The following is a 72,089-nucleotide window of genomic DNA, read 5'->3' as shown; positions in this document are numbered from 1 at the left end:
GGCGGCACATCAGGAGACATTACTGCAACGCGCTTGAATCCCCTGCATATTCTGGATGACTCTACATCCCTAGAAGCAGTTGATACCTGGGCAGAAGTGAGCAAACCTTGCTTCGGATCAAGTGGAGAGAGATCGCAAGACGGCATGAGAAGGTCAGCTCTTTTTTATAATGCACCGGATCTGGAAGAATTGACTGTGCACGCGGAGGTCCCAGGAGGAGTAAAATCACACGGTCTCAATCGTGTAGCTGATCTGAGCACTGCATCCTACCTGCTAGAAGGTGACCACGGCTTCCCAAGTTTGCATCATAAAGGAGGTTTGTGCGGTTGGCTATATGGGTTCTTTGTTCAGGTGGGCGAGACCAGCTCGAGAGGAAGGTATTGTTTACCGAACTTAATGTTATTTGTTGCTACGGGTGTGGGCTAAGATGACATGCTGCTCAGCTGCTAAGGGGTCATCCTGGGGCTCATTTTCATTGAGACTTCTCACGGCTGGACTTTATCCCCTGTCATCCTGGCCACATGGATGTTTGTGTGATACTCCGTTATGCTGAAACTTTGGTTAGCTTTTTTTGATTTCGCTTCTCTGGTCACTTTTATCTGGATTTATAATGCCCTCAAAGAAAATTAATACTTTGCACATAATTCACCTCAATTCTGGATATTAGAGGGACTACTTTCCTTTGGTGACTCCTGCTACAAGCCCCTCTTAATGTGGGACACTCTGTGTATCAACAGTTATTTAATTTTAGAGCACTCCAGTATACTAGCTATGAGAGTTGTAATACCCGAGATTTGCCTTGCTCTACACTAGTTTAATTTATGTCTCTCACCGTTTGTCTTCTCTTACTTGTGAAAGTACAAGATGTGTTTTATTATGATAATTTCTTTACTATATTTGCTAGATGTTCTCATAAGAGTGTATACCTTTGCATATCCTGCCATTTTTACATTTTAAAAGTTTATGTCTCTATACTCCTCTGTTGAAAGATTGCTACAAAAGTTTAAGGTTCATTTTTTTTTATTTTTTTTTAAGAGCTCTGAGAAAGATTATTGTACATCCACAAGACTAGCTTTCTTTGAACATAATTCACCTTAATTGGGGATATTAGAGGAACTACTTTACTTTAGTGACTCCTGTTACAAGCTCCTATTACTGTGGGAAAATTTCCATAGCTATAAGCAGAAGCGTATTTATATGTCAGTCTAGAGTTTCATTCTATCATAGGGTTACCTTCCCATATTCCATACTACGCTATGTTTGTTATACCCTTATTAGACTATTTTTATCAAAGGCTATACTATGTACATCAGTTTCTATTCTACCACATATAATTATATCTTGAACCACACCTCCCTTCCTTATTCCCAATACACCTAGAGAATTATAAGCCATCACCTGCATACCCCTAAAGTTTCACATAGTTATATGCGGCCCAACCTCTTTAGGCTAGAGGTGGATACTTTGCTAATTCATGTTAACTCTATCTCAGACCGGAGACATAAACTGGACATGGGAGGAGTGTGTTAGCAAGAGATTTCCAGGTTATACAGTAGAGGATAGTTTGGTCCATTCCAGGACTGTTGCCTTTAGAGCTTTTTATAACCTCAGCTCACTATTTTAGTAAACGGTTTTTATATAGAACTCCCTATACTAGTCAGAATGAGGACCCTTTGTCTCTAAGTTAAAGGTTAACCTCTCTCGCTGCTGTCCCCATTAATCCCTTCCTCCTAGCTTCCCATTATATACAAAACCAGACATGGTTCTCTTCACACCTGTATATTTTATTGTGGACCCATAGTGGGTAATACTACTCTGAATGGGGTCACTTGAGTGTTATTGAGATATTCATATGGGAGTTGTAACAGCCAGTATAGTACTCTCCTGACAATTAAAACTCCACGACATATTATTATGGGTATACGCAGGTAGTATACCTGCTAACAGATGCCTTTATTCTAAATGTTAATCCTAAATATTGGTTATGCACGTTATTGTATGCAGTCTACTGGTATTGTTTATATATAGCTTTGTTAACACAGACTACTATTGCAATCGTACCATCCTGTTGTAGTTATCTCTGATACCTTTCATATAACTGTAAGCAGCCCAAGTCCTATTACTCTCCGTGTCACTATTGGGATCTTTTCCCCCCCCAGGACTAGTTCACAGCTATTAAAATGACATCTCTTCATGGTAGCTAGCCCAAGGGTACATCTCCCAGTTCTACATAGGTTCTGACTACACCACTCTGGACATTCATCCTCCATCCTGGAGCTCTCTACACCATACAACTAAATAGTACTACAGTATGCACCTTCAGAACATTTTAACTGGCTCCGCCCTCCCATCTCCCATCTCCCCCCCCCCATTATGAGCGGTTCTGGCCCGATGCTTTCCTCCCCCCCATATACCCAGGCCTACGGGAGGCCTGATAACAGCCAACCCCCTACCTCTCATTACTTCTACCTTATAGAATATTACTTATATTGGGGCAGGGACTACTAACTACTAGCTATTAGTATTAAAAACTGAGGTTTCATCCCTATATGTACCAGTCACACGTTTATACATACAGTTCTATACTTTACGCTCCAGATCACAAAAGCAGTACTATAATTTATGTAACATACATAGTAACATAGTAGATAAGGTTGAAAAAAGACTGAAGTCCATCGAGTTCAACCTATACAAATCTAAAATACTTACAAAAAGCTCCAGTTAAGCTTAAATAACCCCATTAAAATGTGACCCATTTAATACTAGCAATCATATCCATGAATTTTGTTTATATACAGAAATTTATCCAGACTATTTTTAAATGAATCTATGGTATTGGCATTCACTACCTCCTTTGGTAATGAGTTCCACAATTTTATTGCTCTTACAGTGAAAAAACGTTTCCGTTGCAGGAGATTAAATCTCCTTTCCTCCAACCTTAAATTATGACCTCTTGTCAGAAACAATTTTCTTGGAATAAAAAGAGCTTCTGCCATCTCTGTATATGGGCCTTGAATATATTTATATAAAGTAATCATGTCACCTCTCAAGCGCTTTTTTTCTAAAGAGAACAGACCCAGTTTGGCAAGCCTCTCCTCATAGGTTAATTTCTCCAATCCCCTTATTAGCTTTGTGGCCCTTCTCTGAACTTTTTCTAGTTCTGCAATATCTTTTTTAGCAATCGGTCCCCAGAACTGCACTCCAAACTCAAGGTGAGGTCTTACCAGGGCTTTATATAATGACAGAATTATGCTTTCCTCCCTTGAATCAATGCCTCTTTTAATACATGCTAGTATCTTATTAGCCTTTGAAGTCGCTGCCCTGCATTGTGCACTCATCTTTAGCTTGTTATCTATTACTACTCCCAAATCCCTTTCCTCCTGTGTTTGGCTAAGTCTTGTCCCATTTAAAAAATACGTAGCCTGCTTATTTTTACTTCCAAAATGTAGAACCTTACATTTTTCCGTATTAAATCTCATTTTCCATTCACTTGCCCATAGTTCTAATTTTAGCAAATCCCTTTGTAAAGAGAGTTCGTCCTGCTCTGACCTAATGACCTTACTTAACTTAGTATCATCTGCAAAAATAGAGATATCGCTATTTAATCCTTGCTCCAAGTCATTTATAAAAATATTAAAAAGAACAGGGCCCAGTACTGATCCCTGGGGGACGCCACTGATTACCTTTGTCCAATCTGAGTATGATCCATTTACTACTACTCGTTGCTCCCTATCTTTTATCCAGTTATTTATCCATGAGCTAACATTTTCAGCTATTCCCAGTCCCTTAATTTTGTGCATTAATCTCTCATGTGGCACTGTATCAAATGCCTTTGCAAAATCTAAGTATATCACATCAACTGATTCCCCTTTATCTATATTTTTACTTACTTCCTCGTAGAATCTAATTAGATTAGTTTGACATGATCTATTTCTCCTAAAGCCATGCTGATTAGAACTCATAATCTTGTTTACACAAATATGCTCATCAATATAATCCCTTATAATCCCTTCAAATATCTTCCCCACTATTGATGTCAGACTAACTGGTCTATAGCTTCCTGGATCATCCCTGCTTCCCTTTTTGAAGAGTGGCACCACATCAGCTTTACGCCAATCCTGGGGTACCATGCCTGAGGATAAATAAAGGTTTGTCTACTGTTATTCATCTGTTTTTGATATAGATATATCTTATGACAATGACTCTTACTTCTATATAAGCTTGGCAATACTTTAGATTAGAAATTGTAATAACAAATACTACATTGGTACACAGCTGCTTTTTTTTTTTTTTCTTTTTCTTATTGCCTTTGTTGTATGACTGGACATATTCTTTGTTATGTTGTTTATACTTAATACCTCAATAAAAAATTATTTAAAAAACAAACAAAAAAAAACAGGTTACATATACGCAGCTTCCAAGCAAACCAGGGTCAATAGAAGAAATGCAGGAGCTCAAGATATCTGCAGAGGTTACATAAAATCAGCAGAGTGCAAAAAGCTTACTTCCTAGTGCAGTTAACCCTTGAGCGAGAGCATTAAATAGCACTCCACTTGTAATCTGGCCCTAATAGATTTTTCCTTAGGCTTGATAAATTCATATTCAAGTAATCATATTTCTGCTGAAGTAATTAACAAACCTTTCAAAAGTCTCTACCCTTAAAGATTACAAGCTAATGAATAAAGTATTTTACATTTCCCAAGTGAACATTTGGCTCACAAAAACTGGGATTTTGAGATCCTCTTCTTGTATTGCAAATGTATTTTATAGGTTGTATCCATAAAGCAAGTGTATACAGGAGGATCGTAATGTTTCCCATCTCAAGTGGAAAAGTTAGGGGATTATAATTTAGTGGTTATACCTGTGGTGATTTAAATATTCAGTTCTGTGACTTTTCTTATATATTTCTTCTCTCATCCTGTGCTCTTGTTGCCTAATTTAGTTTTGGCTAATTTTTCTAATTACAGGTGAAAATGACATACTGGATGGACTTCCATACCCTGTTCAAGAAACCCAACCAGCAGAATGTACCAGACCTCCAGCAGAAGAACTGGCCTTCACTATGCCTTCTATGGTGATGGGAGTTCAAAACCAATATCAATTACAGCTAGCTCAATGTAAGATTATAAATATATATTTAGAAGGTTATAATACATTGTAATTGCATCATTTTAATAAACAAATACAGTTAACATTATACTCAGTTTGGTCTTACATTGCTTTGTCTTAAATTGCAATCTGTCAAAAATAGAGCGATCTACTGAAGGTCTCCAGTATTGTAATTTTGGTCCCTATAAGTAAACTTGCCATGGCTATATCTTGTGGTAACCTGGCAAAAGACTTTTAGAACTTAAAGGGACAGCAAACACATTGAGCTTATAATTTAAAATACCTAAGTATGCATGGTCACAAATCTTTGCAATGTATTAATTTAGTATTATTCATTATTTGTACTGCCTTGTTTTCCTGTAATTTAAGTCTGCAAATTGTAGCTTTCCAATCCTGAAAACTAAAAAAGCACACAGCAGGCTTAACAAGCCACATATATGTTCCTAATTTGAAGTTTGTTATCTTATCCTTTCTACAGAAACCAAACAATATATTTTTTTAACACAAGGACAGTGGTAGGCATTGTCAACTCCAGACTCAAGTCTAGATGGCCTCCTCTAAATAAGGAAGGTGGTGGGGGGAATTTGACTTTTGAAAAACAATTGCAGCAAAGTTTTAATCTGTTCTAAGATAGTTCAGACTCTGCTGCTATGTTTATATATTGGAAGACTATAGACAAATGTTGTATTTACAAGACATTTACTGTCCCTTTAAAGCAGGGGTCAGCAACCTATGTTTTGGAACTACATTTCCCATGATACTCAGACTCTTTTGGCTGGCTGAGTATCATGGGAAATGTAGTTCCAAAACATCTGGGGTTCCAAGGGTACTGACTCTTTCTTTAAAGGAACATTAAACACTAAGGCCTAGATTTAGAGTTGGGCGGTAGCCATCAAAACCAGCGTTAGAGGCTCCTAACGCTGGTTTTTACCGCCCTCTGGTATTTGGAGTCAGTCAGGAAAGGGTCTAACGCTCACTTTCCAGCTGCGACTTTTCCATACCGCAGATCCCCCTACGCCATTTGCGTATCCTATCTTTTCAATGGGATCTTTCTAACGCCGGTATTTAGAGTCGTGGCTGAAGTGAGCGTTAGAAATCTAACGACAAAACTCAAGCCGCAGAAAAAAGTCAGTAGTTAAGAGCTTTCTGGGCTAACGCCGGTTTATAAAGCTCTTAACTACTGTGCTCTAAAGTACACTAACACCCATAAACTACCTATGTACCCCTAAACCGAGGCCCCCCCACATCGCCGCCACTCTATTAAAAAATGTTAACCCCTAATCTGCCGCTCCGTACACCGCCGCCACTTACGTTATCCCTATGTACCCCTAATCTGCTGCCCCTAATACTGCCGACCCCTACATAATATTTATTAACCCCTAATCTGCCGCCCCCGCTATCGCTGACACCTGCATATTTTTTTTAACCCCTAATCTGCCGCTCCGTACACCGCCGCAACCTACATTATACCTATGTACCCCTAATCTGCTGCCCCTAACACAGCCGACCCCTATATTATATTTATTAACCCCTAATCTGCCCCCCACAACGTCGTCGCCAGCTACCTACAATAATTAACCCCTAATCTGCCAACCGGATCTCGTTGCTACTCTAATAAATGGATTAACCCCTAAAGCTAAGTCTAACCCTAACACTAACACCCCCCTAAGTTAAATATAATTTAAATCTAACAAAATAAATTAACTCTTATTATATAAATTATTCCTATTTAAAGCTAAATACTTACCTGTAAAATAAACCCTAATATAGCTACAATATAAATTATAATTATATTGTAGCTATTTTAGGATTTATATTTATTTTACAGCCAACTTTGTATTTATTTTAACCAGGTACAATAGCTATTAAATAGTTAATAACTATGTAATAGTTACCTAGTTAAAATAATTACAAAATTACCTGTAAAATAAATCCTAACCTAAGTTACAATTAAACCTAACACTACACTATCAATAAATAAATTAAACTACCTACAATTACCTACAATTAAACCTAACACTACACTATCAATAATTTAATTAAATACAATATCTACAAATAACTACAATTAAATAAACTAACTAAATTACAAAAAATAAAAAAGAACTAAGTTACAGAAAATAAAAAAATATTTACAAACATTAGAAAAATATTACAACAATTTTAAACTAATTACACCAACTCTAAGCCCCCTAATTAAAATAACAAAGACCCCCAAAATAAAAAAATTCCCTACCCTATTCTAAATTAAAAAAGTTCAAAGCTCTTTTACCTTACCAGCCCTGAAAAGGGCCATTTGCGGGGCATGCCCCAAATAATTCAGCTCTTTTGCCTGTAAAAAAAAAAACATACAATACCCCCCCTAACATTACAACCCACCACCCACATACCCCTAATCTAACCCAAACCCCCCTTAAATAAACCTAACACTAAGCCCCTGAAGATCTTCCTACCTTATCTTCACCATGCCAGGTTCACCGATCTGTCCTCCGAAGTCTTGATCCAAGCCCAAGCGGGAGCTGGCGATCCATAATCCGGCTGAAGTTTTCTATCAAGCCGCGGCTGAAGAGGTCCAGAAGAGGCTCCAAAGTCTTCATCCTATCCGGGAAGAAGAGGAGATCCGGACCAGCAACCATCTTGATCCAAGCGGCATCTTCTATCTTCATCCGATGACGAACGGCTCCATCTTGAAGACCTTCAGCGCGGATCCATCTTCTTCTTCCGACGTCCAACTGAAGAATGAAGGTTCCTTTAAGGGACGTTATCCAAGATGGTGTCCCTCGAATTCCGATTGGCTGATAGGATTCTATCAGCCAATCGGAATTAAGGTAGGAAAATTCTGATTGGCTGATGGAATCAGCCAATCAGATTCAAGTTCAATCCGATTGGCTGATTGGATCCGCCAATCAGATTGAGCTCGCATTCTATTGGCTGATTGGAACAGCCAATCGAGTTCCATTTGCCGTGACTGAGTGAATCTGCGTAATGTTTGGAATACGCAGTTGTCCAGGATCTGCCTGGACAGGGCTAAAGATCCCCTTAGAACACTAAATAAATGTTATGCCATGCTGAAATCTATCTTTAACTACATTCCAGTGCTAATGTGTTTGATAAGCTGAGTTCACCCTTGAATTTGAGCATCTGGACTGGCCAGAGTATCAAAAACTCCTAGTAAACTCGGTACAAGTTAATGACACAATAACTACCATATTTATAAACAATGATCTACCAAGTACCCAAGGTGCACTGTTATTCCTGAAAAAGGACCCACACCTCCAAGACATGGCTTCAGAAAAAGGAAAATCTAAAATTTTGGAATGGCCCAGTCAGAGCCCAGACCTCAATCCCATTGAAAACCTGTGGAATGACCTAAAGAAAACTGTACACAGAAGATCCCCTCACAATTAGAAAAAACTTTAACTTTTTGCAACTTTCTAATTTTCCCCTGTTATCAATTTTTCCTCCTTCTCTTGGTATATTTATTTGAAAAGCAGGAATGTAAGCTTAGGAGTCAGCCCTTTTTGGTTCAGACCCTGGGTAGCACTTGCTGATTGGAGGCTAAATGTATATTTAGTAATTTGTAAATATATACCCTCCCATTCTGCTACTGGATAAAATTGGTCACATTATGGAAGGCTGATCCTCCATGTTTTTTGAGGGCTTACAGGTTGAAGACATGTCTAATAAAGAGGGCTTTCATATGTATACATCTCCCCATTCTGCTATTGGGTGAAATTGATCCTCCATATGTGTTAAGGTCTTACAGGTAGAAGACCTGTCTAATAATGAGGATTTTCTTCCTGTTTAGAATGTGTAGTCTAGGTGATGGAAATTATTTGACAGTAATAATGTGGTTGTACAATGGTCCTTAAATAGAAGTCAAAATGAGGATGTGGGTAAAAACATGTTAAATACAGAGTTATACAGGATGTTATATAGTTCATTTCGAAGACTATATAGTGGATTATGAGAAGAGTGATTAAACTAGAAATTCAACAATGTCTATTTCATTATTTAGACCTATAGGTGTTTGGGTTCTCACAGTATTGGTGTACAGTGCACTAAAATCTAGGGTGGCCCATTTGTAATGTTGTTCCCATAAAATTCCCAAGAGTTTTGTAATGCATCAGAAGTATCTCTAATATAGGATTTTAATATTCGGACTATAGTTTGGAGGAAGTTGTCAGCAAATTCAGACTGTTTGGAGGTCAGGGAAATGATCCCTGATATAATTGGTCTGCCTGTTTTTTTTTTGTTTTTTTTTTTTTGTTGAGTCTTTAAGCATTTAAGTGATAAAACAATGATAGCTGTGTTTGAAGAGTTGATAAGTAAGAAATCTAATTATTTTTCATTTAACGTTTGATGATATTTTGTTGAATCTAATAAGCCTATGAGCCAAAAACAAGAGACAAATGTGTGAACCCACCAATCACCACTTAGCTTGTACCAAGAGTACAAAGTACATTTGAAAACAGATATGAATTTAAAAGTGTCTTAAAATTACATGTTCTATCTGAATCATGCACGTTTAATGTTGACGTTCATATCCCTTAAACTTTTCTAATTTGTTTTTAGTTGCTGGGCAAACAAGCTAAGTACCTGAAACTATCGTTCACATTACATTTTAAAAATAAGGAACCATCAACCTACTAGTTTCTCTTTATCTTAAACCTTAGAATAGAATGCAGTTCTACTTATAGGAAACACTTAAGCATGATTTACAAGAAGTAAAAAGCTATGTCTATATATGTGTATTTATGTGTTTATATGTATAATATGTATATGCTATGTGAAGAACATGGGAAAGGGAATTATTCCAATTTCATGTTGCATTAGCGCACCTGGTTATACACAATTGGGTTTGCGCTACTTGCTGGGTGTTGGGTATTTTTTCAGCTTTTTGTGCTCCATTGATGTCTATGGGGGAATACATTAACGTGGTTGTGATATTCTTATCTTGACTTATTGGGGCATATTTATCAAGGTCTGGCGGACCTGATCCGACACTGTGGATCAGGTCCACCAGACCTCGCTGAATACAGCGAGCAATACCCTCGCCGTATTCAGCATTGCACCAGTAGCTCATAAATAAAAATCAAAACTGCTTAGAGACCCCCAAAATATATTTTCTAAAACTTAACTAATATATCTTTAAAAAAATATATTTGTTTTGGTGTAAATGCAGTGATCACTTAGCTATACAATGTCACATTCCCTTTTCCAATATGGCTCCTGATATTATATTTGTAATCCCATGATCACATATATCATGTGGTTAAAAATTACCAATGGGAGAGGGATGCTTTTTACGAAAAATTAATAATATTTTTTATTATCAGTCTTTTGACCTGTGTGTTAGGTGAGTAAGCATCCTCTTTGCTCAGCTCTCCCTATAGTCTAAACTTCTTTCATTTTTGTTGCAAAAAGCTTATTTTTTTGCAGTAAAATGTATATCTTTTATTTCTAGCAGCATCGTTTCTTTGAAAATATCTTTATTTTTGTAAAGAGAATTATGGCTAAGCATCTGATGAGTGCTGAGGAAGCAGCTGAGATTCTTTTGAACTTAGACTCTGATTCCTTCTCTGATGACACATCTGCTGCAGAAAATTCTGACAGCGACTTTTTCCCTGGGCTGTCATCATATAGTGACAGTCCAAGTAAGACAGATAAACCAACTGAGCCACGGCATGGCCACAGACAGTTCAGAGCTGTCAGTTCTCATGGCAGAGGGATGGCAACAACATCTGCAGTGGCCACACAGCATACTGTGGGAGTCAGGGGCATGGGGGATGTTGCAACAACATCTGCAGTGGCCGCACATCATACTGTGTGAGTCATGGGCAGGCCTAATCTAAGCTACAACTGGACCTCCCCTAATATGGTTTAGCCAGTGTTGCCTCCATTTTCTGGCAATTCTGGCCTCTTGGTGGGCACTGCAAATTTTGAACCCATCAACTACTTTTAGTTGTTTGTGGATGATGAGTTCTTAGAATTTATTGTTCAGCAGACAAATCTGTATGCTGAGCAATTTTTTTCAAAACACTGGTGCAGAATTGAGCCGCCATGCCAGAGCACATTGATGGACAGCAACCAATTTGCAAGAGATGAGGAAATTCTGGGGCCTCACTCTGCTAATGGTGATTGTGCAAAAGCCAAGCATAGCCTCATATTGGTCAAAGAAGTCTACTCAGATGACCCATATCTTCCCTGCTACAATGAGCAGGGACAGATATATGTTACTGCTCAATTTTTTGCATTATAATAATAATGCAAATGCTCTACCACGGGACAACCCAGAACATGACGATTGTTTAAAATAAGGCCTGTTCTTGACCATTTATTGGCAAGATTTCAAAAGTGCTACACTCCAGGCCAGAACATATCGGTCAATGAATCCTTAATCTTATGTAAGGGATGTATTGTTTTTAAACAATACGTTCCTTCTAAGAGAGCTCTCTATGGGATCAAGCTGTATAAGCTGTGCGAGAGCTCTAGTGGATACACCTATCGTTTTAGGGTATACACTGGCAAGGATTCTGTTCTAGCACCCCCTGGCTGTCCCTCCTCCCTTGCTGCCAGTGAAAAAATAATGTAGGACTTACTCCACCCAATATTTAATAAAGGTTACCATGTATATGTGTATAACTTTTACACAGGTGTGCCATTATTAAAATTGCTATATAGCAAGGGCACTGTTGCGTGCGGCACAATCCGTGCCAATCGCAAAGGCTTTCCGACTCACATGTTCAGAAAGCAAAAGAGAGGAGAGACCTCAGCTTTGTGCTCTGATGAGCTGCTAACTGTTAAATTTACAGACAAGAAGGATGTGCATCTTCTCACAACTATACATGAAGAGAGGACATCACCTGTTTATGTCAGGGAGCAGAACACACCAACTATAAAACCCATATGTATCCTGGATTACAATCAGCATATGGGAGGGGTAGATAAGACTGACCTGATGCTTAAACCATACTCTGCTTCTTGCAAAGCATGCACATGGTAAAAGAAACTCGCAGTCCACTTGATACAATTGTCAATGCTTAATGCATTTGTCCTGTATCAGGCTACCCAAGGAAGAGGGCTACATTTCCTGAAATTTCAGGAATATATTATTAAAGTAACTGGGCCAAGTGAGAAGAATGCAAGGTTGCATGACCGTCACTTTGCTGCGTATATACCAGCTTCTGAGAAAAAACTTTCCCTAGTAGAAGGTGTAGAGTGTGCAGTCAGCATGGACGTCGTAAAGACACCCACTACTACTGTCCAGACTGCCCCTCTAAACCAGGGCTATGCATGCCAGAATGCTTACGTATTTATCATACTATGGAAACATACTAGCTGCATGCCCTCACAACCCCAGGAGGCTCTGAAATGCAGATACATGTCCCTGGTTGAGGCTTACGCCTGACCAGCCCAGTGCCCTGGTTGAGGCTTATGCCTGACCAGCCCAGTACCATGGTTGAGGCTTATGCCTGACCAGCCCAGTGCCCTAGTTGAGGCTTACGCCCGACCAGCACAGTACCCTGGTTGAGGCTTATGCCTGAACAGCACAGTGTACTGGTTGAGGCTTATGCCTGAACAGCACAGTGTACTGGTTGAGGCTTATGCCTGAACAGCACAGTGCCCTGGTTGAGGCTTACACCTGACTAGCCCAGTGATTGAGATGCTTCTAGCAAAGGGTACGTATGAAGGGAGATATGAAAGGTTTGTGACTGGCCAGTGATAGGGGTTGTGTTTCTGTGAGTGAATAAAAATACAACAGGTGTGTGTATGGTCAGTAGTAGGGATAAAAGTCTTGATGTATGTAGGGGTGGGTGCTTCTATGAGTGAATCAGACATGAAAGGTGTGTGAATGGTCAGTAGCAACGGTTGAAGCCTTGATGTGGCGTTACTGCTCACATGGGTATCCATGTGCTAATTCAACCAGTGTGAGTGCATGTAATGCTTGTGTGGATAATGCAAAAGAGTGTTATATTTTTAAACATAAAATAAAATAATTTGGAACTAGGTTAGTCAATTAATGAGGTAGATAAAACTGTTTAATTGCATGTATATCCCCTATACGTTTAAAATGTTTCAAGGTAGCCATGTCTGCAGTTTAACAGCTGTAGCCACCTTGGAATTAGCGATACAGTATACAAGGTGCACCGTTTTGGAAAGTGCACCCCTTGACGCATAAAATGAGGGGCTGCATGTATTGCTAGCACAAAATTGGGGTGTGGAAGACATAAATGAACATGTCACTTTGCTTAGAAAAAAATATTTTCTAAGCAAAGCACCATATTCCATGAATATTTGTGCACTCCACTTTTGTGCTAGAAGTACATATAACCCCTCATTTGATGAGTCAGGGGGTGTACTTTCTACAAATGTGTACTTTATGTACCCTAATTTAACTTCCCAGGTGGCTAGAGCTGTTTAAGTGCAGATATGGCAACCTTGAAAATCTTAGTTAAAATTGTCTTTAAACATTTAGGGGTGATGTCTGCAGTTTAACAGCTCTAGCCACCTGGGAATTTAAGATACAGTATACAAGATACACAGTTTTGGAAAGTACATCCCCTGGCACATCAAATGAGGGGCTGCATGTATTGCTAGCACAAATTTGGAGTGTGTAAGAAATAAATAAACATGTTGCTTTGTTTATTTTTTCTTTAGTTTTTTTTTTATCACAAGTGTGATATTCGCTCATTTGTTGCACACTTCAGATATGTGATACAAATACAAATTAAACCTTGATACAGCTGGGGGTGTACTTTCTAAAAATATATAGTTTTGTTGTCATATCTTAACTTCCCAGGCAGCTAGAGCTGTGTAATTGCTGGCAACAAAACATTCAATTTAAAGATTCTTTTTGTTAAGGTCTATCAAATTGACACGTAACAAAAGAAAGAATTGCCAGAATATAGAGACTAGTAATAGATTTTTTTTCCAGAAGGTAATTTTGTAAAAGGAATCCAGGGATTGAATAGTCCCAGGTGGAATCAACAGGGGGTGAAACCCAAAATTAGAAGGCAGAATAGAGATTATGAGCAAAATACAAAATTTTGGTCCTCTAATGTACACAGACAGGGAAACCACAAGTCAGGGCATTTTTTAGGAACTCCCCCGTGGAGACAACAGGGGAACAGGCCGGAATGGAGAGGGGTACCAATAAATGCCCTAGGTACTCCAAGAAAACAAAAATGCATGTTAGACGATACAGAGGCACTAGAGGAGGCATCAAACAATGAAAAAAGGAACAGAAAAAAATGGAATTAGAAATGAGATGTAAATTGATTTTTAACCTTTCAGATAAAACTTTTAGTGATGATGAGATGAATTTACTGTCTAGAGGATTACATTTTGCCCCTATCTCCCAACCTAACCAGTTTGAACTGTTTATAGATGTCCAGAGATACATCAGAAAATTAACCTTAAAAAGGTATTATGATAAAGCCGAAGTGTCAACTAATACTCTTCTGAATGAAGAGGATGCATACACACTGGCAAACCTAGAACATCTAGCGAAAATGGAACTCAATTTGTGTCCAATGGTGTTACAGATGAGGAACTGTTAAACATGTCAATACATGAGGAAGAACTAGAAAATGTGTTACATTGTCCATTAAAAAGAAAATCTATTTTCTACCCTCAGAACATGCAAAGTGAATATATTAAGACATTTAATATATTGGTTTGCGAGGACATTAACAAATTGTTTGTTAATAATAAACCAGAACACAATAATCTCACGAAAGGAAAAAGAGCTTCCCTTAAAGCCCTAACAAACGATATGGATATGGTGTACCGTTGTGCAGATAAGGGAGGGGGCATAGTTGTGCAAAATAGACACGATTACTTGAAAGAAGCTTACAACCTACTAAATGATAAAGATACCTATTTGCCTTTAACTTTTAATCCTACCTTAAGCTACAAGAAGGAACTATTTAACCATCTTTTTGTAGTGAAACAGGAGGGTATTCTTAATCAAAATGAGCTTAACTATCTGTATGAAGTGTATCCAAAAGTGACATGCTTCTACCACCTCCCCAAATCCATAAAAATGCTAAGGCACCACCGGCGAGACCCGTTGTATCAGGAATTGGGTCCCTGTGTGACAACGTCCAAATATATAGATTATTATTTACAACCCATGGTTAAGACAACTCCTGCATATCTCATGGATACAGTAGATGTAATTAATAAATTTGAAGGGCAGAACTGGGAACCAAATTTTTTCTGGGTCACTTGCGATGTCTCTCTCCTTTATACAAGTATCCCCCATGATAAAGGGGTGTCAGTAATTGGGGCGGAATGTTTGAAAAGAAATATATCATCGGGACACACTAAATTTTTGAATGAGTCTATAAGGTTTATTTTGTCACACAATTATTTTTTGTTTGAGAATAGGTTTTACAAACAAATACAGGGAACAGCGATGAGGACTATGTTTGCCCCATCGTATGCGAACCTGTATATGTCTAATTATGAAGATAAATACATATGGAATAATAACCCCTATTCTTCTAATATCTATATGTATTTTAGATATATAGATGATATCATTATGATCTGGCAAGGGGAACCTCATAACATAAAGGAATTGGTTGACCATATGAATACAAATGATTTTAACCTTAAATTTACTTTCTCCTGTTAGCAAACACATATTAATTTTCTGGACCTCACTTTATTTATTAATTCACGTAAAGTGGTAGTAATTTATTTTAGAAAGGACACTGACAGGAATGGATTACTAGATGCACGAAGTGGCCACCTTAAACACTGGAAGAACAACATTCCTTTTGGCCAGTATCAACGCATCAAGCACAATTGTACGAATATCCAAGATTATAATCAAGAGTCAGAAATCCTCACCAGGAAATTTGAGGATAAAGGATATAATAAACATCACCTAGTTAAAATGAAGGAGAAAGTAGATTTGATAGATAGGAAATCGCTGTTAGCAAATTCAAAGTATCGATTCAGGGAACACCTTTATAACTTTGAAAATGGTTTGGAAACCCACAGTGTCTCCCAACACTTTAAATTAGTTCACAATAAAGATCCCAAGGATTTAGAAATAAAAAATCATAGAGTGGATCCCTCCTAATGTTTGGGATACTAATAGATTACTATAGCTCCGACAGCGGGAGACATATTGGATCAAAAAATTGGATTGTCTCCACCCTAAAGGGATGAATGTTGATCTAGATATCCAGGCATTTTTGACATGACTCACCACGGTTGGAACTTTGCATTTTTTACAACTACAGGCATGGTTATATATAGGGGCATATAATTAGTACTTTTAGGGTTTTGATATCCATTTAGAAATCCAAGTATGTCTTAAATGTTTATATATATTTATCTTTCTTATTTAATTATCATATATATATATATATATATATATATATTCTTTTATAATTTTTGCTGAATTGTACTATATATGATTACTAGTACACATTTTCTTTTATAATTTTATGTAATGGAATTCTTAATATATGCAATTATGAGGGCATTTTTATAAAGAATATGTTTTAATTTAGGTATCTCCACATTGTATATCTTAAAATGTATATGTGTTTAATTTGTAAGATTTTTTGTCTTTTTATAACAGCCCGGTTTTATTTTAGATATCTGTTGGAACAGAGAACAGAAAGAGGCGCCTTATGGGACAGTATCGTGGTGTCGCTAAACAGCAGGTAGGGGCAGACAGCACACACAAGGAAAAATACTCACAAGTGAGACGGCATAAACGTATGCCAAACTAGACAGGACGGAACCTTAGTCGCCCACCAGACGGTCCAATAGGAGGAAGGCTCTAGCGTTCCAGTGGTCCAATCCGCTACGGCGGACGAATACAGACGTCAGAAGCCCAAAGCGTCTGTGGGAGGATCAATGGCTCAGAGTCCTTAGTGTAAGTGGCAAGATACCGCTCCACACATAGGATCAGATAGTAGATAGTGAGAGCGGGGGTATCGTAAAAGAAATTTTTATTGATAAAATTGAATTTAAAACTGTTTAAAATACAAAGAAACAGCAACGCGTTTCTCGACCTTCCGGTCGTTTCATCAGGCTGATATTCACTTTGAAAACCCCGCTCTACTTAACATAATGATCATCCAATCACAGCCCGATCTATTGTCCACACCCATCATCGAACCAATCATAAATTGTGATTGGTATCTATGGTGACAATCGCACCTGTTCTGTAATCAGAGATGAAGAGTGTAAAGACGATAATGCTGACTGTGATCAGTATACATACATAACCAAAAAATGACTGCAATGTCGAAATGTAATAAATTCGTATATAATTCCAATAAAAATATCGAGAGATACTGGAAATTAGCAGTTGTTACTATTGTAAAAAAAGAGGTGTTTGGCTGAAAAAATGTGACAGAATTGTGTCTGTATTTCTCCTGTGTAATAGTTGCGATGTGTGATAGTTGCAATGACGAAAGGAAGTTTAAAATATCATATAAACCACCATAACATACAGATGCAGTATTATTGTACCATCTGTAAGCTAATGCAATAAAAACTTAATTGTAGGGCATGAGTAAATTAATATTCATAAACCTGTTGGTGATAAAACTACATATTTAAAGGGACCAAGTTTTCTGATGAATAGTAATGTAATAGCATATTTAAAGGGACCATGTGTTCTAATCGATGGATATAATAATTTATTATTCATATGTGTTGAAGGTGTAATGTATATTGACAAATAAATTTGATAGATAGGTATCTATAGGTATATTATTATGATAGCCTCCACATATTTGAATGGCCTATATGTTCTAACAGATAAATATCAATGTATGGTCATAAATGATTTTGTCTCTAAATCTGAATATAATTAACTTGTAAAGTGTTCTTAATAATCAAACCAGTTATATCTAGTTGGTCCGAGACCATAGACGTCTACTCCAATGAGGATAATTGGTTGGTAATAAATAACCTACAACAAAATCAGGCAGAGGGACTATAGAAATGGACCTTTATGAGAAGGCTGCCAAATCGACACATAAATTGAGACCATCAGGGTGCATGCTTTTCAGCAGATGGATCCAATAAGTCTCCCTCTGTCTGAGCCTAAAAAAACGGTTATAAAGATGAGATTTAGGAATGAATTCTATGGGATTGACAGAATAACAATTAAGATCTCCCCTATGTACATCATTACAGTGTCTTGATACACTATGAAGTCTGTAGTTATTCTTCATATTTCGATGGTGTTCAGACCATCTGGTGCTAAGGTATCTACAGGTACGCCCTACGTATTGTACCCCACAGACACATGTAAGTAGATAAACTACATAAGAGGAAGCACAAGAAGCACGGCCAATGATGGTATAGGATTTGTGGGTGATACTAGACCTAAAGGTTTTTTGCCGATCACCAATGAAAATACACATCTTACAACGGGCTCGTCTGCACTTATAAGACCCATGTTGTAAATTGTTCCTATTATTTCCCGGGGAAGGTTGTCTATGTTTGACAATCTTGCTCGGAGCCAACATTGTTTTGAGGGTTGGTGCCCTTCTATAGACTATTCTGGGTTTGTCGTCCAAAGTTCTTTTCAAAATAGGGTCTTTAAGTAATATTTGCCAATGACGTGTGACAATCTCTCTAATTAGATTATGATTAGAGTTGAATTGGGTAATGAACAACGGATCTTTATGAAAGGTACTGTTATTTATTGGTTCTAATCGTGCATTGGACTCAGTAAAATACAATTCTCTATTGTCATTTTTGGCTCTCAAGAAGCCATTTTCGATGATAGAATTAGGGTAATGTTTCTCCCTAAAGCGTTCCTTCAAGGTAAGGCTTTGTGTTTCATAGTCTGCCATAGAACTACAGTTACGGCGCACTCTTTTGAACTGACCATAGGGGACGTTCAATTTCCACGGGTGATAGTGACAGCTCTTGAAGTCGAGGTAGCTATTACAATCTACTGCCTTGAAGTGGGTAGTGCTAGTCACTTGGCCCTCAGTAAAACTAAGATTAAGATCTAAGTACACTATTGATTGCCTCTCAATAGTACTGGTAAACGCTAGGCCTCTATTGTTGGTGTTTAGATGTTCAACAAAAGATTCAGCACTGGACGGTTCGCCCCTCCAAATAAAGATAAGGTCATCTATATATCTTCCATAGTATACCAGGTTCGCCCCATATGCTGAATCGTAGATGTAACATTGTTCAAAGGAACCCATAAACAGGTTCGCATAACTACCCTTAGTTTGGATATAGAATTCGTCTTGAAAGACAAAGTAGTTATGTCTCAAGATAAAAGCAATAAGATCTAGAAGAAACTCTCGTTGGGTCTGAGGTAAATATAAATCTTTTTCCAAATATTCGGAAACTGCCTGTAGGCCCATATCATGGGGAATGTTGGAATACAGGGCCTGAACATCACAGGTGACCCAAATCATATCGGATGTAATGCGGTATGATTCCAGTTTTTTAAGCAGATCGGCTGAATCACGAATGTAGGATTCTAGACCAAAAACATACTTCTGTAGGAAGTAGTCAACATATGATGAGACATTGTCAGTAAGATTGCCGATCCCTGCTATTATAGGTCTTCCAGGGGGGCATGAACGGTTCTTGTGGACCTTAGGAAGGTGGTAATAAAAGGCCAGATTAGGTTCAGTCGGAATCAAATAATTCTTCTCCTTTTTCAGAAGTATGCCTTTGTCAAAAGCTGATGTTATAATTTGTTTTAATATGGCTTTAAACTCCACAGTGGGGTCTGAGTGTAATTTCTTATAATAAGCAGTATCATGTAGGATTTTCCTGGCTTCCAAAAGGTAGTCAGTACGATCCTGAAGGACCACTCCACCGCCCTTATCGGCCTGTCGTATTACCAGAGATTTATTATTTTTAAGGTTGTTAAATGCACGTTTTTCATTGGGGTATAAATTATCTTTCTTGGGGATCTTTGTTGATATTTTCTCAAAATCATCGTTCACTAATTGTCTGAAAATCTCAATGTGTGAATTATTATTGAGCTGAGGCGTAAAATTAGATTTATTTTTGAAAGGTGTATGTATGTAACCATCACATAAATGATCCATTAAGGTCTCTGGGTCAAAAATGGAGATTGTTTCATGTCTAAGCCTATCATCCATGGAATTGGTAAGAATTGGTCTCATTGTGTCATTTTTCAAAGTTTTTTCCGCAAAGTATTTCTGCATGGATAACTTTTGCGTGAAATTGTTTAAGTCAACAAAGAGTGAAAATGTATTATGTTTATTGGTAGGACAATATGACAGACCTTTACCTAGGACCCGTATCTCGTCGTTTGTCAGGTTATGTGAGGATAGATTGTAAATACCCTTTTTTAGGGTCTGTAATCGTGCCTCTTTGCTGGCTGTGCCTCTTCCTCTGTGCCCTCGTTTCCGTGAGGTCTTTTGCCTTTTTGTGGGGCCGTAAGGGAGGTCATCGGTTCTAGGTAACCGGATATGGTTTTCTGTTTCCATGCTGGTGGTCTGGGGCCTGATTCTAAAAAATGTGGAGAATTATTAGATGATGGTCCTGCCTGATCGTAAACTGGACCTGGATTAGAAATAGGAAGGCAAGTTGATTCAGCCCTATAGTGATCATTATTGGTATTCATTTGTGGTCTATTGTTAGGAAACCGACGACTATTCTCATTGTTGGCCCTTGGGCCATCATAAGTATGATGGTCATTCAGGCTGGATGTTTTCCTGTGGGACCCTGAATCTCGGTTTCCCAAGAAGTGGCCTCTAGATTTGTCATAGTTGTTAGGAGGGTGGTATTCCCCATTGTAGTCATGGTGATGATTCCTCGAATCATTTGACCTGATGTTATTAGATGCATCATTCTGAGTGTGAGGTCTAGAATGATGATAGTCATAGGAGTAGTTTCTAGTACCTGAGTAATCATTATGATACTGTCTGTTGGAGGGATAAGTCCGATTTGGAAATTCCCTTTTATCATGTTGGTACATGTGTCTGAAGGAATCTTGATGATAATTATTTCTTCTCTCAAAACCCTCATGAGGTCTAGGAGAATTGTAGTGATAGGTATTTCTTCTATCAAAACCTTCATGGTACCTAGGAGAGTAGTACCTAGGGTCATTATAGGAGTTTCCACCATTATCATTATGATGGTGGAGATTAGAAGCCGAAGGCTTAAAATTATTCCTATTTTGGTGTTGGGCAGTGTTCTTATATCTGTCTTTATTTTTGGAATAATTGACTACTGTCCAATCATAATTCGAATTCTTATGGTCCCCTGTTGTAGGTGTTTTAGGATAGTCTGCATTTTGTTGAGTGTCTGAATCCAAACTCAACTGTGGGTAAGTTGGATCAGGCTTCTTATCTTTATTTTTATTATAAGTATATACTTGGCCTTTCTGGTAGTCATCGTCATCTCTCAGTAATTTTCTATTTTTAATGGCCATCAGTTCTTTTTGAAAACATTCTGTTTTTTCCAAAACCATAGAATTCAATTCGTCATATAATGTAGAATTTTTAAATTTTTCCAAACTCATTTGGATAGAGTTAATTTCTTTGGATGCATGTTCAACCAAAGTTGTTCTATGTGAAATCAGAATGTTAATGAAAGTGGTGGAGCAGACGTGCATAGCTTCTTCCCATTTTGTGTTAAGGGCCATATTGTCCTTAAAAGAACAGTTTTTATGTAATCTAAGGCCACGTGGTATTTGCTTTTTATCTAGATATTTCTGCAGCATCTCTGCATCTAACCAATGCCTGCATTCAATATTAATTGCATCCTCTAGTTTGGCAAATAATGCATGTATAGATAGATTTTCTGTATTGTTTTCAGCATTTTCTGTTAAGGGGCAGGTTGACTCTATGTGTGATACTAACATAAGTCTTTTGTTCGTCCTTTCGCTAACAGATAACATTGTATTATTAAGTCTTGCTAATACTAGTTAGTGAAATCTAAATCTATTAGATGTGAGTCGACAGTAAATAGCAGTCGTGTAAAAATGAATTTGGAAAAGTAAAAAGTAACAGAGGTGCTGTAGATGTTCAGTGTAAAACCTGTACTATTAGTGAAGGACCTGATATATTGTAGTTAATTCATCCGTGTGTATCACGTGTGATGTAGAGTGTAAGTAAGAAAATATGAACGCCTATTTGATAGTAGGTGTGACCTATATATAAGTAGGATAGTGAGACCTATAGGGTAGTGAACAAATCCCTGTAATGAAACACTCGTGTGTGAATTGATGAGGAACCGAAATAGTGAATGCAATACACAACAGCAGAGTGAGTATAATAAAAAAGACATCAAATGCAGTTGGAAACAAACAAAATAATAAAATCTTAAAAAATAACCAGTGGTAATGTGAATAAGTACTGGACCTTAATAATACATATGTGCTAGCATATCAGAATGTGCATATAAAGATCAGATTCATAAACCTATTAGCATAAAACCTAATCAGATAACAAACTCAGATGACGGCATGGAACACATATAAGGATTGATAAAACTTAATGATAAAATATATATCGCTGATATAACAGAATATAAAAACAATTATTAGGCATATGAAAAAAAATACAAATTAAAAAAACAAATATTATGCAAAAGGAATACAAATTATAAAAACAAGTATTATGCAAAGGAAAAGTCTATGTGCCAGAGTATAAAGTTATATGCAGCAAACCTCCCAAGCTTGGCGATGCCAGGATGATCATTATGTTAAGTAGAGCGGGGTTTTCAAAGTGAATATCAGCCTGATGAAACGACCGGAAGGTCGAGCAACGCGTTGCTGTTTCTTTGTATTTTAAACAGTTTTAAATTCAATTTTATCAATAAAAATTTCTTTTACGATACCCCCGCTCTCACCATCTACTATCTGATCCTATGTGTGGAGCGGTATCTTGCCACTTACACTAAGGACTCTGAGCCACCATTGATCCTCCCACAGACGCTGTGGGCTTCTGACGTCTGTATTCGTCCGCCGTAGCGGATTGGACCACTGGAACGCTAGAGCCTTCCTCCTATTGGACCGTCTGGTGGGCGACTAAGGTTCCGTCCTGTCTAGTTTGGCATACGTTTATGCCGTCTCACTTGTGAGTATTTTTCCTTGTGTGTGCTGTCTGCCCCTACCTGCTGTTTAGCGACACCACAATACTGTCCCATAAGGCGCCTCTTTCTGTTCTCTGTTCCAACAGATATCTGCCATTATCCTACCTTTGGGAGTGCTGCCGTCTGATCGGGTGGCCTGTGGTGTGGTATTACCTTGCCTCCCCCGAGACTGGTTCTGTTTTATGTGCTTTGCTTCTCATACATGCGCACCTCCACAAGGACTCAATCCTCGTTTTATCGGTTTTATTTTAAGGGTTAATGGTATTGAGCACCTCCCTCCCTGCCTTTAAAAGACAGGAAGGAAGTGCTTTCAAATCACTCTTGAAAAAGTTCCTATTTGGGAACGAAACGTACATTGAGTGAAACATTTCAGTTTGGGTCCGGTGAGGCTATGGTAGTGCTAGTAATTGACAAGCACAACATGTGCTGAGGACTGATTTTTAAATAAAAACCTGCCTCAGGGGTTTGTACCCAGTTGCAATACGGACATTGTATCACAGCGCAATTTTCACTTATAAAGTATAATGTAAAGTGTGTCACGTTAAACACTAGCATTGGTTGTTGGTACATGCCTCCAATTGTCTAGCCATTGAAAGAACGGCAAAGTGTTTGAAGACATCCTGATTGGTTGCATCTGGACACACACCCTGTTCAACAAGTGCTGGATACGCTGATCTGAATCCTTGTCCATCTTGGAGAAGACGCTGAAGCGGGTTTGCTGCAATTTTAAACTGTTGTATGATCGCGTTTTTATATCTGACAAAGTGTTAGTGTGATTCTGTATCAAGATCAATATTAAAGGTGTTACACTGATCTGCACTTAGATGCGTTTGTGCGCTCCTGTTCTTTCTTTTGTTACAGTTTTCTATGCAGAGTTCGTGATGGGACTCTATTAAAGGAGCAGCAGTATTGATGTTCCATTATTGGACTTCCTTCATCTTTGTATTAACTGAAAAGACTGAAAGAGCTCTATGTGGTATTTCTGTATCTTCCATTATAGAGGAATATCCAAGTAAGCTATATTAGTACTTTGTTAATCCATTATTTACAGTGGTTTTTAGGAAGTGACACATTGTACAGAGAGTTTTTATGTATGCTGTATTATTTGACTATAGAATTAGTTTTCATACAAGTACGTTTTGTATGATTTAGATCAGCGCCTAGTACTCCCTCTGTTTTTTCTTTGTGTGTTTTTTTTTAATCAAATTGACATGTTGGCAATAAAACAGTAGAAAAACACAGTGAAGTTTTCTCAATTTTTGCTTATTTTAGACAGGTTACCTACTGCAAATATTTAGCAACACAGGTTTAGATGATAGAGTTTAGAAAAATAAAATTACAAACTAATTTTTATTGATTGTGGGGTAGAAAAATACACTTTTTTCATATGTTATGCTTTATTTTTAAAAGCTGTTGAGACATACACAAATAATAATGGTATATTTTGAAACTGCTGGGTCTGCTGAAAAAAACAATATATAGTTTGTATAGTTTATTTACACAAACTTTACTTCTACAAGTGTTTAAACGTGAACTGCAACAAAAAGCTCAAAACTAGCTTAGCACCCAGGTGGGAAATAGCTTAGCAGCAAAAGGGTTAATATTACACGAGAATACATTTTATAAAATATTTTATTGAGGGAAATTGATAACAACAAACTGAGGGCAATAATCAGACAGACATTGGCCTGAGCCAATAGTACAATGTTATACCGGTCACATTTGAGTTACGCCTCATTAATACGTGTGTAAAATCCCCCAATTTGAATTTTATTGTTGAATTATTGGGAATGGGGATGACATTAACCAACATTTTCTCCAAATAAAGTGAGTATATAGTGAATTATGGGGGGGCATGGAAGGGGAAGGGTATCAAGGAGAATAATAGGCAACTAGGTAAATCAGCGCATCAATCTTTGTTACTATTAAAAGAGACAAAAGAGGAACTACTTTTGGCCCAGGCCCAGAACCTAAGAGAGAATAAAGAGTACGAGGGACAGAGGGGAAAGAAGAAGAAGAGGAAAAAAAAAACCAAACAAACAACAACAACAAAAAAACCAATTGTTTTAATAAATTAGTATTGTAGTTGTAGCCAGTCGTTCCATATAGCCCAATAACTATCCATGTTGTCTTGCATTTTATGTACATATTTCCATAGTTGCAAAATGGTTAGCCAGGTCACAAATGCTTTGTAATGTAGGGGGGTCTATTTGCTTCCATGTTCTGGCTATGCAAAGTTTTGCAGCTGCTAAGATATGTATTAGGATTTTCTGTGTGGGGACTGGAGTTTTTACATCAAACATATGAAAGAGAACTGTTTGGGTGGAGAGTGTAATATGAATACCTAAAGACTACAGTAATGATTTTATCTCAGTCCATAAGGATACTAGTTTCGAGCACATATACCAGATGTGAGGATCTGAACCCTGCTGACCACATTGCCTCCAACATTGTGGGGAAACAGAACTAAACATTTTAGAAAGTTTCAAGGGAGTTCTATGCCACTTTAAGATAACTTTAATATAAACTTTAAGTACTGTTACAGAGTGTAATGTTTTTTAGTAAGAGTGATCGCTTTAAAGATATCTTGCTCAGGAATTATAAGATCTAGTTCGCGTGACGCCTAGGAAATATACTGTCAACAAGGTGTTGTAGTGGAATGTAAGGGGTCTCACCATACCCTTCCCCCTCATCTACGTCTCCTCCCATTTAGCAAGTTCCCTAAGTCTGTGTTTCAGGAAATTCCACGAATTTACTAAGCTTATGATCCTGTGTGCTTCAAAAGGGAGCCATGAGGGACTCACTTCTTGTAATTGGAATAGTTGGGCTACCATGGCCAATCTGCTTTTCATATATAGGTCTTTTATATGGACTATATTAAGGTTCTTCCATCAATCTGTGTGAATATTAGGGAAGTCCCAAAATATGCCATCTAAATGTTGGATAGGGGAAAGATAAGGAGATATTTTGAAACGGTGTCTGAGATCATGCCATAAGGTTATATTCTGCTTAACTTTAGGGTTATCAACTAGCTAAGCCAAAGATTTATGTCTCGGGACCCATATGACATGAGATAGTTCTAAACCCTCTGGAATGGTCAATTCCTCCAATCGGTACGAGCCCGGTCTTTCTTCCCTTTGACTCCAAGCTGCTATGTGGGTCAGCCGGGCTGCCTCGTAGTACAAAAATACATTAGGAAAGGAGGTTCCCCCCCTCTTGTGACTTGTTTCTGAAGGATCTTATGAGCTATTCTTGGGATGTTGTTATTCCATACATATCTGAGGAACAACCGGTGAATCTGTTGGTTTTGAGTGGTACATTTAAAGGAAGACATCTAAAAAGGTACAAGACCTTTGGCAAAAGGGACATTTTTATAGTGGCAATTCTCCCTAGCCAAGAAATCTCTCTGTGGTCCCATTTTGCTATTAAGGATTTAATTTCATGTATGAGTGCTTCAAAATTAAACTTAAGAGTGTCCTCAGTGTTTGCACTGAGCTTAATGCCTAAATGTGTTAGATGGCCAAGGGACAAGTTAATAAATCAGGAGTGGAGTTGATTAGGTAAGCCTCAGTTTTAGAGCAATTCACTTTATAGTAGCAATTCACTTTATAGTAGATATATCTTCCAAACTATTCAATTAACTGTAACACTGAGTTTATAGAGGTAACAGAATCCAACAGCAAAAGAGTGACTTCATCAGCAAATAATACTATTCTGTGATTGATGTTGAGTTTGGGGATGGCCTGGGCCAATGGTTCCATAACCAGGGCAAATATCAGAGGTTAAAGGGGGCATCCCTGCCTTGTAACATATCTCTGGTGAGCAGAAACCTGTGTCTCTAACCCTAGCAAATGGTGAGGAGTATAAGACCCGAATCGCACAAATGACCGCCTCAGGGAACCTGAATGCCCTCAGGACCTCCCAAAAGTCATCCCATCGGACCCTGTAGAAAACCTTTTCGGCATCCAGCGACAGGGCTGCAATGGGAGTCCCCCTAATTTTGACACCTGAGAAGATTGGAAGAAGTCTATTGGTATTATCAGGACCTTGCCACCCTTTAGTGAAACCCACCTGGTCTACATGGATCAAGGATGGAAGTATATGGACTAATCTATCTGCAATCAGTTTTGAATATAACTTAGTGTCAACATTTATTAATGAAATAGGTCTGTAATTGCCACATTGCAACATATCTTTATCTGGTTTCGGAATCGCTATTATCAAAGCCTCTAGGTTTTCCCTCAATATATGGCCCTCAGATTTTATTTCGTTGAATAATTGGTGAAGAGTTGGGAGTAGGTTTGGGTTAAGCTTTCTATAAAAGGAGCAGGGGAAGCCATCTGGGCCAGGGGCTTTATTGTTTTTTAACATTTTAACCGCATTTTAATCTCCCTCAAGGTAAAAGGTATAAGTAGACTAGTTTTAGCTTCTTCAGAAAGGGAGGGTAAATTTAAGCCCTGTAGAAATGCAGATATCTTTGCAGTAGGAGCCTCTGGGGGTCTTTCATGGTTAGCAATATTATATAACTTAGCATAAAAATTTGCAAAGGCCTTGCCTATATCAGAAGGAGCTATAGCTCTCTGGCCATCATGTTCAATGTAGGGAATTCAGGATAAAGCTGTCTGTTGTTGAAGCTTGTTCGCAAATAATGAGTCAGCTTTGTTGCTTTTATAATACATGGTTTGCTTGAATTTAGCTAGAGCTGATTGAATCCGCTGGACTTCAATATCTTTGATTTGGCCTTTTAACTTGGCTATTTTATCTGAAAGGGTTTAATTTGTTTTGTCTTTCTTTGGCCCTAAGATCACATGCTAATTTGACTAGCAGGGCCCCTCTGGCATTACGCACGGTGTCGGTATTGGCTATGCAGAAGCCTCTAATGTAAGATTTAAATGCAGCCCATCTTATCTGGTGAGTAGTTTGTCCTATCGGGTTAGTCAGAAGGAATTCATCTATTTTTTCTTTAATCTCTTTAGTGAAGGAAGGGTCTTCCCACAGGGATGGTGGAAGCTTCCACGAGGGTCGTACTTAAGGGGAACCAGCTTCTTTAAGGGATAGTGTGACCGTGTCATCATCAGAACAGACACAGGTGTGAATTTTGGAGGTCAGCACCTCATTGAGAGTCCAAGAGTCTACGAAAAAGTAGTCAAGTCTTGAATAAGACTGATGAGGTCGGGGAAAAGTAAGAAAAATCCTTAGCTTCTGGATGGCATGATCTCGAAAACATTGTATAAAGAGTATTGAAATAGCAGATTTCTAAATTTAGGGGCCGTAGCTGTTAGAAAGGAATCTAATTGTTTCCCTTGGGGGAGTCTTTTATCCATGGAGGGGTCCCAGACCAAATTAAAATCTCCACCTAGCACTAATGTTCCCTGTCTAAGGCAATCTACCATACCGAGAATCTTCCGGAGAAAAGGTAATTGGCCTTGATTTGGGGTTTTTATGTTTACTAGTATGATTGTTCAGCTTGCCAATTAAGATAAGGAAACGCCCCTCTGGGTCTTGTTCGGCATGTATTAAGTGGAACGCCACATGTTTACCTATCAATATAGATACCCCTTTACTTTTCTTGTGAAATGATGAGCTATACACTATTGGGTAGTTAGGAAATTTCAAAGTTGGGGTTTTGTCAGCAGCCCAGTGGGTTTCCAGGAAAAAAGCCACAGCCACGTGTAGGGATTTCAAGTAGTTTTGTAGTAAACTGTGCTTAGTTGGGGAGTTCAGTCCCTTCACATTTAGTGTAGTGAAATTGAGAGCGGTTACAGGGAAGAGAAGAGTAGAAATTAAGTCCTAGAGCCTGGCTACTTGGTTAAGTAGTTCTATGCAAAATAACAATGTAACAGTAGATTAGCACTGCTCAAACTGGAATAAAAAGGGTAAGTTAAGCAAATCGGTGTTCCTTTGTTTATGAAGTAAACATATATAATGGGGGGGAAGGGTAGATAGTTTGTTGTATTTACCTATTTTATATGGTGATGACTTGTTAAAAGATATAGTCAAGAGAGGTTGCAGATTTACCTATAGAAGGAATCTCACTTTAGGTAACATGGTTTCACCTAGCCAACTGTGTAAACCTGAGAGTCAGAGTTCATGGCTCAATTCACTTCCTATGTTACCAACCAGTCTTTCTACAACCGAGGGTGCTTTAATTGTTCAACCACGTTCGTGATTGACCTCATTGGTTGTACATATAATAAGTTACAGTACATGGGTATGACTACCCGTGATGTTCGTACTCAGATACAGGAACATCTGGGGTACATCAGGAGCAAGATTTTCTGTTCTGAGTTAGTGAGACACTTCATTGAAGAACATAATGGCAATGTGTGTGATTTTGAATGGAATGCAATAGATACCATTAGATGCCCTCCTACAGGTGGAGACAAATGGCCTATTTTAGCCAGGCAGGAGGTCTATTGAATCCACAAAATGAATACACTCATTCCCCAGGGTTTCAATGCAGCCAATGATATCATCAACTTTTGGAAATAATTACTCTTTATATGTTTCAGTTATTTTATAGCTTGCACTTTATTTGACAGTAATGAGGGTCCTTGGTCTAACATTTGGCTACTAAGATAGGCCACTCATATGTGTAAGTGTATCTATTAGATCAGTTTACTGTGCATATTTCACCAATTTATTTGTGAGGCTATATGACTTAATTTATATTACATGCCCGTGCATTTTATATTGGTTTAAACTTAAATTTGCACATGTCACTTTAATAATGTATGTTATTTATTAATGAAACTGATTTATGTTACCCATCATAATTGTATTTTGTGAGCATATGCCCTGGATATCAATCTTTATTACCACATAATTTTTAGGCTGTTATCTCTGTAAGAACTGCATACGTGTTGAATATCTTCCTGAAGTTGTTATTAACTGTCACAATTTTGTTCTACTATTATTTATATTTAGATGTGTTTAACTGTTATGCATTAGTATTGCATCCTAAGTGATTCTTTTTAGCCTGAACAGTGAAAAATATTTATTGTTGTTCCCTTTAATAAGGTGAGGGGAGGATTTAAGGGGGTGTGTTTTTTATTCTCCAATGGGTAACTTTCATTTGGTATAAAGTTATGTGACCCCTGTTAGAACATATGGTCTATGATTATGGCTATGCATTGCCGAAACGAGTAAGACTGTGTCCTTTTCCTATCTCGCCTTGGTGCCCATGTACCTTTTAAATGATTAATTAAAGCCTTTTTTTATTTTGAGGAGGTGGTGTTCTGTGGATTATTTTTTACTATAGTCTCTCTCTGGTATCTTATTTCTCTTTCTCTTTTAATTTATTCTATCACACCCTTCCTCAAAGTGTAGCTACTTTGCAATAAGAGAGGTAAGAGAGAAGTGTCACAACCAGGGGGGATCTAGATTGTAATAGACTTCAGGGTGCTAAATGCATCCATATTAGGTTAGTGGATCCTATGGGGAATGACAGGGTAGGCATATAGGGTGTGAAATAAGTATTGTGTCTAGGGTAATAACCATCAATTGTTACTTGGGCAACTCTGAGTTCTGAATATGGGGCCTAACATCTCCTCTTCTCCTACTATAATGCACATAAATAAATTCTGAGTAGGCCCAAGAATATGTGTGTCTCCAGAAGAGTATTTTTTAATGTGAGCACCTAATAGAGGAGGTTTAAATATCCAAGGGAGTTACTATGAAAATAGGTGTCCTAAGAAACTTGAGGCATACCCCTAGGACTTGCTCCGGGGGAATCGTCGGAAATGTTAGAGGAGTTACCTCAAATGTTAAATAAACAGCACTTAGTGTATACATTGTTAAATGAACCAGTAAACAGGTGTATAGAATAAACCTTTTAAACACTATGATTAAATTAGAGCCTGTGTAGGCCTCTCTGTACAAATAATAGGTACCCTAGGAGATATGAGGGGTACCCTTAGGGCCTATCCCAGGGGGATCATCAGAAACGAGGAATTACCTCAAATGTTAAAATAAAACAATCCTCAGTGTTTTCATTTTTAAACAAACTACCCAACAAGGGTCTATGGTGGACCCTTTGAATAAACCTTGGGTGGATTAGAAATAAACATAGAAGTTGGAGCAACACATTGTGGCATAATATTCATTTGTAGTTTAACAGTAAAAAAAAAAAAAAACAACTCCTGATTATCCTATAGCATAGACATGGTCATAATCAAACAGAACTATAATGGAATTAAAACCTATGTAGCCCCCTATTTACAAGTTTAACTCATGTGCGTTACCTATAAAACAGTAACTTTGCATTCTGGTGACAGAATTACTAATCTCTGATTTAAGCTGTAATAGACCTTTAAAAGAAAAGTATTAACATTGCATGTCAATATAAGCAAATGAACATTAAGCTCTTCAATCTATTAGAATTATTTTCCTACGTAAGAAATTGCGTAAATACAGGAAGCCAATATTTAAGTGTAAAGATTTGTGTAGAATTTGGCTATATGATAGTGCCCAGCTTAGGAGTCTAAGCTAAATGGAATCTAGTGCCTCTAATACAGGAGTAAGAACATCGATATCCCTAGAGCTACTTGCATGTAAGTTTCAGCACTTATTATAATATTTAAACAATTATAACCTGTTATAACATCGACAGAAATGGTGAATAATAATACAGCAAACAAATCTAATAAGAGGTAACTTTTTGTATATAATAGTCCCAACTGTGGGCTATATCCCGTTGCACATCCCATACCAAGCCTAAAGTAATAAAGAGATCTAAGTGGCTCAAGAACGTTGGTGTTGACTCAGATCTTTCATGGTGTACAACATGGAAATCAAATGATGGAACCAGTCCATGCAGGCCAGACTATGTACAAAACATTAAGGCATCCTTATGAATGAGCTTAGTCTATGGCCTCTGTCCCCAGATTGGGGGTAATATGCAGTCTCAGTTAGAGGCTGATGGACTATCCTGAAAAAGAGACAAAGTTATATTGGAATAACAAAAGTAAAGGATACTTATCAGTCATCGGGAGAGGAGCATCTATCAGCACAATCATTCCGGGGAGGATCTGCAGCAAAGTTATGGCGCTTAACTGAGGGAGCCTTTTGCGCCAGAGGTTTCCATTCATTTGCCAGTGGTCTCAGAGCAGAGGCAGAGGAGCTGGAATGGGTTCCTTCATTGGGTGTAGGTGTTGCCCTCCATGTCGTAGGACCATTATCAGACGACCATTCCTTTAACAGTTGTTGCCCTTAGGAGGGTGTGTCCACTATGAAGAGATGGCCTTCCTTGTGTATCAAAAACTTAGTTGGGTAGCCACATCTATATTTGATTCCTTGTTGTCTAAGCTGTTTTGTTATGTCGCGGAAAGTGCTTCGCTTTTGTATAGTAAATTGTGACAGATCCGGGAAGATCTGTATATTGAGAAATTTTTCCGGTAAAGTGGGGTTCAGAAACATTGCCTTCAGAATCTGTTCCTTATATGTAAAAAAATGGAATCTAGTGATAGTGTCCCATGGCTTCTCAGGTGGGACATTCCTCCCCTTAGGGAGTCTATGCACTCTGTCTATTAAGGCTTCATTTTGATATTTAGGGGTTTTTAAGAAACTGCAGAACTCAGTAAGGAACGCTTCTAGATCTGATTGAGAGACATCTTCTGGGATTCCCCTAAATCGTAGGTTGTTCCTTCACGATCGATCTTCCATGTTGGCCGACTTTGCCAACATGGAGTCAATCATGTCCACCAGCACATGAGAGTGATTACTGAGGTTCACTTGTTCAATAGCGAGGTCCTCCTGCTTCCTCTCTAGTGTTTCTATGCTCTCACTAATTGTCCCAATGTCCTTTCTCAACTCAGCTTCCAACCCCTTAATAGCCTTAGTTAGAGACTCCTGAAGATTATTAAGTCTCAGTGTCAGGGTAGAGACTATATTTACACCCATTGCTTCTACAAGTTAAGCTGGTGATTGATTTACCTGTCTCCAGTGAGGCCGATATTTGTGTCAGCAAACTGCTGCTTAGCCACCCGTAATTAGGAATGTGTGTGTCCCAGCTGTTCATCAGTGCAGGAGGAATGTTTTAATAATTGTCCGGTCTCTATAATCGCTGAAATATCAACTTTAGTATGCAGAGTTTCACGGAGCTTACAAGGTATGCGACCGCTCCGGATCTCGGCTAGCTCCGCCCCCCATTTTTTATCCATTATTTAACAGGAAGATCACATAAAATTAAAATTAAAAATCATTATCAATACACACAATAAAAATTCCATATTTTTATTGTGTGTATTGATAATGATTTTTAATTTTAATTTACATAAACTGGAAAATAGGAGAATTTGCACATCTACGAGACATATAAATTTAGACCACATGGTACTTGATTAAGCAAATGAAAAAAGAAGACTTACAAGTCAGAAAATCTTTTACCTTGAACTTAGTCCCCTTTGTGAGATGATAAAAGAACTCCCCTTTTTATCATTGAATTACAGTTACTGCAATTTAGGCAAGGAAGAACCCTAGTTTTCAATGGTCCTATAGTTTGTTGAATACTATTTTGTACCATTTGCAATATCTGCATGAACCAACATATCCTTCAAATGTTTATTTCTTTTATAGGCTACCTTCAGCTGGTTAATAAAAGCACCTACATAGGGGTTACACTCTTTTAATATATACCAAAAAAAAAAATCAAAATTCATATGTTCGTATTGCTTAAACTTTTGTATTTTATTAAGTTTCTGACAGATCTTGTGGTTTTATCATGGATAGCAGATATGTGAGAAAAAGGGTTCTGTCATAAAAGTGCAATAAATAAAATGTATTTATTTGTTTTAACATTTTATTATAACACTGTTGCTCTTATTTCAGCTGCAGATAGTAATGCACTCCCATGACTTAATCAGTGGCATCTAGGGATGGGAAAATGTTTTGCAACATTTGAAAAATGAAAAAAAATTTAAAAAATTTGTTCATCTGTTTCAAATTTCAAATTTTTGTACAACATTCTAACATTCGTATAATGTAATAGTATTTCTAATGCTCTCTTTGAAATGTAATATTCGAATTATTAAATATTAGAAATAGAAAAATTTGTATCAATATATTTGTATCTATTATGTATCAATTTACTAAATTCCCTACCACATGACCTATTGAACTTCTCAATAGTATTTGTTAAATCGAATGTTACATTCAAAATTTTGAATGTGGATATTCAATCTAATTATCAACATTCGAAAATGAAAGTAACATTCGAAAATTGGAAATAACATTACATTATTGAATTTTAATGGATTTTTATTATTATCAACATTCAATTGTCCAAAACCAAATTCCCACAGGACTATTCGTTCTATCAAGCAAATTGCCCTTTCAACACATTCAACCATTCTTAAAGTCGTCTAGTCCTATTTTGTAATAATGGGACGATAACTATTTAGTGATGCTTATAAACCAATTCCTGAAAAAAAGGAAAGAGAAAGAGGCATCTGATGGTGTAATAACGTAGGACTAGGCAAGCAAAATTAGCAAAAACATCCAAATATACTCACAAGCCTAGGTGCACATGCAGTGCAATAATCAAAGAACCGAGGCTTCAGAGCCGCTCGACTGACTCAATCAGCTGGCAAAAGGCTGAACAGGATACACTTCCCACGGAGAGGTCAGCAATCACAAACCAGGCATTAGATATACCTCTAGGATTCACCCTCAAAGAGTGAACAAGTGTTGGAGTACCCAATCCAATGCCCAAAACAAAATAGAGCAAGGTAAGGATAAAAATTGTACTTTATTAAAACTAATTTAAAATCAATGTATAGGAACACAGCAACCCGTTTCTCAGTGAGTGTGCCGTTTTATCAGGCTGTAATGCTCCTCCTAAACCTTGCTCTAATATATCAACAGTTTACAATCAGCAAGTATAAAATCACACTCATCCATCAACACGCTATTGATTCGCTAAGCGGCATTCATGTACGTCTCTTTTGTAAACATAGAAATATGTGTAGCGTGATTTAACCAATCACAATTCAATGAAGGACAACACCTTCTGGGGCATTAATTCCTATTGGACAGAAATGCCGGGAAGTGAGCCAATCACACATCCATGTGTGTTGTTGGTAGCACGTTCAAGTGTGTAGGCACCAAATGTATTTAGTGATGCTTGCCTCATGCAGTAAGCAACCTTAGTCTGATTTGCTGCTCTATTTTATGAACAGTAGAAGAGGCGACAGAAAAAGAAGAACAATTACTTGGCTTGGTTGTTAACTGGCACTGCTGCAATAATGTAGGGGCACGAAAAAAATAATAAAAATAATCAAAATGCATTATAGAACAGTTTTCCTATGTAGGAAGAAACTAAATGTACAGCAACATCATAATAATGAAAAATGATGTCCCTACCTTGATTTTCCATAACTTTACTCCCAGCTATGGAGGAAATTGAGTGCATACGTTCTTCTCTTAGTGGCTTGCCTGCATAAATGATAGTGTCACTCTTTTTCAGGCATCCAATCAGAGGCATGAATGATACTGAGGCAGGTCACAGGTAGAGATGGGCGAATTTTCTGAAAGTGTAAGTCGTTTGGTAGAATGAATAGTCCTGTGGACATTCATTTTGGACAATCAGATGTTGAAGAGCGAAAATCCATTAAAATTTAGTAATTTAATGTTTTATCCATTTTTCAAATGCTACTTTTGTTTTCAAATGTTCATAATTAGATCAAATATTATCATTCCAAATTTAGAATGTATAACTAATACTATTCAGATAAAAAAATATCATCAATTTGATTGTTTCTATATTGAATATTGCATAATTTGAATTTAATTAGTAGATTTCTTTTAAAGAAAACATTAGAAATACTATTAATAAATACTATTATTTACATTAAACCAATGTTAGATAGTTGTAAAAACATTTGAAATTCAAAACAAACAAATGTGTTAAAATTTGTTTCATCTTTCAAATATTGCAAAACTTTCACCCATCCCTAGTCATAGGGCAGCTCAGACAAGTGCCCAGCTTAAAGTCAGCAGCTATTGTATATACTGGTGTTGTTTACTCCTTTTTTATTAGCCTGTCAATCACATCTTTATTCTTATTCATGCTTATACTTTCCTGTCTCCCCTGAACTGCACAGCACTGTGCCAGCTTGTTAGCCAACTAACTAGCTAATTAAATAGAACTGACAGCAGATTAATAATAAGACTCATACATGTTTTAAATGCTTTATATGTAAACCAAAAATCATAATAACAATTAGTTAAAAATACCTCTTTTGTATTGATTTAGGATTTTGTTTTTGGAGAGTGCATGCTGCCCATATTGATGAGCCACCACTGAGCTGAACATATCTGGTGAGCCAAAGACAAAACATGTATGTGTGGCAGCATAGCCACAAATACCTATCTAGCTACCAGTAGTGCATTGCTTTTCCTGAGCCAACCTAGATATACTTTTTTACAAAGAATACAAGAGAACAAAGTCAATTTCATAAAAGGCACAGGGGAATATGGAGCTTGATGCCCCTTTTTTCTAAAGACCGCTGCTTCATAACTTGTCCCCCTGTTCTGAGGCGGCGGACAGCAATCAACCCGATCAAATATGATTGGGTTGATTGACACCCCCTGCTAGAGGCCAATTGGCCACAAATCTGCAGGGGGCGGCATTGCACCAGCAGTTCACAAGAACTGATGGTGCAATGATAAATGCCGACAGCGTATGTGTGGCGGACATGATACGTTACTTTGTATCATGTCCGCTCACACATTGATAAATATGCCCCATAAACTGAAAACTGTGGCTCTATCTGAACCATGAAAACCATAAAATAATAACTTTCATGTCCTTTAACATTGAGTAAATATAAAATAAATAATATCACCCTCGAAACATTTTAGAACTTCTGTTTGTCTTTGATATAAATGTTCAGTTTAACCATTTTATAGTAAAAGCAATGTCTTTATTATGTTTGTCTCACATTTAGGCTGTTTTGAAAGATGATATCACAAGGGGTACAATGAGAGTATAAAATACACTGAAAATAAGAAATTACATGTTAAGTGGGATTTAATTCATTCATTTGTTAGATTTAAAATTGATGTAACCATGTCTCAAATTTGCATGTTGTACAATTTTTGCTATATCTTAAAATCACATAAAAAAGAATTAATGCAAAATAATAATTGAAAAAACAGCTGCTAGCCTTTTTCTTAAAAGTCAGATCTTCAAAAAATAAATCTGTTCCTTTACCTAATAAACCTTTAAGTACAGGAATCTTCTTCATATGTCCACAACTTATTCACATAAGAACTTGCTTGTTTTGTGTTTAAAAGTCACACTCAAAATGTATCACTAGCTCGTTCATGAAGCACAATTATACAGTGATGTAAGCAGTTCCTGTGTTTTAAAGCAATACATTAGTTTATGGCAGTGATTGATGTATGCATTCTCCTTTAGAAGACCCTTTGGGAAAAAAAGTCCCAATATCTCTTTTCATCAGTAGTCCTGTACTCTGGATATCTTCTGCTTTCTTCAGCTGCATCCTTATATTATTTGGTGTTGACCTAAAGAAAACAAAAAAACAAGTTTTATGGTTGGTTATAAGGAGCAATGGGTGGGGGGGGGGGGTGTAGAGGGATTTGTCACATGAAACAAAATATGCAAAACACGTATAACCCTAATAGAAAAGCATGTATACTAAAATAGAGGTGATTGAAACATTTTATACACTAAAAGCAGAGCAATCTGATTTGTGCGCCCTTTGTTCCCTGCTAACTTCTCTCTTCCCAGAGAAGTTTCCCTTTACAGCAAATGTCAATAGTTTGTATGGGAGACATCTTGCAACTCGCAGGGACACCCTGTTTTCTATAGAATTTCCTGAGGCCAGCCAGTGTGAATGGCAGCATGGAAAACCACGTTTGACCCAGCAACGTTTTTAGAATTGTGCACATAGTAAGAAGGGATAGGTGAATGTGTCTAAAGTACAAATAATTTGGTCGAATGAATAGCCCCGTGGATATTTGTTTTGGACAAATGAATGCTGATAAAGATGAAAATCCCTTAAAATTAATTAAAGGGACAGTCTACTCCAGATGTTTTTTGTGGTTTAGAAAGATAGATAATCCCTTTATTACCCATACCCCAGTTTTACATAACCAACAAAGTTGCATTAATATCATTTTACCTTTGTGATTACCTTGTATCTAAGCCTTTGCGGACTGTCCCCTTATTTCAATTCTTTTGACAGACATGCATTTAGCCAATCAGTGCTGAATCCTAAATAACTCCACGGGAGTGAGCACAATGTTATCTATATGGTTCACATGAACTAGCGCTGTCTAGCAGCAGAAAACTGTCAAAATGCACTGAGATAAGAGGCAGTCTTCAAGGGCTTAGAATTTAACTTATGAGCCTACCTAGGTTTAGCTTTCAAAAAAGAAAACCAAGAGAACAAAGGAAATGTGACGATAAAAGTAAATTCATGCCCTATCTAATTTATGAAAGTTTAATTTTGACCAGACTGTCACTTTAAATGTTTTTTTCTGATTTTTGAATGTTCATAATTAGATCAAATATCCACAATTAAAATTTCAAATGTAACATTCGATTTAACAAATACAAATTTTAACAGTTCATGTTAAAGGGAATTTAGTAAATTGATACATAATAGATACAAATATATTGATTGGCATTTTTCTGTTTTGAATATTTCATAATTTGAATATTGCAATTAATGAGAGTATTAGAAATACTATTACAAATATATCCATTTGAATTGTTCTATTTTGAATATTGCAACATTTGAATATTACATTTAAAGAGAGCATTAGCAATACTATTACACTGAACGAATGTTAGAATGTTGTACAAACATTCGAAATTCGAAATTAACTAACAAAATTTGCTAAAATTCGTTTCATTTTTCAAATGTTCAAAACATTCACCCATCCCTAATAGTGAGAGGTTATAAGGATTCTTAAGGTTTGTTTTAAGAAGAAATTATACGAATAGGTGAAGTTGGGGAGAGGTTATTTGATGTAGTAGGAGGGGTTTTATAGAAATGTTATACGGAGTAATAGGAGAAGATAGAGGGAAAGGTTATAATGAGCAATGTATGGTGTTAGAGGTTTTATGGACAACAAGGATTAAACTTTACAGAGTAAACGAAGCAAACGTTAGAACTTATATAGAATTGTAGAGGAGTTGAAGGAAAATGTTTTATTGTTTCATCATAAATAATTATATTAAATACTATGGGGTAGATTTGCTATATGTCGAGCGGACATGATTCGCTAATCATGTCTGCTCGACATCGCTAAATGCGAAGAAAGGGCTAGGGAAATGCTTGTGCAAAGCCACCCCCTGCTCACTTGCTGCTAGCAGGGGCTGTCAATCAGGACGATTGTCCTATGAAGTTGCATCAGCTGCTTCATAAATGGAGCCCAATGAGTTCGATCCCAGACCATTAGAAAAGAATATTAAATTATTTATCTAAATAAGCCGTCATAGATTTAAATGATTTGTTCTGTACACAAATAATTAGATAAACATTTTGAAAGTTTTCTGATCAACTTCTTTGTCAGCCACTGTTTAATATATAGTGAATATGCACAAAGCATAGGATAAAGAAGCCATAATGTCTCTTGTGCTGACCACACCAATTTGGCAAATTGAAATCAAAGAACATAACAGAGCAAATATTATTTACAATTGTTGACCATTATTCAGACTTCTGTGAGATTTAGCTGCTACACAACTTACCTACTGAATCCACAATCAATTGTTCCAAGCACAGTTTGAAAAGTATGACCAACAAAACCAAATAATCATGAAAAACGGACCAAGCAATTTTGAGGATTTGCAGCTGGGTGAAAATTTGAGCATCTTGTGTTTAATTATGGCACCCACAAATTAATGGTAATGCTGATCCCATAATCAAAATAGTAAAGAATATTTCAATCAAACTAAAGAAGATGGTAAAGATCGATCAGTAATCAATCTACATTGGCAGAACAACCCAACTGAGGTCATGTAACGTAGCACATCAACGTCTGAAGATAGAATAAAGACTTAAAAGGATAGGAAAGTCACAATTAAACTTGCATGATTCAGATAGAGCAGGTCATTGTAAGACACTTTTAAATTCACTTCCATTTTCAAATATGCTTCGTTCTCTTAGTATCCCTTGTTGAAAATGAATACACACATATCATACACTAGTGGGGAGCTGCTGCTAATTGGTGCCTGCACACATTTGTCTCTTGTGATTAGCTAAATAGATATTTTCAGCTTCCTGTCAGTAGTGCAATGAGGTCCCTTCAGCAATGGATTACAAGAGAATGAAGCAAATTTGATAAGAGAAGTACAATGGAAAATTGTTTACAATTGTATGTTCTATCTGAATCATAAAACAAATTTTTGAGGTTTACTATCCCTTTAAAGGGAAACTTTAAACAGTTTCAGATTGTAATATAAATTGTTAGTGTTAAATTACAGGAAAAGGAGCAAAGCAAATAATGACAGTATATTGTAAAAAACCTTTACTATCCAAAATTTTAAATTGTATATTATGTTCCTTTAATTATTACTAGTAGCAATAATGATACTAAAACTGTGTTTAGTATCAGTATGGAAGAGGCTATGATGGCAGAAATAAAAAACACATATTTGTCAAAGATACATTTATATGAAGTAAATATTGATGGAACCTTTCCAGGGAGATAAAACCTATGTGCAGAAAGTCAGTCCTCTTTCCTAACTTGTCTCAAATACTGCAATGGTGTGGCTATCTGGAAAAAAGTGCAGAGCAGAGAGACATGGTCACTTTTTGCTGACAGACATAAACCTTGAGTGAACATTAATTAAGACCACCAGATGGATTCTAACTCTATTGCAGACCACTGTAGTACATTCCAACTACTATAGGACCACTATAGTACGATCCCAACCACTATAGGACCACTATAGTATGCTCCAAACCATTAAAGCACCACTATAGTACTTTCCCAACTACTAAGGGGCCACTACAGTATGTTTCCAACCACTATAGGACCACTATAATATGTTCCCAAGCACTATAGGTCACTATAGTACATTCCCAACCACTATAGGACCACTATAGTACTTCCCCAACCACCATAGGACCACTATAGTACTTTCATAACCACTATAGGATTACTATAGTACATTCCCAACCACTATAGTAGGTTGCCAACCCCTATAGGGCCACTATAGTACTTTCCCTTTCACTATAGGACCACTATAATACTTTCACAACCACTATAGTACTACTATAGTACATTCCCAACCACTATAGGACCATTATATCAAGTTCCCAACCACTATGGGACCGCTATAGTACTTTCACAACCACTATAGGACTACTATAGTACATTCCCAACCACTATAGGACCACTATAGCAAATTCCCAACCACTATAGGACCACTATAGAACTTTCACAACCACTATAGGACCACTATAGTAAATTCACAACCAGTATTGGAACACTATAGTAATTTAACAACCACTTTAAGACCACTATAGTATGTTCCCAACCCCTATAGGACCACTTGTCAGGGTTTTTTCCCTGCTTTGTTTGCCATGTGCTGCTGGCAGCCATTTTACTCACCTCTCTTGCTGACTTTGTGCAAAGTGTGTGATGCTGCTCATTTCCTGCACTTCCTTTTAATGCCAGACTGGTGTACATCATCCGTGTGAGACAGGATGCAGTCTCAGAATTGTGATGCCATCTACTTATTATTTAAAGGGCCTCTGTTCAGTATGCTTTGCCCTTGCATTGTCTCAGACCTGTTTGTGAGAGTTCCTGTTTTTTACCTGGCTGTTTGACGTCCCTCCTGGTTCCTGATCCCTGGCTTGTTCCTGGCTCTGTTGTTCTCCTTGTTCCTGATTCTGGCTTGTCTGACTACTCGCTTTGGCTCCTGACTCAGCTCATCTGACTATTCGCTTTGGATCCTTACTCGGCTCGTCTGACTTCCAGCTCTGGTTTTGATTCCTGGCTTGTTATTTGACTTGTGGGCTTTTTATTATTTTTTGCTATTAATAAAGGTGTGATTATTTTTGCACTTCTCGTCTCAGTCTGATTCCTGGCTCTCTGACACCACTATAGTACTTTCCAAACTCTTTTTATCTTTACAGTAGGCTTAATTTCAGTCATTTGTTATGGCTTACTGTTATGTCATGACCTATTGATAAAAGATGGCTTAGCTGGTTAATTGAACTATTTAAACCTAAGGCTACAGGTTCTAACCTGACAAGGCTAACGCAGCCTTTATTCTTTTTTTACACGGAAGACAAAATGAAATGTTCATGATTCAGATATAGTTTACAGCTTTAAAATATTTTAATCTATTTGTATCAAATTGACCTCCTTATTTTGGTCTACCTGGTTAAAACTTTGTCCTTTTCAATAAGAGAGCATCTTATTCTATTCTAATTACTATTAATATAACATAGCTAAAAACTGATACACTTGCATTAGATCAAGTTTAAATTTAAACAACGTTATTAATATTTTTACAGGCAAAAAAACATCATATGAATGACAGAAAAGTACAGATTAGATGCAGTGTCACATTAAACCTATGGCTTCTAATAGCGCTGTGCATAAGCAGAACACTTTGCAGCAATGTTGGAAATGACAAGTTGTGTCAGTGAATTCTGACATTTTTTGAACAGGGAAGATGTCAAATTGTTTTCAGGGAGATATTGTTTTCAGGCCAATGATTGAGGCAATTATGGTATCAATTGAAAATGGGCACCATTCTTATGTTTCTAGGACTGTTGGAAGCTATGCTTTAATGGTTTTAGTTAGGAGAATACAATAGAGTAAGTACTCTAATGATGGTTATATACGTGTATAGAAGGAAATATAGTTTTGTTTATAAATCAGATTTGTGCTTAAGAATGACTTATTTGCTAACGTGAAAATATGGTTTCACCACATAGATGTATTTAATTTTCTAACTCACCTGAAATCCTCTTATATATAAATTTTCCAACCACAGAGAGTGCGACAACAAAAAGAACTGCAATGATGATGCCAATCACAATCCTTGTCCTGCTTGTGCTGCTGGGTTCTGTTCATATGAAATAGGACAAGAGAAAGAGAATATGATAAGAACATACAGGAAAGGAGGTTTCTTTGGCCACGCCCCCAAAGAGCCCTCTGGAGGAGTTAACTGCAAACAGAAGAATCTGACAGCAGGGAGCAATGGGGCACTATTTTTTTTAACTTGTTCCCAATCATAGCCCCCTCCCATTTATCAATTGCGGGGTGGACAAAAGTTACTCTAACGTGCATTTAACATTCCACAAGTAATTACAACTAATTGAGCTAGAAAAGAGCTTGTCAATCAGACTGGATCAGGATGATTTAACTCTGTAAGCCTTGAGGTTGCGGGCAGGTTAATTAGCTGCGGTTTTAAGACCGTAGCAACTTAACAAGCGTTTCAGGCCCGCTTGCACTGTTAGTGCACCACTTGTAATCTGGCTTACAAGTGGTGCACGTCCCAAAGCTGCATCGACTGCTTTATAAGCCAGATTACAAGTGGTGCACTAACAGTTGCACGCAAGTAATTTTGGGTTTATTGCAGCTGTTTGTGTGTGTCAGAAATAGCGTGCGTATTACAAGTTAAAAGTAAACACGTTCAATTAAGCGCAATTGAATTTAATGTGCAAAGGGTAAGCGCGACTTCAGAGCTTTGGTTAAAGGGATATTAAACCCAAACATTTTTTCTTTCATTAATCAGATAGACCATGCAATTTTCATGTCTAATTTGCTTCTGTTATCCATATGCAAGAGCACTAGATGACAGCAGTATTTAATGACATGGAAACAAAGCAAATTTGATAATAGAAACAAATAAAAAATAAAAAATTAAAGGGACAGTCTACACCAGAATTTTTATTGGTTTAAAAGATAGATAATCCCTTTATTACCCATTCCCCAGTTTTGCATAACCAACACATTTATATTAATATACTTTTAACCTCTGTGATTATCTTGTATCTAAGCCTCTGCAAACTGCCCCTTTATTTCAGTTCTTTTGACAGACTTGCAGTTTAGCCAATCAGTGCCTGCTCCCAGATAACTTCACGTGCATGAGCACAGTGTTATCTATATGAAACACATGAACTAACACCCTCTAGTGGTGAAAAACTGTTAAAATGCATTCTGAAAAGAGGTGGCCTTCAAGGTCTAAGAAATTAGCATATGAACCTCCTAGGTTAAGCTTTCAACTAAGAATACCAAGAGAACAAAGCAAAATTGGGGATACAAGTAAATTGGAAAATTGTTTAAAATTACATGCTCTATCTGAATCATGAAAGTTTATTTTGGCCTAGACTGTCCCTTTAAATCGTATGCCCTGTCTGAATCACAAAATACATTTTTTGGATTTTACATCCCTTTAAATATAGCTTTGATACATTATTGCTCTTCAATTCATTATTGCAGATTTTTAACTTTGTTTTAATAAGGAAACATTAAAATATGTTGTTATTACTAATGATGTTACTGGATTCTAAAAATATAAATTAGTCTTGCTTTATTATTTAGAGATTTGGAGAAAAACTCTATAATAGTTGACTGCATAGAAGGGCATATGCAAAGTTTAAGTTTTGGATATTGTAGTGAAAAAAAATTACACTCTCTAACTTTTAAAGAGCATAACATTTTTGCACTATTGATACTTGAGTTCTGTGTTTAATCATTACTAAGGGCATGATTTATCTTCCATGAGCAAACAGCTGCGGATATATTTGCCTCTGTTTGCCCGGCTTTTCCTCTGGCGGGCACCAATACGCTGCCCGCATTTACCATTGCACATGAGCGCTCCCATGCCCCCTAATGTGCAAAAATTACTTTTGAGTGCGGGATTTCCATTGCACCGTATTACAAGTTGTTCGGTCAGGCTATAGTGCAACGATCCATTCCGCAATCTGAGACCAATAGTTATGGATTTTGAGAAACAAAAATGTTTCATAACTAAAATGTTACAAAGTACACTAACATCCATAAACTACCTATTAACTCCTAAACCGCCATCCCCAGCATCACAAATACTTTTTTAAACGTATTAACCCCTAAACCACCGCCCCCCACATCGCAACTACTATAATAAACCTATTAACCCCTAAACCTCAGGCCCCCCACATCGCAACTACTATAATAAACCTAATAACCCCTAAAACACCACCCCCCACATCGCAACTACTATAATAAATCTATTAACCCCTAAACTACTGGAACCCCACATTGCAACTACTATAATAAACCTATTAACCCCTAAACCGCCAGCCCTCCACATCACAACTACTATAATAAACCTATTAACCCCTAAACCGCCAACCCCCCACATCACAAATCACTAAATTAAACTATTAACCCCTAAACCTAAGACCCCCTAATTTTAAATGAAATTTACAATATAACTATCTTAAAATAAATAAAAACTTACATGTGAAATAAAAACAAACTAAGATTAAACTATAAATAAACCTAACATAACTTTTTTAATAAAATAAAATAAACTATAAATAAGATTACTTAATCTAATACCCCTACAAAAAAAATCTTAAAGACTCACCCCATGTAATTATCATTGTCTTATTCAGGCTGCTGTGATCCACATAACAGCTGTAATTGTCTCCTTGTTTTGGAATAACTTCTACTGTGACTGTGATCTGGTAGCTCCAGTCAGGGTTGGGGAGGATCAGTTTAGCCTCCCTTGAGTAAACCTCATCTTCATTATTCTTCATCCACTTGACATTCACATCTTTAGGGTAAAACCGGTATACATGACAGTAAAGCTTTATCCCGCTGTCTAATTGCTGACAAGAAATTTTCACATTTGGTTGCACTGATAAAAAAAAACAAAGAGGTTATCAGACTTCAGTTTAGGATGCCAGGATACAGCAAGGCCTCATTCTGGATAATACATTAATAGAATAAATCACATTTTTATTTGTACTAACTAGATATCTTTATTTTCTATAAAATTGTTACTAAACTTTATACAGTCCTGTGCTTAACATTTACCGGAGACTCTGAGGCCCCAATTCTAAAAAAAATTGCCACTAAAACTCACAGGGGCAGCCCTCATGGAATTCTATAAAAAAAAGGGGCTGTCACTGCGAAGGGCGAGATGTCTCCTATAGAAATAATGAGGGAGACCCCGGCATATGGATAAGATTTTTTACGCAACTTAAAAATACAAATTTGTCCTTAGTTCAATAATTAATTTTGTATGATTTTTAAATTATGAATTTAATTGTGCACTTTTGTAATGTATGCATCTCCTTCCCATGTAAAATGCAGTATATGCCCCTTAGCAAAACACCCTGTTTTCAGGGTAAAAAGTGGTTTAATATAATCCCACCAGGGAAATAGAAGGACTGGCGAGCATTTTACCAGACCAGAGACCTTTTAGAATCGGGGCCTAAGGCTCGGACGATCAAACATTCTCCAGCTTGGAAAGAAATTGTAGTGCAGACTTCACAGGGGCTGAACTTGCTGAACTCTCCAGCACTGCAATATCTCTTTCATTTTTGTATGTGAAGGAGAGACAAGCCAAGTGCAATTTAGCACTACATTATATGAGAGTTTTGTTAGACTTACACTTTGTGCTTTGTGTTTTATATTACTTTAGACCAGATTTAGTACTTATATTCTAATACCTTTAGATTTAGATCTAGCAGTAAATTTACAAATCCTGATTGTGTTTTAAAGTTTTTGTGTTACTTTAACAAATTAGAAACATATTTTGCATATTTCTGTACATCTTTTACAACTTACATTGCATTTTGTATTTTTCCTGTTGTAAAATAAAACAGGACTTCGGAAAGTGGAAGGGATAGGGGAGTTCCCTGGATTTAACAGGGGTGTTGCAAGGTTATGCCTTTTTCGCAATTCTTGTGAAATTCTGTAAGCATTTTAAACAAGTTGGTCTCACTGAATTATTGTATGCAGGAAAAGTGTTATCAAAATTCCCAATACACTTAATTAAATGACAGAAAAGTAATATATATTAAAATATAGACAAAACGGGGGCGTGTCCGGACGGCAGCCATTATAGACGTGAAACAATAGAGCTCTGAGAAAATCCTAACTATGCTAACAAATATTATGGAAATATCATTTAATTGTTTCATTAGCATGTAATATTCGGATCTATGAAGCTCATTTTTACCTGGATATGTCTTTATTTCACAGCTATATATTTCTGCTGACCTGCTCTGGGCTATTTCATTTTAGGCCATGACTTTACAAGAATTCTTCAGCATTTCCCCCCCCATCCCCCCCCCCCCCAGCTTCCCGGGTAAAACAGAAGTTACTAACTTGCTCAGCTATATAATTTTCAATTGCCTATGGGGTAAATATTGGCGGTTCTTATTTTCCCCTCCACACACAGCTATAACCTCTTGGATTGTGATACGGGAATCATGAAGGAAGACTTAAGTATGATAATTGGCCTACTGCAAGGGCTTGAGAAAGCGATGTCTGATGGATATTGTCAGCTTGTTTCCACCATACGTGAGTCATTGAAGTCGGAAGATGGAAATACTCCCACAGACGTGAGGGAAGAGACATTGGAGAAGCAATTACAGAACGTGCAAGCTACTGATACCCCAACTTCGCCTGACAGTCTTATATGCCCAGCACAGAGTGTCACAGTGGAACCTGCTTACTCCCTGATGGGTTCTGCTCTGGAGGTGGCGGCTGGACCAATGGAGTGGAAGCAGTGTTTTACCTATCATAAGTGGACACTCGGCTCTTGCTCGCTTAAGGTGTCTCTTACTTTCCTGCTTCAGCATGCGACTCTGCTTGTGGAACGGTGTGCTCGATTAGGTATGACTATAGGACTCGCCATCAGTAATATGCGGTTTCAAACTTCATTGATCCTTGGGTGGGAGAGCAGGATGTTTCCTTCTAAGTATTCGCTGCACAGACTAGACACGGGGTAAACATATTCGTTATGATGCAGCCCTGATGCCAGTTAGGCGAATATGCGAGAACCTCCCCACCAAACTGGAAGATAACTTTAAGGGTGCAGCTTAGAAAGAGTCTAACAAGACTGATATATCTTCATCTGCCTCTACCCTTAAACCTATATCTGAGTTGTAGCACTAACACATGTTCCAGGTTATCTAATATTCGTTTATATCTGGTATCTCTGCACAAGTTATATTTCTCACTGTTTGGTTTGTAAGTTGCTTATATATTACAGCTCAAAACTAATGTAGGGACTGAGACTTGGTAAAACACATGGATTTGCACAAGCTCCCAACTCTATCAGAATCCTGACAAACAGAACCGTTTTCTTTTTCGCATCACTAATGCTATAGTAAATGCAATACGTTGTATGCCTTTCACCTAAAAGAATGTTTTGGCCTCAATACATATTCCTTGTTATAATGAGCAACCAGGCCTAGGCTGTCTATTGCTTATGCTGCATATCTTTAAATGTTCTTAACACTGTTTTTAATCTATGTATTAGTTATGCTTGCATTACTCTCAAACTAGCCCTTAGTTAGGTACTTTTATATATCTTAACCTAGCTTATTTGGAAGGGTAATCTATGTATATATCTTATGTTATATTGTATATATATATAGAACTGTTTTATGCATTTAAGCACGAGTAGATGTTCATGATGTGATTACAATTTGCAGGCATAAATGATGTATATAGTGCAAAGCTATTAGCATATTTAGCATATTGATCAAAAAGCATATAGGCTGTCTGTGAACTCATATATTACTACTCCTTGAAGATTCCATTCATTTCTTCTGTCAACTCAAATATATAGCCTAATTTAATTAAATACCATGGTTCTTTGTCCCTTTAGTTATCAGTAGATATTGCCTTCCTATATTACATACCTAGCATGTAGATTAAACAGCTAAAGGTTCCACCTTTGACCACTAAATTTCACTAGAGTCACTAGTCGCTACCTTTCTCAAGCCATAATTTATTAATAATTTACTAACCTTTTTATGCTAAACTTCCGCCATTATTGCTCAGTATTCATAATATCCTTAAGATTAGGCACTAATCTATACAGCTTAGTTCAATAACTCACATTTTAAGCGGTGCTTACCCGCTGACTGTTATTGACTAATTTGTGATACCTTTCCTCCCTTTCTAAACACTCATGTATTTATACTCCGTTGAAGCTCACAATGAGCTGCCTAACTGACTACAAGCTATGTTTTATATTTCTAGAATATTTGGCCTAAATACTTGGCCCCTAACTAGTCAGTTTAACATGCTATTATATTGTAAAAAAGAGGATTCCATCTAGTTGTCACTGCAATGTCTTATTCTGATATGGTTCTGTTAATTCAATGTGTTGCTGAAACATCTTGCACTGTTATTGTATATATGCTCTTTGACTTCTTACACAGTCTTTTTGTAACTTCTATGATGAGACTATCTGTTTTTGTTATAAATCTCATAATCCTCAATAAAAAGAAATAAAAAAAAAAAAATATAGACAAAAAAGTTATATTTTAGTGAAAACAATTCAGTTCAATTTGTATTTGCTGCAAACTGAGATTTTATATCAGCCCCAGGGGTTCTCCTGTTAATCTCTCTCTCCCATGTGAAAATCTTTATCCCAGATAGCCACATTACTTTTTATGGAAGGCACCTCTTATCTAGCTGGGACTTCCAGGTTCTGTTCTTTTTCTTATATAATTTTGTGAGTTTAGCCCATGTGAAGTATGCACTATAATTTATCTATAAACTAGAAAATCTGGCCATATAAAATAATAAAGCTCTCTGGAAAACTGAAGCTGTCAATATTTCAGTTTTAATTTTAAATAAAATAAATAAAAAAAACTGTGTAATTGGTAAAGGATGCACATAAAAATAAAAAGTATGAGCCTTAACTGTTAAAGTTGCACAGAAACTGTGAAAGTATAATTAGAATTTGTAAAATCACAATCCTAAATACACTGCTGTATACACAACAAAATACAAAATAGAAAGTGCAAAGTTTATATGTAACAAAACTTAATCTGAAGTGTAAAGTAATATAAAATATAAAGCACAAAGTATAAATGTAGCAGAACTGTAATGCCATGCAGTGCTATATTGCACTAGGTTTGTCTCTCCTTCACATACAAACATGCAGGTAACTATAGCAAAATCTGCCTTTATAGAATTTCACTATCTCACAGTACTGGAGGATTATTTTATATACAGTAATTGTGCCTATGCAGATATGTTTACATCATTACGTCACAATGCCTAATTAAAAGTAGGACCTGACAATTATTTAACTGTTTCCAGTGGACAGTTGAAGACTTCTAAATGTTGTTGTATCAACCTAGTGTTTTAATGTATTTTTGTATAATGGCAGGACAGAGGTATGTGACCTTTTGGTTGTGTACTTTGAGAAAGTGAGAGGTATTTGTGCTGATGTTTTTGTTGCTTAGACAAGTTGAAAGGTATGTGTCCAAATGTCTTTGGGCTAGATTTATTAAAGCTGAGGTGGACAGGGGCGCATATACCCCTGTACGCCTCAGCTCGCCTGTGGCGGGGTGAAATTACCTGCAGGTATTTGCCATTGCACACGAGCGCAATTTTGCGCTCACGTGCAATCCCGCCCCCTGCCCACACACAGCCAATCACACGCGGGCAGGAGCTGTCAATCTCCTCGGTCTGACTAGACCGAGGAGATTGAATTTCGCCACCTTAGAGGTGGCGAAGAGGTTAGCGAAGCAGCGGTCTGGTGACGGCTGCTTGACAAATGACGGCGAGCAAGTTCTTGTGAGAACTTGCAGCCGTAGGGCTTTAATAAATCTAGCCCTTTGTATTAGAAACAGGCAAGAGGTGTTTGTAACTGTATGATAGAAGAAATGAGACATAGATATTTGTCCCTGTCACTTCCATAACTTCATCCTCTCCTCACAGACCACCATTTTGCATCAGAAGTTAAAGGTCCATGCTTTCATTTTGCTGCCTACTGTATCATGTGACGGCCATCAGCCAATCACAGACTCATATACATACACACTATGAACTTTTGCACATGCTCAGTAGGAGCTTGTGCCTCAGAAACTTTGCATATATAAAGACTGAGAAGAAAGTGTTCATGAAAGTAATTTGGAAAGCTGTTGAGAACTGCACGCTCTATCTGAATTACAAATGTTTAATATTGGTTTTAGTGTCACTTTAAATATCAAACACTAAATCTAGTGATAGTAATTATATATTGTCTAACCTTTTTGCTCCAGTTCCTTCTTCCCAATGCTTAAGTAAATCTTCAACCACTTTATGCAACTGCGTTCAATGAGAGCTTTATCAAATGCAGTTTTCCCTGGGTCACCGTTCCAATGCTGTGTTAGAAACTGAGCCTCTTGTGTTGCAGGAATATACTTGCTTCTCTCTTTATCAAATATCATGATTAACTCTCCATCATAAGCAACCGCCATACCTCCATTCTTGGTGTTATCATCATGCAATTCACATTCAAGCTTTACCTGGAGTACGTGGATATCTGCAGGGAACATGAGAGACATATGGGATTTAGGTTACATGCTCTACACAGTGTAATTATATACAGAACAATATTATACTGTAGGCAACAACCTTACAGAAAATCTGTTCTTAGGTCTCCCCAACAGGCCACAGTTTGAGGATATCTGAACTGGAGCACAGGTGAAATAATCAGTTGATTAGTAAATATGGTTATTAAGCAGCTCTCATTCAAGGTAATCCTGAAAATCTGACCTGTTGGGGAGACCTGAGAACAGGATTGAAAACCAGTGAGATAGAGCATACAATTTTAAACAACCTTTTATTATCAAATGTTCTTCATTCTCCTGGTATCTTTTGTTGAAAAGCAGGAATGTAATCTCAAGAGTGTGCACGTGTCTGGAACACTATATGACAGCAGTTTTGCAAGAAAGTTATCCATTTGCAAAAGCACTTAATGGCAGCACTATGTATTGCCTTGTAGTGCTACAGACACCTACCTAGATATCTCTTCAACTAAAAATAACATAGGAACAAAGCAAATTTAATTATAGAAATTGGAAACTTTTAAAAAAATGATATTCTTTGTCTGAATGACAAAAGAAATCTTTTGGTTTTCATATCTCTTTAACCACAGCATTTTAATATACTTAAATAGGGAAGTGGCAACAATGAGTTAATTGAACTTGTATTACAAGTCTTTGGTTAAAGGGCAATTTTCATGTGAAAGTGCCCGTTTTTTAAAAAAAAACGATTAAAAACAAGACACTTTCATTCTTAAAAATTGACATAGCACCGTATTTTAAAAATACTTACCTTGTTCTTCTGAAACGCCGGATCGCCGTTCTGAAACGATGCCCCGCCTACTTCTTCATGGTTTACTTACCCAGTAATGATGAAACCGGCTTCCTCCAATCACGGCGTTGCCTCAGGCAATGATTACCCCGGGGGAGAAGCTGTGATTGGAGGATGCCGAAATCGTCATTGCTGACTTATGAAGAAGCTTGCGACGGGCTGGTGAAGCACTGGAGCGGCTTCAAGAAGAAAAGGTAAGTATATTTTTAAAAAAAACGGCTGAAATGTCAATTTTCATGAATGAAAGTGCCCCTGTTTTTAATAGTTTTTTAAAAAACCGGGCACTTTCACTTTAAGCATTGGTCTTGCACACAATCACAAATAACGTGTTCACATTTAAAAACTAGGTATTAAAGGAACATTCCAGCCAAAATTAAAATCCACGTGGATGCATTTCAGTTTTGTTTAGAAGAATATTTGTAATATAGAGGTATTAGCAAAAATGCTCCTAATAAAAGTTATAGCTGTTTCAAAAGTGTATTTAAGTATGCACCGTGCACCAGCATTTTAAACACAGCACTTGCTCATAGAGCCTAAGGTGTTTGTATCATCTGGTAATGACTCAATTTGATAATTGCTGACATGATTACAAGCCCCACTTGTGCTCTGAGCAGCTGCAGTATTTAAAATGCTGGTGTTTGAAATGAGACAGGTTAACGTAAAACTGTTCAGTTTACACTACAGTTGACTTAATTTTGAAATACATACCAACAAGCCTACGTTCGGGTTGGTTTAGTAGTTTTTCACAAGAACTGCTGGTGCAATGATAAATGCTGACAGTGTATGCTGTCGCCATTTATCGATGTGCGGCAGACATGATAAGCTAGATCATACCATGTCCATCCGCACTATAATAAATATACCCCATAGAGTTATATTATGTAGTCCCAGTGTGTCCAAAGATGAAAAAATCAAATGGGAAGGCAAAAATAGAATTATACATACAGTATATACATATACTGTTTATGTATGTATATATATATATATATATATATATATATATATATATATATATATATATATATATATATATATATAAATATTTAAAAAAATAAAAGCCAAAAGATAATAGAAAGTAAAAAATAAAAAAATAATGATAAAAAATAAAATAAAAATCTGAGATAAAAAATGTGAGATCAAGAGTGTAAAAAATAAATATAGGTTCCGGGTGTGAGCCACGTGTACCTGTGGGGAAAAAAACATATATAGTGCAATACAGTTGGGTATAACATACGGAACATTTTAGAAATAAGGATACATATGATCAAGTGAATTAGAGAGTTACAGTTATGAATAAATATATGACATTTTAGAACAATGTAGAGATGTAGAATCTATTATTTTTTGTAAATTAACCCCTCCATGCCCAGAAAGTTTAAAAACAATAATGAGAGAATAAGACAGGGGGGCATATCTATCAAGCTCCAGATAGAGCTTGAGGCCCCGTGTTTCTGGCGAGCCTGCACGCTTGCCAGAAACACCAGTTATGAAGCAGTTGTCTAAAGACCGCTGCTCCATAACATGTCCGCCTGCTCAGACATCGCCGCAATTCAACCCGATCAAGTATGATCGGGTTGATTGACACCCCCCTGCTGGCGGCTGATTGGCCGCGATTCTGCAGGGGGTGGTGTTGCACCAGCAGCTCTTGTGAGCTGCTGGTGCAATGCTGAATACGGAGAGCGTATTGCTCTCCGTATTCAGCGAGGTGTTGCGGACCTGATTCACACTGTCGGATCAGGTCCTCCAGACTTTGATAAATAGAGGCCAGGGTATCAATAATGAAAAAAAGGAATAAAGGAGAATAGAGGGCGTAAAGGATGAGGAAAGAAGGGACATGGTGAAAACACAAAGTTAAGTAAATGCAGGAGTTTTTAATTTAAGGAATGTTAATTTAGATAAAGCACAGTTGAATATTTTAGGCAAGGGGTTATCCTTGGCCCAATTTGAAAAATATTACATTTGAGACCATAATTAACATTATTCAGTTTGTAAGAAAACTTACATTAAACAGGTAGTTTGTAAAAAAACAAAATTGAGAAAAGATGTACAGAAAAAGGGAATAATGACGCACACACAGAATTTAAAGCAAAAGCAACTTTTTATCCTACTCAAAATAACGGAAGTTTTTAAGAAAAGTTTGAAAAGTTATTTAAGAAAGATTCAAAGTAATATGATCTTAAAAAAGAGAAAATTAAATGGAATTTGATGAGAAAAGAAGCAGGAATAGTTAAAACATTAAAACAAAACACTTATATAGTGATCAAACCAGCGGACAAGGGTGGGGTGTAGTAGGTATGAACACTGCTGATTATTTAATGGAAGTGTAGAGTTTATTATCAGATAATAAAACTTACAACAAAATCATTTATTCCAACTATTGACCACAACAGCAGAGATGGGAATTTTGACCAACAAAGTTCTTCACATATTGGAAAATGTTCCATGATGTTTTAAACCTAAATATTTATATATACAGTATATATATATATATATATATATATATATATATATATATTATATTTGTAAAGAAGGGCACTCTCAGGGTATTTGTTTCAAGCTATACATAAGTTTATTCTGATGGCATCAGATTTGCAAATTCACTTTTTCGTCTTTGAGTACGACTTAATAGCCAACTAATTATATGTTTTGTCTTGAAGAAGGCTCATATAGGAGCCGAAACATCGACTATGATCTTCTGTAATTATAATTCTGATGCCGTCAGAATAAACTTTTGTATAGCTTGAAACAAATACCCTGAGAGTGCCCTTCTTTACAAATATAATCTATACATTGCGCCTAGGTCGGTACAACACCAAGGTTGGAGTGCTGGGCCACCGGCTAATTCCCTTTATATATATATATATATATATATAAACAAAAACAAAAATCAGCACAACAGGTCTAAACTTACAGAGTAGTTTACAAAAGAAATGCTCCCTAGACAAGAGATTCATTCCTTTAGGTGCACGGTAGTGTTATCAATAAGGTGTATATATATATAAAAAAAAAAGAGAAAAGAAGACCACTATTATCCAGCACTCAACTATTACTCATATGTAAATGTCACACAAAAATACACACGAGAATGAGGAACAGAGCAGTAACGGTTCCCAATAACTATAAATGCAATTTATTAATGTAACAGTAAAACAACATTAAACAATCTACTGTTAGTCAGCAACAGGAACCTATCTATATGTAAATCACTCACATTTTATTAGTACCTGGAGGTAAAAACATGACGTTTCGGGCTCAGTAGCCCTTAATCATATGACCCTCATGCTGTATACAACATCCTTAAATACCCCACACCACAGGTGTGTACAATCACATTTTAATCTTGTACCTATTACAATTCTATACTACTCTCGCCACCTAGTGGTGTAAATCAATTAATACATCAAATAAACTCTATAAAAAAGTCTAACAGTGTTACATACTCGTATTTCAACTGCATCTTACATTTCATATCAAAATCACAGAACAATGCACTATTTAATATTTACAAGACTGGTAATTAGGGATAACTCTTCATCTTGGTCCTTTATATCTAGAAAAGGAAATATTGTAGAATCTGCAAAATCACAAAAAGATATTAAAATCAATTTCACGGTTAATTCCCTTTGGGTACAGACAATCTAGCCTATAAATCCACATAGATTCTCTCCTTTTTAAGATCAGTTCTCTGTTCCCACCTCTCCGTGGGACAGGGATATGATCTATAATTTGGAATTTCAATTGTGCAATTGAATGGCCAAAGGTCAGAAAATGATTGGAGACAGGGGCATTAAAATCTTTACACCTAATGTTGGACTTATGCTGTATGATTCTGTCCCTCACCCTTTGGGTGGTCTCTCCAATATAAATCCACCCACATGGGCATTTAATTAAATAGATTGCATAATCTGTATTGCAGGTATAGAAGCCATTAATTTTAAATACTTTACCAGTTAAAGGATGTGTAAAATTACGGCCCTTAGCCATGTTATTACAATTACCACACCCTAAGCAGGGATAGCAACCCAAATTCTTTCCAGAGATAAAACTTTGTTTCAATTTCTTACTCCCTACATCTGCTCTTACAAGTTTATCTTTGATACTGGTACCTTTCCTATATGCCGGCATTGGTCCATTAGCAAAAATCTTACAATCTTTATGGCAATCTCTTAACAAAAACCAATATTTATTCACAATTCTTTGTATTTTATAACTTTGATTGCTATACTCTGAAACAAAGATAATTCTATCATCTCTATTGGCCACTTTCTTTTTATTGCCACTGTTGTCTTGCTTAGCTCTCTTTATTTCATCAATAGAGATGATAGAATGTAGGGAGTAAGAAATTGAAACAAAGTTTTATCTCTGGAAAGAATTTGGGTTGCTATCCCTGCTTAGGGTGTGGTAATTGTAATAACATGGCTAAGGGCCGTAATTTTACACATCCTTTAACTGGTAAAGTATTTAAAATTAATGGCTTCTATACCTGCAATACAGATTATGCAATCTATTTAATTAAATGCCCATGTGGGTGGATTTATATTGGAGAGACCACCCAAAGGGTGAGGGACAGAATCATACAGCATAAGTCCAACATTAGGTGTAAAGATTTTAATGCCCCTGTCTCCAATCATTTTCTGACCTTTGGCCATTCAATTGCACAATTGAAATTCCAAATTATAGATCATATCCCTGTCCCACGGAGAGGTGGGAACAGAGAACTGATCTTAAAAAGGAGAGAATCTATGTGGATTTATAGGCTAGATTGTCTGTACCCAAAGGGAATGAACCGTGAAATTGATTTTAATATCTTTTTGTGATTTTGCAGATTCTACAATATTTCCTTTTCTAGATATAAAGGACCAAGATGAAGAGTTATCCCTCATTACCAGTCTTGTAAATATTAAATAGTGCATTGTTCTGTGATTTTGATATGAAATGTAAGATGCAGTTGAAATACGTGTATGTAACACTGTTAGACTTTTTTATAGAGTTTATTTGATGTATTAATTGATTTACACCACAAGGTGGCGAGAGTAGTATAGAATTGTAATAGGTACAAGATTAAAATGTGATTGTACACACCTGTGGTGTGGGGTATTTAAGGATGTTGTATACAGCATGAGGGTCATATGATTAAGGGCTACTGAGCCCGAAACGTCATGTTTTTACCTCCAGGTACTAATAAAATTTGAAAGATAAACTATTGTGGTGCTGCTGGACTTTCTTTGATTTTGATGTTTGGGAGTCTTTGAGCAGTGGCTCCTCCAGCTTTGCACACCCAATTTATACCACTGGTGCTTGAGTCGTTTGAGACTTTATATGTAAATCACTATAATTAATGCATCTCGCAATCTTAGTGAGGTTCCTAAATATAATATGGAGTTAAAGGGCCACAAATAGTCCCATCAAAAAAAGGGCGAGTATTGAACGTTCAAGGATAATAGCAGATCATAATCCCAATGACAGCAAAACTGCCGTATTTGTAATCCAAAAAGATTCAAACTTATTGGTATAGTTACAACCAGTGGCAAATCAGAAAAGCAGGTGAATTAAATCCTTCCAACCACAAGGCACACAGCAGAAGAGAACAGCAAACCAATATGTTACCTTAAATCGAGGTATAATTAGAAACAACACAAATTAACTTTGATACTGTCAGTTCTTTTACCTTGATTCCTATACACTTAGGATCAGCTTAGTGTTGCTCCCACATTAGCGACTCCTTTACCTTGGTTAGTGTATATAAAGGATCAGTTCAGTGTTGTTCTCACACTCCCAACTCTTTAGGTATACCTGGTTCATGTGCTGTGTTCTCATTTCATTGTGTATGTTTGTCTCCTTATATTTAGATTGGGTAATGGCACCTTCCTTGTACTTCAATGATGCTGATATTGCCACCGGTATTCCTTCTTTGGGGAAATTAAGGGCACCCACAAGAATAAGAGGCTCTTAAGCGCATAAGCGCAGCTCTTAGCAAAGCTCCAATTTCTTTTTCAGACACACAGTAGTGTTCAGCGGCTTGCAGCTGACAAGCCCACTGAGTAGCAGCTACGCGCGTTTCACCCGTTCAAAGCATACGGGCTTCTTTCTGCTTGATGATTATTGGACGATCTTCTCCTCCATTATATGCAGTTAACTCCGCCTTTCTTTGATATTATGGTAGCCCAGTGAAATGATACATTTACTTAATATAGTGTTGACAATTGTTACATTTGATATAACGATAATATTAAATACTTTCTTCCAATATCATTATCATTTTTACCACAAGATTGTCCCACCATGCCGAACACTTCAAATTTCATAAAGGATTAATTTTTAGACTTGTATCTATTTTCCCCCTAAAATACAACTTAGGAAACTTTCAATTTCTTTTTCTTTTTAAGAACCTTATTTATATTTTTAATCAATTGCAGATTTTAAATCTATATTTGTCAGTTTCTATTACCATATTCATCATTTCAAATCAAATACAAACTTTTGAATATATATTGTTTTGTCCGTTCTTATTTAAAGAGACACTCCCTGTACTGGGTATTCATAAAAATGACCCCAAATTTATCTCTTCATTCATGCCCCTTGGTTTTAAACTTTTTAAATTAAAGATCCAGTCACCCTATGTGGCAGACCTTGATTGTCATATAATTTATCCCCTGTAAGCATGTTTGTACAAACTGAGCAGTGTGTGCATTTAAAGTTACCATTCTTCTGTTTATTGGCTGTAAGCCAATTTGTATTGGGAGGCTTAAGGTGACTATGGACCAAAATGTCCTTTAAATTTGGGGCTCTCTTGGGAGTCATTAGGGGTGTATTTCCTACAGATTTGGCAATTGTTGGATCAACCAACAAGATATGCCAATGTTTCTGTAGTATTGCGTGAATATCACGCCATCTATCATTAAATGTATTAATGAACTTTGTACTGGAGTCTTTTGAATTCTTATCTTTACTATCATATAGCAAAGTTTCTCTACTCCTCAATTTTGATTTGTCAAAGGCATTTTTCAAACATTTTTGTGAGTATCCTCCTCTCTCTTTAAATCTTTGTTTCAACTGGTTAGTTTCAAGGTTAAACTGATTAAAGTCAGTACAATTTCGTCTATGTCTCAAATATTGCCCATAGGGAATATTTTCAATCAGTTTTTTTGGGTGATGACTATCAAATGAAAGAAGAACATTGCCTGCAGTATCCTTCCTATATTTAGCTGTTTTCAATTCATTATTGGACTTAAGTCCAAGAAAGTTATCTCCTCCAAACTGTAAGTATATGTGAATTTTAAATTTAGCTAATTTTTATTCAATATCTCCATAAATGCAATAAGATCCATCTCAGTGCCCTCCCAAAGGAGGAACACATCATCGATGAATCTAGTCCATAATGTTATTGATGTGTTATATTTTTCCTCACAGTTTAGGATAAAGTCATGCTCCCATTTTCCCAAGTATAGACACGCATACGTAGGGGCACAGCATGTGCCCATAGCTGTCCCTAATACTTGTTTATAGCATTTATCCCTGAACACAAAATAATTGTGGTCAAGGATAAATGTCAACAAATCCAGCACTAAATTGGTATGTTTGTGATATTCTCTGCCTCTCTGTTCCAAAAAGAATCTACAAGATTCTATGCCTTTCTCATGAGGTATACTTGAATATAGGGCCTCCACATCAATCGCCACTAAAAAAACTATCTGGATTACTTGGTATACCATTCAATTTTTTCAGAACATCCAGAGTGTCTTTTACATAACAAAATGCATATATTCTGTGAATCTTGCACATGCTCAGTAGGAGCTGGTGTCTCAGAAAGTGTGTATATAAAATGATTGTGCATATTTAGATAATGGTTGTGATTTGGAAAGTTGTTTAGAATTGTGTGCTCTATCTGACTCATGAAAGTTTAATTTTTACTTGAGTGGTCCTTTAACAACCATACATTGGATACAGAATAATGATATCTGTCAAAGATATTCACATGCAAAAAACAAAAACAAGATGGCACAGCCCATGCCAAAAAAACAGCCCTTTTTTCATGACGATTGAATTGCGCCAAATATCAAATATGGAATACTTAATCTAATATCAACACAAAAAAAAAACATTCAAAATTAGAGCTGTGCAGGGAAGAAAATTTAGTTTTGGTTGAAATTTTTGTTCCAAATATTATAGGAAATTAGTTTCCCCGAATATTCATTGTCTGCACTATTCGGTTGTCGTTAAACATTCACGAATGTAAATGTTTCAAAGCTACAGGTGAAAAGTTTACCAGTAGCTACATACTTAGCCTAATGCGCTCTGGAGAGCGCGCTGACCTGTTCCTCTTCTTGCAAGAGCCCTGGCCCTGGCCGCGCTAACAGGAAGCTTAGCGGTTCGGCTAAAGTAAGCGCAGATCGTGGGTGCCACACACACTAAGGGGCCCATTTAAAGTGCGGACGGACATGATACAATGCAGCGTATCATGTCCGCCACACATCGATAAATGCTGACAGCATACGCTGTCGGGATTTATCATTGCACAAGCAGTTCTTGTGAACTGCTTGTGCAATGCCGCCCCTGCAGATTCACAGCCAATCGGCCGCTTGCAGGGGGTGTCAATCAGCCCGATCGTATAGGCTTGCACTGAAACAAAGCGAACAAGGGTCATTCGGTACATCTCTATTAACAATATAAAAGTAGCTAAATTAAAGGGAAGTAAAGTTAAACATTCATAATTCAATTACAGCATGCAATTTTTATCAGATTTCCAATTTACTTCAAGTATCAATATTGCTTAGTTCTCTTGGTATCCTTTGTTGAAGAGTAATTATTTGTGAGCTCATGGGCGTGCACGTGTCCTTAGTCATCTGGCAAAAGTGTTTGCAAGAATGTTTAAAACAATGTTATTCATAGCTGCAGACTCTGTTGCCATAGAGTGTATGTAGCATTCTATGGCCTAGATTACGAGTTGTGCGTTAGGCTTAAAAAGCAGCGTTGGCCGGTCCTAACGCTGCTTTTTAACGCCCGCTGGTATTACGAGTCTTGCAGGTACAGGTGTACCGCTCACTTTTTTGGCCAGACTTGGCAATACCGCAAATCCACTTACATAAATTGTGTATCCTCTTTTTACAATGGGACTTGCATAGCGCTGGTATTACGAGTCTGACAAAAAGTGAGCGGTAGAACCTCTCCTGTCAAGATTGGTACCGCATTTTAAAGTCAGTAGTTAAGAGTTTTACACTACAAAGCCGTAGCATAAAACTCATAACTAAAGTGCTAAAAAGTACACTAACACCCATAAACTACCTATTAACCCCTAAACCGAGGCCCCCACACATCGCAAACAATAAAAGAACATTTTTAATCTCTAATCTGCTGAACCGGACATCGCCACCACTATAATAAATATATTAACCCCTAAACCGCCGCACTCCCACCTCGCAAACACTAGTTAAATATTTTAACCCCTAATCTGCCGTCCCTAACATCGCCGCCACCTACCTACATTTATTAACCCCTAATCTGCCGCCCCCAACGTCGCTGCCACTATATTAAAGTCTAACCCTAACACCCCCTAACTTAATATAATTAAAAGAAATCTAACTAAAAATTCCTATCATTGACTAAATCATTCCTATTTAAAACTAAATACTTACCTATAAAATAAACCCTAAACTAATAGTTACATTGTAGCTAGCTTAGGGTTTATTTTTATTTTACAAACAAGTTTGTATTTATTTTAACTAGGTACAATAGTTATTAAATAGTTATTAACTATTTAATAACTACCTAGCTAAAATAAATACAAAAGTATGGATGAAGATAGAAGATGCCATCTGGATTAAGACTTCTGCCTGTCTGGAGGACCACTTCTGCCCGGCTTGGATGAAGACTTCTGCCCGTCTGGAGGACCACTTCGCCTGGCTTGGATGAATACGTCTCCCGGTAAGTCGATCTTCAGGGGGTTAGTGTTAGTTTTTTTTTTTGTTTTTTTTTTATTTATTATATTTTCATTTTACATAAGGTGTCATACAGTCTTTGTACATCATTTAAGTAGGACATTATATCCAAATCCACTGTTTCGATAATAGTACATAACCAACTTAAAACTAACTCAGTGTTCCATAAGTAATAAATATTACACATCATTGTTACATTACTCAGAATCATAAGAGACATTTATCTTATCTTATATCTCTTGCTATACTAACTTACCCATTGTCGGTGTACCTCTGCTGGATCACTCTCGGTCCCCGAGCCGGGAGGAGAGGGGGGAAACAGGCCAGTCCTCCATCCAATGGTTTCTTTACTTATGTAAGTTTTACTATTGTGCTGCATATTGTGATGGTGGATGTATGCTTTCCCATAGGAATTTGGCATCTAAGAAAAATGGGAGCTTGCCCCTCTTTAAGAACCCATATTCCTCTAGACTTATGAGTTCAGTAGTTCTATCTAACCACATCTTTTTAGTTGTGGAAAGTGGTGTCTTCCAAGCTCTGGCAATTAAGGATCGGGCTCCATTCAGTCCTATTTGAATTATAAGGGATCTCAATTTGCATGTGATGTGAGTAGCGTCATTTAGTAATGCTATTCTAGCTGTTAGTCGGAGCCCTTCTCCCACTAGTGTCTGAAAGTCTGTCTCCACCTCCCTCCACATTCTTGCTATTATGGGACAATCCCACCACATGTGTAACAAACTTCCCTGTTCGCCACATCCTCTCCAGCACATACGTGAAGAGTCAGGGTATATGGTGCTCAGTCTAGTCGGGGTTAAATACCAGCAGGATAGAAGCTTGTAATTCATTTCGAGTATTTGTGGGGAAGAGAATGATTTTTTCGTTCTTTGAAATATGATGTGCCAGGCTTCTCTATCAATATCTATGTGGAGGTCGAGTTCCCATTTGGCCGTGAAACTTGGCAGTGTATTGTTTTGAGATTCTAGTAGAAGACAGCGAGACCGGGATAGAGAGCCCGGAATCGCTTCCTCCCTGTCACATAGTTTTTCAAAAGGGGTGAGTTGGCGAAGGAACTCCTGCCTATGGGGGGTTGTATGTAGGAAATGTTGAAGCTGTGCAAATTTGAGCCATTGTGCGTACCGTCCGTCTGCTATAGTCTTCAGTCTGTGTCTGTCCATTAATTTCCCATTCTCCAAGAATCTGTTTAGTGGGATTGTGTACCCCCATTCTCTGCAACCCCTAAATCCATTATCTAAGCCCCCTGTCATTTCTGTGTTAAGAGCTATTGGGAATAATGGGGATCTAACAGAAGATATATGAGGATACAGGGTTTTTATTCTCTCCCATTCTTTAAAAAAATGTTTGTGTAGATCTAGGAGTCCGCATTGTTTTGGTCTGAGATCCGGAGGGACCCAACATAATGCCCTCACAAAAGGGACCTGTAATATATGGGAGTCAATTGACACCCACGCTTTATGTGATGTTGATCCATGCCAGTCTAGTACCCTTTGGAGAGTTACCGCGTGATAGTACTCCTCTAGTTTGGGCAGTCCTACTCCGCCTGTGATTGTGGACCTATATAAAGTATGTCTATTAACCCTGGGTCTGATCTTGCCCCAGACATAGTTGTTTATCTGTCCTTGTACCCGTGTTAAGAACCAGGTGGGAAGGTGTATTGGGAGGGCTTGCAGTAAATATAGAATCTTGGGTAATGTTGTCATTTTAATGGAATGTATCCTGCCCCACCACGTAAGCGTTTTGGTTGCCCAAGTGTTAAGGTCTCTAGATATTAAGTTAAATAAGGACTCGTAATTTTTCTTAAAGAGAGTGAGGGGGTTAGGGGTGAGATGTATACCCAAATATTTGACTGACTCTAACTGTAAACGTAGGGGGCATATTTGTGAAAGTTTACGAAAGGCTGGTGGGCTGAGTGAAATGTTTAGTACCTCTGACTTGGTTTGATTTACCAAAAAATGTGAGTATGTGCCAAATCTTTTAATCTCACTAAGTATTACTGGTATAGTGCTACTAGGAGAAGTTACTGAGAAAAGGACATCGTCCGCATACATTGCAATTTTAAATTCGTATTGTGATACCTTTTATTTCTCTGTTTTTGCGTATGTGGGCTGCAAATACTTCCATTGTTAAAATAAACAGGATAGGCGAAAGAGGGCACCCTTGCCGTGTGCCGTTTCGAATGGGAAATGGATCTGAGAGCATGCTATTTACTCGTACTCTGGCGCTGGGGTATGTATAAAGACTACCAACTCTCTCAGTCAACTTGGGTCCGAAACCAAATATCTCTAGTGTTTTTTTGAGAAAAAGCCAATTTGTTCTATCGAACGCTTTTTCAGCATCCGTTGTCATTATCACCGCTGGTATATCATGAGCTTTCGCATATGAAGATAGCAATAAAGCCCGTATTGTATTGTCTCGTGCTTCACGACGAGGCGTGAAGCCTACCTGGTCAGTATGTATTATGTCATTCAACACCGTGTTAATGCGGTTTGCTATAATTTTACTAAATATCTTTATGTCCGAGTTGAGTAGAGAAATGGGCCTGTAACTACCTGGTAATTCTTGTGGCTTATCTGGTTTTAATATGACCGCTATGTGTGCCAATAGCATGTCTGGCGAGAATTTTAAGTCACCGTCTATTGCCTGGAACATTGTCAAGAGGTGGGGGGCTAGGAGAAGCTTAAAAGTTTTATAGTACGAATTGGTGAACCCGTCAGGGCCTGGGCTTTTCCCTCCTGGGAGATGGGAGATAACAGTCAGGACCTCTTTTAGAGTTATTGGCATATCTAAGTCTCTTTTTTGTGTTTCTGTCAAGGGGTTAAGGCCAGCAGCCTGAATATACTCTTCCATTCCCTCCATGTGTTTCTGGGTGTCTAATTGTTCTAAGTTGTATAGTCTAGCATAAAAATTTTTGAAGCATTCTGCTATGTCTCTACTGTCATGGGTCTCTGTCCCGTCCTGTTTATGTATTTTGTATACATGCGTTTGGCCAGTCTTAGTCTTCAAAGCTTTTGCTAACATTGAGCCTGTTTTATTTCCCTCAAAAAAGAATGTTTTCCTTAGTTTTAGTGCCAGCCTCTGAGCCTCTTTCGTGAGTATATTGTTGAGATCCTTCCTAGTGTTAGTTATTAGTGATAGGAGGTTTGAATCTGTTGGTCGTTGTTTATGTTCTATTTCTAAGTCCTGTAACTTAGAGACTAGTGAGTTTTTTGCCAAATTATGTACTTTTTTAATGTAAGCTCTATGTTTAATGCATTCTCCCCGAATTACCGCCTTGTGTGCTTCCCAGATGTTAAGTGGTGATACCTCTGTATTAGTGTTAAACTGGAAATACTCAGTGATAGATGTAGTTAGGGATTGGCACGTTGGGGGGTGGCGTAAAAGGTATTCGTCTAATCTCCAGATATAAGGACTAACCGGAGCTTCAGGCCAATTTAGATAGATAGAGACTGCTGAGTGATCAGCCCACGTGGTTGGTTGGATGTCGGAGTCGTCAACAAGGGATAGGTTTGACTGGTCTATAAAGAGGTAGTCTAGCCGTGAATAGGAAGCCCAGGGGTGGGAGTAGAATGTATAGTTCCGTTGTTGGGGGTGTTGTATCCTCCAAATGTCTATTAATCCTAATTGTCGAAAGCTATGATATACTGAATCTGGGGGTCTATGAGCTGTATTTGTGTTGTGGGATGTCGTGTCTAGCAGAGGGTCCATAGTCACGTTGAGATCTCCTCCCAGAATCAATAGGCCTTTCTTATTTTCTAGGACTAATGAGAGCAGTCTCTTAAAAAAGGGTGTCCTATTAGCGTTTGGTGCGTATACATTAACTAACGTCACGGGTCTGTTATGTATTAAACCAGTCACTATGAGTATTCTACCTTCCTTATCCCCCACTTTACTTATCAGCTGGAAGGGTGTATTGCGGTTTATCAAGATACCCACCCCGTTTTTTTTCTTCTCATTGGAATTAAAGTACCCCGTGGGGAACTTTCGGGAATGGAATTTGGGTTCTGAGCTTTTTGCAAAATGGGTTTCCTGTATAAATATGACCGAGCTATCTTGCCTCGCAAACCAGTTTAGCGCTATAGATCTCTTTGAGGAGGAATTGAGTCCTTTAGTGTTCTGTGATAATATGCAGATTTTTCTATGCATTGTGTCTTACTAAAAAATAAGTGTGTAGTCTTACCTTGCAGAATGTTACCGTCCCCTGAAAGTGTTTGGCTCTCCCCCCGGCCCAGAGGACCACGAGAAATCCTGGGTAGTTGCAAGAGATAACCTTTGTATCATAGCAATGTTTCTGTAATTGAATCAAAAGGAACACTTTAATACCAAATAACTTTTTAACAACAAACTTAACAATAATAATTTCTAGCCTCATACTAGTACGAATGGGAGGAAACAGCAGTCTTAAAGCTGCTGCCGCTCCTGCCTTTTAAATAAAAATTGCATGTGAGTCCAATGCTTGAATGTTTATATCTGGGTTCTTGACTATTCATTTATAGTAGAAGTGGGGGTAAAAGGGAGGGAAAGGGAAACATTTATAAAACGGTTATGGGTATTAAGTGGCCCATTTCTACTTCATGGGCCTTGCAATTACAAACCCTGTAAATATCATTATTTAAATCTTCATGGTGGGACTGTGTCTTTAGAGTCTTTATGTGCATGTTTCGGCGTCGTCAGTTTGTTTTTCCGCTGGACCGTTGTCCATTTCTGCCTCTGCGTTCTTGATGGTGGGGGTTGTGTTGGATCTTCTGTCTGCCTTTCGTTACCTTCTTCAGGTATTTTTGGTTGTGTAATATTTAGTTTCGTGCAGAAAGAGTCCAAATCTTCTAGATCTCTGTAAATGGCTTCTTTATTGTCCTTTAGTGCTCTCAAGGAGAAGGGGAATCCCCACCTGTATGGTATCCCTAGTTTTCTTAGATGTGTTGTTAAGAATCCCACTTCTCTGCGTTTTGATAGAGTGATAGGGCTTAAGTCTGCGTATATTTGAAGGGCAGTGTCTAAATAGCAGACCGGTGACTTTTTTCTTGCTGCTGCCAAGATTTTCTCCTTGTCTTGAAAATAATGGCATTTTAAGATAACATCTCTAGGTGGTGCAGAGGGCTGTGGTTTCGGCCTCAACGCCCTGTGGGCTCTGTCTAATAGTATGTCTTTGTCTGGGTCTGTGTCAAGCCGGAAGCGAAATAAGTTCTGCAGGTATTGTGGTAGCGCAGTGGGCAGGGTGGTTTCCGGGATTCCCCTGATTCTTAAATTCTGTCTACGGCCCCTGTTGTCCAGATCTTCAATCTGGCTCTGCAGATGTGTAATCTCTGTGGCCTGGTGTTGAAGCTGCATTGTTGTGAGATTTGTGCTTTCCGACACTTCTTCAGCATATTCTTCAAGCTGTACTACTCTATTTCCCAACTCAGTGATGTCCTTTTTCACTTCCGCCAGACCATCTCGTATTATTTGACTGACTTGTTGCATAAAGGCTGTAAAATCCTCTTTGGAGGGTAGTGCACTCAGGTCTGCTCTAGTAAGGGGAGATTCATCTTCAGGAGAGATGTCATCTGCACTGCCCTCCTCTGTCTCAGAGATGGGAGAGGTCGGTGAAGCTGCACTAGGTGCAACTACCGTCTTAAAGAAAGAGTTCATCTTAGAGCCCGCAGAACTTGCTGGTTTTTGAGGCTTATCCATCTTTTGTTGTCTTCTAGACGCCATGTTTGTGTGGTTGCTCAGTATGGCACAGATATCAAGTGGTAGGATGCGTTATGAGGTGCAACCGTTTAGATAAATTATACCTCTTTGTCCTAGAAAGTTCACTTCATAAATAAATGTACTCCCTGTGGTTATAATTATTACGTTTGCATGTACTTTTCTTTCCTCTTTATTGGATGAGTATTGTGAGTATCTCAGTATTCTGTTTAGGATTGGTGTGACTGCTATCGACTGCTAGCTTGTTTGAGTGGTATGTGTGTGGTAGTCTCTGAATAGCAGCCCACCGTTTAGTCTCTTAATGTTCTTGATGAAGACTGTGATCCAAGAAATGGTGTGCCGTTAGGGTTATTCCCAGTGTACTGAGATTGCATGCCCCACGTTCTGTAATGTGTGATTGCTGGGGTTGTCTTGTATTCAGTTTAAAACATTACTTTCTTCTGTGTAACTGCGGAGTTGTGTTTGAGGCCTGACATCATTTAACCAGATTTGACATGACCGCTGTCCCCTGTTGACTTGTCTGTACCATATAAGTGTATAAGTCTCTATGTTGCTGTTCTCAGGCCTCTTATGTTCCCGGGGAAGAACTATAAACTAAACAATGAGTTGCAGAAAAAAGGTTCTCACCTCCGGCTCTCTCTATTCATGTCACTTTTATGTCAGGCGCCATAACGGCTGATCTATCTGGTTGCTTAGCGTGGCGGGTCCCCACCTTTCTCTCTCCTTACCCTTCAAGGTTGTACGGCAGTTACATCTCTTTGTTCTCGGCACCGGTGTGTTGCCCCATCTGTCACTAAAGTTCCGGAAAGGTCGGAGCTATACCCCTCTCTTCTCCTCTGCACTGTTAAGCTCCGGCGATAATGGCGATTCGCGCCACTGACAGGATTTCACAGGGCCCGAGTTTCAGGGATTAATATCTTTGCCCCCGGTGGGTTGTCAGATTCTCACATGACGGGGTTTTGTCCCTCAGAGGTTTAGCTTTCACTTGCCCAGTTGTGGACTTAAATATCCTCTCCTGGACTGTCGATAAATGTTGCGGCAGGAGTCAGCTACTCGGAGCACTATATTTTTGCGGCCATGCTGGTCCGTGGACGGCTCCGCCCCCAGTGTTAGTTTTTTTTAAGGGTGTATTGGGTGGGTTTTATTTTTTAGATTAGGGACTTTGGGTGGCAAAAGAGCTAACTGCCCTTTTCAGGGCAATGGGGAGCTTAGGTTTTTTTAGTTAGTATTTTATTTGGGGGGTTGGTTGTGTGGGTGGTGGGTTTTACTGTTGGGGGGTTGTTTGTATTTTTTTTTACAGGTAAAAGAGCTGATTACTTTGGGGCAATGCCCCACAAAATGCCCTTTTAAGGGCTATTGGTAGTTTAGTTTAGGCTAGGGGTTTTTTTTTATTTTGGGGGGGCTTTTTTATTTTAATAGGGCTATTAGATTAGGTGTAATTAGTTTAAATTTCTGTAATTTGTTTATTATTTTCTGTAATTTAGTGTTTTTTTTTGTACTTTAGATAATTTAATTTAGGTAATTGTATTTAATTTAGTTAATTTATTTAATTATAGTGTAGTGTTAGGTGTAATTGTAACTTAGGTTAGGTTTTATTTTACAGGTACTTTTGTATTTATTTTAGCTAGGTAGTTATTAAATAGTTAATAACTATTCAATAACTATTGTACCTAGTTAAAATAAATACAAACTTGTCTGTAAAATAAAAAATAAACCCTAAGCTAGCTACAATGTAACTATTAGTTATATTGTAGCTAGCTTAGGGTTTATTTTATAGGTAAGTATTTAGTTTTAAATAGGAATGATTTAGTTAATGATAGGAATTTTTAGTTAGATTTCTTTTAATTATATTTAAGTTAGGGGGTGTTAGGGTTAGACTTAGATTTAGGGGTTAATAACTTTAATATAGTGGCGGCGACGTTGGGGTTAATAAATGTAGGTAGGTGGTGGCGATGTTAGGGACGGCAGATTAGGGGTCAATAATATTTAACTAGTGTTTGCGAGGCAGGAGTGTGACGGTTTAAGGGTTAATATATTTATTATAGTGGCAGCGATGTCCGGTTCGGCAGATTAGGGGTTAATAAATGTAGGTAGGTTGCGGTAACATTGGGGAAGGCAGATTAGGGGTTAATAAATATAATGTAGGTGTCGGCAATGTTGGGGGCAGAAGATTAGGGGTTAATAAGTATAATGTAGGTGGCGGCGGTGTCCGGAGTGGCAGATTAGAGGTTAATAATATAATGCAGGTGTTGGCAATGTCGGGGGCGGCAGATTAGGGGTTAATAAGTGTAAGATTAGGGGTGTTTAGACTCAGGGTTCATGTTAGGGTGTTAGGTCACGGTGTAGACATAAATTTTATTTCCCCATAGGAATCAATGGGGCTGAGCTAGGGAGCTTTATGCTGCTTTTTGGCAGGTGTTAGACTTTTTTTCAGCCAGCTCTCTCCGTTGATTCCTATGGGGAAATCGTGCACGAGCACTTTACACCAGCTCACCACTGACTTAAGCAGCGCTGGTATTGGAGTGCGGTAATAAGCAACATTTTGATTAACGCTCACTTCTTGTCTTTTAACGATGGGTTTCTAAAAACTCGTAATACCAACGCTGCATGTAAGTGAGCGGTGAGGGAAAACTGCTCGTTAGCACCGCACAGCCTCTAATGCAAAACTCGTAATCTAGGCGTATGGCAATAGTGTTTGGAACTATGTATACCATTGTTATAAGCACTGTTGCAAACACTGCTGCCAGATGGCTAAATACACGTGCACACTCCTGAGCTTACCAAGGATTACTCTTTAACAAAGGTTACCAAGAGAACTAAGCAATATTGACAACAGAATTAAATTAGAAAGTTGTTTAGAATATCATGCTCTATCCAATCCATTTAAGTTTAATTTTGACTTTACTGTCATTTTAATATTTGCCAATTAAAGTTTATGTTATGTCATATTATTACACTTACCAGCTTTCTGGACAAACCGATTTTCCAGCCAACTTATTAAACCTCTATAATTAATTTCAGCGAGTTGTCCCAGATTAGTCAGTTCCTTCCAGTGTTCCGGTCCAATTTCATCTTCTATGGATTTATTAAAAGGATGAGCTTTGCGTGTTTCACTAGAATAGTTCCCTAGTCCCATTTGATCAAGGCACCCAACTATGAAGAACGTAGGTTGCCCAGGAACTGGCACAGAGGTTGTGCTGATAAGAAAACTCAGACTGTGAGTCTCTATAAATGAAAAGAAAGAAAAAGGATAAGCATTAATAACTATTGTATTTAACTTTAGCACAGAGAATAAAAGCCATATCTAATTCCACATTTTACACTAATTAATTAATCATTAGGGATGGGCAAATGTGCTGAAAGTGTTATTAGTTTGGTGGAACAAATAGTCCTGTGGACATTGGTTTTGGACAATCAAATGTTGATAAGAATGAAAATCCATTAAAATTTGGTAATCAAATGTTATTTCTGGTTTTTGAACGTTCATAACTAAATTGAATATCCACATTCGAAATTTTGAATGTATTATTTGATTTAACAAATACTATTCAGGTGTTCAGTAGTTCATGTGGTAGGGAATTTAGTAAATTTATTACATAATAAATACAAATATATCAATTCAAATATTTCTATTTCGAATATTGCATATTTTGAATAGTACATTTAAAGAAAGCATTATTAATACTATTACATTAAACAAATGTTAGAATATTGTGCAAACATTTGAAATTTGAAACCAACGAATGTGTTAAAATTTGTTTTATTTTTTTGAATGTGGCAAAACATTCGCCCATCCCTAATTATCATATTTACTAGTGCAGCAAATTTAAAAATCCCACATGTTTATTAAAGAGTGAAAATAAATGTGAATTGCTAGCTGATTGGTCGCTGCACATATACGCCTCTTGCCATTGTCTAACCAGATGTGTTCAT

The sequence above is a fragment of the Bombina bombina genome, chromosome 7 (assembly GCF_027579735.1).
Source record: "Bombina bombina isolate aBomBom1 chromosome 7, aBomBom1.pri, whole genome shotgun sequence".
NCBI lineage: Eukaryota > Metazoa > Chordata > Amphibia > Anura > Bombinatoridae > Bombina > Bombina bombina.
Note: the sequence above shows the minus strand (reverse complement) of the source record.